Below are 71,896 nucleotides of genomic sequence, written 5' to 3' on the forward strand. Positions count from 1 at the left end.
GCAGCCATGATTAAATTTAAAAAAAAAAGTCAAAGAAAAAGTGAAAATCTTGGAAGGCAAAGGTGAAGCTGAAAAGGCAAGAAGCGTTGAAGGGAAACAGGCATGGGAAGGTTCTCTGCAAAGAGCTGAAGGTGGTAAGGTAAACTTTCAATTTGACAAACATGTTTTTAACTTTTCTAAAAAATTTTACCTTTCTGTATTGCAATAGGTAAAAGACAATGTGAAATTGCTTGCTAAATCAGTTAAGAAACGAAATAAAATTAAATAACAAAGTAAAAAGAAGTGAGCTGTACGCATCGGAGAACAGAAAAAGAGGAAAGCTAAGATTAAGAAAAATGAAAAGAAAGAACAAACTAATGAAAAATGGCTAATTTATCGTATGAATGACCGATGTTGGCTTGTGTTCTATCATCTGCAAGACATGTAATAGTTTATATAAAAATACACTGGCATACCTTCCATGATAGTGGAAAATTTGAAGGAAAAAATTCTTGGATTTATTTTAAAAGGTTTAGTGACGTCATTACTTACAGACTCATAAAAAAGGTCTTTCATGGTGGAAAACCATTAAAATTTATTTGTCATTATTAGTAGCTTTGTTAACGTAAAGTGCAAAGCTTCCTTAAATTTCAGTGTAGTATGTGATGTGTAATTTGGTAACCAATAGCTCCTTAAAAATGTGCATAAGGGGAAGACAAGACATAAGATTATAATATTATTCCTATAAACATTAATCAAATGTTAATAATAATGAACTAGCCTACATGTAAACATATACTAGTTTTCAACGCCCGCCAAGTCCCTCAACCCTATTTCTATTGGCGTTCATGCATGTAGTTCTTTCCTTTGTCCGCGAGAGGCACTACAACCAGAGTGAGTAATTGGCTTTTTCCGCGTCATTAGGGATAGGGCTAAAAGCATAGCAGATAACGAACTAGAGGTCTTTATCTATGATTTTGCCATAGATAAATACCACTGGTTCGTTATCCCCATAAGAAAAATAACATGGGCCCATAACACAGAGATTTGTACTACCCTTCCCACGATTTTTTAGATACTTATTCTGCTTATATTGCCCCCAGGTGGAGGTTTTGATCACTACTTGAGCTTAAATAAGAACTTTCTAGCAGACGCTATTGTTTGTGGCATTTTTTGGCGTGTAGATTATGATTGAAATAATCTTTGCCTAACGAAAATAAGAATAGGCTAGATTTGTATAGTTTTATCTATGGAGTGATGCGTGATAATGTTGAAGGAGTAGCAAGGTACGTAACAAGGCACCAAGGTAAATAATAATTGATTTTAATGGTTATCATATGACAGGCAGTTTGGTAAATGGTAAAGCGGAAAACAAGTACTTTATTGAAATTAAGTAAGTACAAAATTTGAACAAAATGGACCCAAATAATCAAGAGCGTGATAAAAAGCGAGGACCAAACTCTCTTCAGAAGACCTTTTCATATCTTGCTTATTGACCAATATTCCAACTCGCAGTTCCTGCAGCTCAAGATCTCGATAGTTACAAGGTTGTTGTTGACCGCAATAGTTCTAACCAAACAATTGACACCAGGAATCGTACCTCCAATCATGAAGATCTGAAAGAACACCTAGCAGCTAAGCTTTCACGATAAAATTTACTTTTTTTCCTAAAATAGGAGGAAGTGAAAGTGCTGCAAGTATATTAACAATTCATAGGTATGTGTTAATCTTTTTATTTTAGAAAAGCCAGACAGCTTATGCCATGTCATTTAATGTCAGGGGAAAAGCTGGGTTTTTCTGATAAAATGGAAAACCAACTTAAACAGAAGTTATATAAGTTATAGAAGAAAAAACTAAACAGGAAAAATAACAGGATGAGATCCAAAATTCCAAAACTTCCACAAGCCACCAAGGCAGCATCTGTGTAATTAACATCTGATCTTACAGAGTCTGCCAAAACAGAAATTTCTGAGCCACCAGTACGCTGCCAAAGCCAATTTTTACAGTGAAGGCCGCATGGTTATCAGCAAATTTGATTTAGGGAACTGTCTACTCTCTCACCCATTCTAAAAAAAACACTTTAGATCCAAACGCAGCAATTATTAACATAAAAAAAGTAAAAGAAAAATTGAAATTCTAAGAAGGCAAAGGTGAAGCTGAGAAGGCAAGAAGCATTGAAGAGAAACAGCCATGTTAAGGTGCTCGGCAAAGAGCTGAAGGTGTTAAGGTGAACTTTAAGTTACACAAAAAAAATTTCTTTGATTTTCAAATATTTTATTACTTTTCTGTATTACTATAGGTAAAACAATACTAAGAGCAATAGGTGCAAAAGACAATGTGGAATTACTTGCCAAACCAATTAAGAAACAGGATAAAATCAAAATCACAAAGGAAAAAGAAGTGGGTTGAACGCATCGAAGAACAGGAATAGAGAAAGGAAGACCAACAGAAAAGGGATAAATCAACACTAAGAAAACGAAAAATGAAAAGAAAGCATAAACTGAATAAACTAGTGAATAAAAGGCAAATTTATCGTATGAATGGCCGAAAATGACTCATGGATGAGATGACTCGTTTTCTATTATTTACAAGCCGTGTCATGATAGTTTATACACTGGCAAGCCCTCCACGATCGTTCAAAATAAAAAAAAATCTTGGATTCATTTCAAAAGGTTTAGTGACTTCGGTAATCACTGACGCACAAAACAAAGGTCTTTCCTGGTCGAAAATAATTAAAAATGGATTTGTCATTATTAGTAGCTTTGTGGGGTTATTTTTTCCTCTTCCGCTTTAACAGATGCCACGCCATAATTATTGAAATTTTACTCACAGATGTTTTTACACAAGTTGTACATTTCAGTTTTGCTTAATCCATTTAATGCTTTGGTGAAAAGCGCTCCTACCCTACATAACAGACAGCTTTCACCACCTGGCATAGTTATAAAAATATGGGTTGATTTTAATATAATTATTGGAATCTTTGTTACTGTGTCCTTTGTTTTGTCCTTGCTTCAGGCGATATTTAGTAAAGATAATATTTTAGTAATATTTTTCCTATAAACATTAATATCAATTTTAATAATAATAAACTAGTCTTCATGTTAACATATTTGTTCCCAGCACCCAACAAAAGCCCCACGGAACTCATTATTTTCGTCTTCCCATGTAGGGCTTTAGCTATGGTTTTGTGGCAAATAGTTTTTTTTATTACAAAATGTACGTATCTTAAATTATCTATATCTAATTTTTCCCTTATTAATCAGTGTATTAAGCGGTACCTCAGCGAAAGCGCCCTCCGCCCCCGGGAACGCCCATGGAATAAGGACATCAGTCGGGGGGGAGGGAGATACTAGGACTGGAAACGCCAGTAACAAAATGTCAAGGGCTAAAAACCAAACACTGTGTAAAATGAAATATAACTTTTATACATGAGCTGTATAAAACAATAGATAGAGCATGTAATCGTGCAAAAAAATTACAAATATGAATTCAAACAAAAAAGTTATGATGGAATGATTAGACGAGCAATTGATAACGTTGTTTGCAGTGAGGAAAACTACATAAGCCGTCCGGTTCTCCTTACCTAACAGCGGACATAGGGTGTTTCATTTCCGAAAGATTTTCCAATTAACCCGTACTTTTTTTTCTCGTTCCTTGTACATTAGATAGCCTGAGTTATTTTTTTGGTAGGCGGTGAAATAGGACTGAATCGAAATAGGACTGGAGAAATAGGACTGAAAATTTCCACTCCTTTTTCTACCGGAGAAAAAGGACTGGGAGAAATAGGACTGACTTTTAATAACTTTTTGGACAGTCCTATTTCTCCATGGCATCAGTCCAATTTTTCCTCGGCATTAATCCTATTTCTCTTTGAGAACGGGCGTTGAAGCTCTCTCCCACGCCACTCTCGCATTTCTTGAACTAGCAAGAAACCATTCGCTACAATATATAGATAACGAAGGGCGCGAACAGGGCTTAGGTTGTTGCCAAATTGTGTGATGTGCTATTTTGCCGATCCATCGTCAAATACAGTCTTGACATTGCCAATGTTCCACACTCTACGACCAAATTCTTTGTTGATCTCCATGACTACGTCTCCGACTTCGAAATCCGGTTGATAGTCTCCCATTTCCTCCGCGCAGCTAACGATTGCAGTTATACAGTCTTTCACGTATTCCAGAAGAGGTCCAGGACCCGTTGGAGGTAACGGTAATGGTCTCTTGGTGATGCGTCAGCGAAGGCTCCAGCTGGCGGATATGCCGTCGGTGCTCGATTTAGGAAATCGTTTGGGGTTAGCGGTCGAAAATCCGCTGGGTCTGAGCTAGCATAGGTCAGTCGCCTAGTGTTCAGCAGGCCGGCAACCTCATATACAAGGGTTCGGAGCAGGTTTTCTGTAGGAAGACGCATACCACCTTTTTCCTGCTCTAAGGCTCTGTAGAGCGTTTTCTTAGTAGAACGAATTAGCGACTCGTGGGCACCGCCAAAATGTGGTGTCTGAGGTGGCTGAAGGTCCAGTGGATGCCAGCTTCTCTGATAAAACTTCGGACCTCTTTGGTTGCATACATCTCCTCCACCGCTTCGCGCAACTTCTTTCGGCACCAACAAAGTTGGTTCTCTTATCTGAATGGATAACTTCCGGTTTCCGGTAAAGCAAAATAAATTTTTCTCAGGGACAGCAGGAAATAATCAGTGACAGTGAGGGCACGAGCTCCAGGAAGACAGCGAGAGTGACCATACAGGTGAACGCTACTCCCCAACGCTTGGCCGTTCTATTTCTGGCAAGTCCGTAGCAAGTACATAAATATAAGAAGGAATCGTACGCAATTTTGCTCGGCCGGCTCTTCCCCCAAGCCGTAACGCCCCACCCGAACCAAGCACCGGGGCCAACACAAGCAAACTGGATGAGGAGTGGAGTGGCTTGTTCTTCCGAATACGTGGCAACTCTTCAGCGTAAACCTCTCCTTGACATTTTTTTTTCAATCTCAAGTATCCACATTCAAGTCTTAAAAGTGCTGCAATGTCACTGGATTCCACTTGGATTTTCTTCCACTCGTTCAAATCTCCATTCACGGCGGCGGAATAAGAGTGGCTGGAACGGATTTCTTCAGTGGTCACCACCCATGGGAGATCATTAGGCCAATCGTTTTCGGTTCGTTGTAGGAACTCGGGTCCATTCAGCTACATGAATGGTATCAATTTCCTTTCGAGAGAGGAGCGAGTTGCGATATCTGCTGGACTCAACTTGCCCCGGAACGAAGCGCCAATCTTCCGGTTCTATAATCGTTTGAATCTCCTCACACGGTCGCTAACGAATATCTGATAGCACGCAGCGGTAGACCTGATCTAATTCCGCACGGTACTGCTATCTGTCCAAAATCGACGAGTTACTATCTTGGTTTCAGGCGTTGATTGGACTGCCTTGGTTAGACTCGATCCCAACAGGGCGGCATTCAGCTAAAGCTTCGGGGCTGAAATAGTCTTTTTCGGTGCAAGTTTATTCGCGGCTTTGATTTGTCGAACCAGAACGCGTCCATCTGAATAGAGGTTGCGGGTATAGATGGCAGTAATGTAGGCTTCCTCAGATGCATCACAGAACGTATGAAGTTCCGGAGAGATTATCTGCGATTTATCAGGAAACAGGCATCGTGGCATTTCCACTGTGTTGAGCTGCTTCAGCGCGATGAACCAGCCCTTCCACCATATTTTGTAATCTCCGACAACGACATCCATCCACCCTACGCCCTTTAGACCTAGAGCTCTTAGTCGTTTTTTTGGTTTCACGATGCATGGCGATGTCGTACCCCGTAAGGATCGATAACACTGGCTACCTTACTCACCAGCATCGCTCGAGTAAGGGTCTCGTAACTCTCTTCGGCCACTTGAAATCCCAGCATATCACTGACGGTGTTCCAAATAACTCCAAGCGCGTTCCCGGTTTCTTCAGTGGTAAGGGATTGTGCCTGAACAGGGCTGGTTGGTTACACTTCATTTCCTTAAACCAGCCGCAGGAACTTGGTGGTGTTGGAAATCCAACCCTGGAGATTAAGATCTTAATCGCTCAAATCTTCCTTGACGGTGACAGCTTCCCTCACAGCTTCTTCCATAGATGATGCGAAACCTAGATAACCATCCACGTACGTCCTTTCCTAGATCACCCGGATAACTTCTTTCTGTCCTCCAGCATCTTCTGCAATACGTTGCACTGTGTGAATGGCGACGAAAGGGGAGGCACTTGCTTTAAACGGTAATCGATCCATTCTGCAGACGATGGGTTCGATTGAGACTTTTTATTGCCATAGGAAGCAAAAGAAGTTTCGGTCACCAGCAGACAGACGGAACCGGCTGAACATAGTTTCGATGTCAGAAACACAGGCAATCCCTCCCTCTCGGAAGCGAGAAACGACGGCTGCTAGTGACGGCTGTAATGCGGGACCGCTTATGATGGCATCGTTCAAACATTTCCCCTTGAAAGGAGCTGCAGCGTCATATACCACTCGGAGTTCCTTCCCTTTGTATACTCCATGATTACCCAAAAAGTACTTTGCATTGGATGGGTCTGAAACACGGGAAGCGTAACCTTTGTCGAAGGTCTTCTGAAAGGTTGCTCGATAATCCTCCTAAAACTCTGGTTGACGTTGGAAGCGACGGAACAAACTCTGAAGACGGTTCTCGGCCATTTGACGGCTGTCGAGATATGGCTCTTCCTCCCGCCAAATGATCGGTACTTCGTAGCCAAATAGCAGACGATTGCCATTACATAAGACATATACCAAGGCGTTGGGAACAATAAAGGGCGCGAACAGGGCTTAGGTTGTTGCCAAATTGGGTGATGTCCTATTTCGCGGATCCATCTATATAGTCTGATGTCCAGATTTAGCATCATGGGATTTTATGGAAAAATTGAGTAAAACCTGTTCCAGTACCAATTATTGTATGCCTACAGTAGTAACAAATTTTACTGGATTGTTAAGGACCAGTCTACGATCATTATTACGGCGATATTAGTTCGGTTAGGGCGCGTTGCGCAAATTTTTTTTGGTTTACAATTTCAGATATTACAGCATGTTTGCGGAAATTTCAATCCTTTTTTCTCGAAAATTCCAATCACATTTATTATGTCGTTTTTTACCGGTGAAACTATGACCTATTGGCTACTTAAAGAGAGAAGTGTTTTAAAAAACATAATGGCTATCAATCAGATCAGGCAAAGTTTTATTCACTCTTTGTACTGTTTATTAAGAATTCTTAGACATAAAAACTTTGCCTGCTCTGATTGATAGCCATTATGCTTTTTAAACCCCGCCTTCCCCCCAATTTCAAACATTAACGGCAAAAAATGCATTGCACCGCCTCTGGTGACCAAGTGTGAAGTACACTTTCCGTCCAAAAGTTAGAGGGAGTTGGGGAACTTCAAAGGATAGGGAGGGGTATTGAGAAAAATTATTTTTGAAATTTTCAAGAAATAACATTAAATATATATCAAGTAACGAATGCTATATCTTTTGGCAAAAAAGAATTTTTTTAGCTCAACTCTAAGTATTTTATTTAAAATTTAGAAAAACCCAGTCTTAACATTACGCTTATGGGGAAAAACCAGGTGTGCCCATATCGTGAACGAAGACCTAGAGCCTTAGCGGTAAGTTCTACAAAAAAACAAAGTGTTAGTGAATTGTAGATCACGACCTAATTTGATCAGAAAAAAGAAATCTACCTGTATCCATTAAATAGCAATGGGAGTTTAAGAGACACCGTAGCGCCAAAAGAATACACGTTGTAAAGTCTCCTAAACCTCGTGTATTGTCAGTGGATTGCCGAAACCATTCCGAATTACAAGTTACAAAACATGCAGTATTTATACTACTACAGAACACAAATTATGAAGGTAAGGTGGGAGGAGATACGTTCACTTTCACCTGTGGAACGCTTGAGGGATGTAGAAGGTGTGGCTTCCTTTCGATAGCCTTTGGGCTCGTTACATTCCTTCCCCTCTTCGATAAGAAGAATTGGTCCTCCAATTTGTGTTTTCCGTCACCGACTACAGTTGTTGCTATGGGTAAAAATATAACTTGTTGCTCCACCTAAAATTTAGAAAAAGAGTTGCATGTGATTTTAATAAAGTTTCTGATGTATTGTCTTCTTTCTTTTCGTTTTTTATTCTTGCTTTTCTTTCGTCCTGGTATTCCGGCTTTATTGATTATGGCTTGTTCGTTTTCCTCGCGGTGGTTTTGTGGTTGTTCTTTTCTTCCAGTCTTGGTCAATAAACTACCGTTATGTTCTTGTTCCCATTCTTTGAATATAGCTTGCACTTTTTTATTAAAAGGTGAATCCGATGCAGCCCTGTGTCCATGGCAGTTTTTTATTCTTGCGTCTGCTCCGTGTTGAAGCAATATCTCGATCATATCAAGTCGGTTGTATCCGACTGCTACGTGTAAGGCGGTTTCGCCAGAATCATCTTGTTGGTTGATGTTGATGATTCTTTTTGCGCAAATTTGACTTGCAAGGTTTTCTAGGCCATACATGGCTAGATAGTGTAAAACGGTTCTGCCACCTGGTCTTGTAATGTTGGTATTTGTTGGTGTCCATATCAACTTCGCACTTTCTTCGTTTTCATGTGAAATCGCCAACATTAACGGTGTTTCTCCACTTGTGTTGCGGGCTGTAAATTCGCAGTTGTTATGCTTCAGGATTCGTAGTAACAGCAAATCGTTGTCGGCTGCTGCGGTATGGTCAATTGTCTTTCCGTGGTATAATATTTCTGGATTCGCTTCAAAGGATAGTAGGAGATCCGTGATATCGTATCTACTTCTTCGTACGCTTGTGTGGAGTAGCGTATGTCCTTCCTCGTATCTTTCATTGAGGAATGTTGCCGTCTTCTGTCTTGGCCAACCTTGTTGCATTTTGAATTTATGTTGTATGCACCTTCTTATTACCTGCATCGGAGCTCCCATCATCGACAATGAAAGTTTACCGTTTTCTAAATCAATCATGGCTTTTCTTCTTAGTTAGATTTTTTCTGCTGGGGCTGCTGATATGGATGCTATCGTTTTCATCCGACAGTTTTTACATGCTTCTGTTCCCCTCTGTCGGTCGTCTGGCTTGTTGCGTTTTTGGGGAGTTTTACACTGAAGATAGTCGTCAATGTCGTATCCTATTGTAAAATCAACACTGTAGTCACTTTCCCAATCGGGTGCTATTCCACTGTACGACATTAATCACTCGTTCTCATCTTCACTTGATTTACTGCTGTCATTCAGTTTTTCTTCTTTTCCGAAAAAGGCGTTCTTCTCTGTTTCTATTCCGTTCCATCCCATGTATCGCACTAATTGCTTGTTTTCACCCACACTTTTCGCATTCTCTTTTGCTCTGCAGTCCCGTTGACTATCCTCACTTTCGCTATCGCTAATAGTGATTAGCTCGTATACTCTCTTCGTCTTCTGATGGATGATGGTTACTTCCATTTTTTCGTCTTGAGCGATGTTGTTATGGGCCATTTTGAGATGAATTGTTGGTTTTGTAATGCGCACTTTACTTTGCGAAACTTGGATACTTGGACAACTGGACCCACAATATCCATCGCAAGTCTTTCCCACACCCTTTCAGCTGAGGGCATAGGTTGCAATGGTGCTTTACTTCCTCCCGCAGCTTTGCGTTTTGCACATTTTAGCCAATTTTTGATGTATTCCATTACATTGTGTCGCATGTGTGGGAAGAAGTATTGCTCTTTAAGTCTGGCCATTGTTTTTTCGATCCCTAGATGACCTGCTAACATGGATGCACATAGGTGTGTGTGTGTGTGATCATGGTTTGCACATAAAATCCTTGTATGTAACGGTGTAGGGACTACTAATTTTCCTTGCCTATCTGTTAATAGACCTTTTTCGTTGATTATGAATTTGCCCTTGAATCTGCTATTTTTACTGTTCTAGCTATATTCTTGTATTTTCTTTATTAAGTTTTGGCAATATTTATCTGCTTGCTGTAGTTCTATCCATCTGTCTTCCCTCCAAGACCTTTTACTTTCACTTCCAATTGCTCTCTCAAAACTTACTTCCTTTTTAAGATTTTCTCTTTCGAAACTTTCGCTTTCGTTTTGAATACTTTCATATTCTCTCTCTATGTGTTCTGATTTCCTTAATCTTTCGATGTGTAATTTGTTCTTTAATCTTTCACTTTCTTTTCGAATATTTTCAAGCTCTCTTGTGACACCTTCTTTTTTCGTTGCCCTTGTTTCTATTCGTGCTAGTGGCACTATGGGAATACGACTTAGGGTGTCAGCATTTTGGTGCGACTTCCCAGGCCGGCCCAATGACGATGTCAAATTCTTGTAGTTTAAGTGCCCATCTAGCTAATCTTCCTGCGGGTTCTGTCTTGCTCATTAACCATTCTAAAGGTCTATGGTCTGTAAATACGGTGAATCTGCGTCCGTATAGATATGTCCTAAACACATCGATTGCGTGGATGATTGCGTAAGCCTATTTTCTGTGGTTGACCACTTGGCCTCGCGGTCATTCAGTTGTTTAGAGCTATACGCTATGAAGACTTCCGCGCCGTCTGATTCACGGTGTTCCTGTACGTCGGACTCCGCTGAATCCGCGATTGAGGTAGAGTCTGCATCTGAGCCAAGACTGCTCCTATTCCGTATCCTGAAGCATCCACGTAGATGATAAATTCGCGCGTGAAATCTGGATACCCTAAGATTGGTCTAGTTATGAGACAGTTCTTGATACAATCAAGGCGTCCCTTTGTTCCTCTCCCCATTTCCACTCGGCTGAAATCTCGTGAGCACTGTCAGTGGGTGGGCTTTGTCAGCAAAAGCCCGGATGAATTTTCTGTAATAACTAGCCAGACCTAAAAATGAGCTCAGTTCTTTCACGTTTTTGGGAGTTGGGTATTTGATGATGGCATCTAACTTTTTCGTACTTGGCGTTATTCCCTTTTTCGAGACAATATACCCTAAATAATCTAACTCTTCCTTGAAGAATTCACATTTCTTTCTTTTTAACTTTAGTCCTGCGTCTTTAAGAAGCTTAAACACTGTTTCTAGATGTGTCACATGTTCTGTAATATTATTACTGAACACTATGATGTCATTCAGATAAACCAATGAGAATTTAAACAATACTGATTTCAAGATGTTATTCATTGCTCGTTGAAAAGTGCTTGGTGCATTTGTTAATCCAAATGGCATTCTATTAAATTCGTATGAAGGTGGTTTTGTGTTTGTCGCCTTCTTCTATCTCGATTTGCCAGTAAACGCTCAGTAAGTCCAATGTTGAGAAGTAAACTGATCCGCTCAATGCATCAATGGTGTCGTCAATTCTTGGTAAAGGATATTTGTCTTTTACGGTTATTTTGTTCAGTGCCCTATAATCAATGCACATACGCATTTCTCCATCTTTTTTGGTTACCATTACAATTGCTGCTGCAAATGGGCTACTTTCCCTAATAATCTTGTTATTCGACATCACTTCGATTTTTGTTTTGACAATAAGTTTTAATGCTTCTGGGGTCCTGCGTAATCGTTGAGTAATTGGGGCGTTGTATCCTATGTTAATGGGATGCTTTACATCAGTTGCTAAACCCAAATCTGATTCCTTTTCTGCAAATAGGGCTTCGTGTTTTTTCAATAGAATTTCCATTTTAATCCGTATTTCGTCAGAGATGTTATTCATTTCACTTTCTTGGGTTTGTCTAATCCGCTTACATTTCTTGGTATTGTCTGGTGAGAAAGATTCTAGGCTGCGGTAATCTGCTTCTGTAAGGTTATTGTTGTCATTATTTTCTGTTGAGCGGTCTGGGAGGAGTGGGATGTGAATGCCTGCTTTGCCAAATGTTAGGCTGTATATTGGGTGTATGTTGTTTCCAAAGCTATGTTCTATTCCAAAATGGTCGTAATTGATCTGCCTGTTTCTGGTATTAATTTTTACATTGTTGCTCGATAAAAAGTCTAATCCTAAGATGCAAGTTTCGTTCAAGTTTTCCATGATAAATAAATCATGATTAATAACGTGATTGTCGTTAATGATAATTGAAAATTCAAATTTTCCCATTGATTTTAGTATTTCTCCTGATACCGTTTGATTGGCGGTGAAATAGAAACGAAATAGGACTGGAGAAATAGGACTGAAAATTTCCAGTCCTATTTCTACCGGAGAAATAGGACTGGGAGAAATAGGACTGACTTTTAAAAACTTTTAGGACAGTCCTATTTCTCCATGGCATCAGTCCTATTTCTCCTCGGCGTCAGTTCTATTTCTCCTTAAAAATAGTCCTATTTCATTCACCTTGTTCCAAGGGGAACGAAGAACGCCGGCTTATATCCATTTCTCTTTTTCAAAAACCGATGGCGTTTACTCATTATTTAAATGGTTCACAAATGTTTTATCTCTTATCCTATTTTTATTTTAATTGCTGGGGAACATAAATTATTTTGAAACTAATAGAGTTCATTTAATAAAATATTATTAGAGCAAAATCAGAATATGTAAGAGCTGTATATAACGAAAGATGTATGAAATAGTAAAACATTAGTTCAGATGGAAAAGTTGGTTATGACCAAATAATGTGCGATATAAGTAATAAATATTTCTGTAGTATGTCTAATAGTAGTTTGTTAAATGAACTCTATTAAATACAATATAGTTCATGTTCTCCTGTAATTTAAATTAAAATAGGATAAGAAAAAAAAGTTTTGTGAACCATTTATCTAATGAGTTAACACCATCGGTTTTTTAAATAGGGAAATGGATATAAGCCGCCGCTGTTACTTAATACATTGCCTACCGGATTGGAGGCTCATCGTTCCCCTTGGAACAAGGTAAATGAAATAGGACTAATTCTAAGGAGAAATAGGAATGACGCCGAGGAGAAATAGGACTGATGCCATGGAGAAATAGGACTGTCCTAAAAGTTTTTAAAAGTCAGTCCTATTTCTCCGGTAGGAATAGGACTGAAAATTTCCAGTCCTATTTCTCCAGTCCTATTTCATCGGCTACCCACCGTTTTGAATATTGGTTAAGGGGTGTTTTTAATTTGTTTAAGTTGTTCCTGCTTCTTTACGTTAAAGAAGATGCTGTCTGAAACTAAACTGGCTGCGGCTCCTGTGTCTACTAAAGCATAAATTTCTTTTCCAAAAATTCGAATGGGTTCAGGTTTCTGTTTTAGTGTGGACAACTTTTTCCTTAGTGCTGCTAAGTCATAAGCGTCCTGGAACCTTGCAATGATGGCCTTTTTTCACTCATCGTAGTCTAGCTCGTCACTCTGTTCCTCTACGTAGTTTCCATGCCATTCCAGGACATCACCTTTTAGTCTGTCGGAGAAGAATCGTATTTTTTGGTTGTCATCCCAGTCGTTGTTGCGTGCTACATGTTCTGCGTCCTTCAGCCATTCTGTTATTAGCTTATCAGTACTTTTTCCTTTGAAGACTGGAATTCACTTTTTATCTTCTCTCGAAAATAATTCTCCTAGGCCTTTCACGATGGGCTGGGTTGTAGCCATACTGGTGTCATCTGCATCCGTTGTGTCGTGGTCAGCTCTCGGAGTTTCTTCGTGTGTAAGTCCCATTTTGTTTTCTAGAGCCTGATACTTCTGTTCTAGTTGGAGGATGTGATTGCTTTGGATCTTTATTCGGTTTCTTAGGTCGTCGTTGAGTTGCTGTAGCTCGGCGATCTGTTCGGATTCTAACTCGTAGTGGAGGGATTTGTCTCCTCCTACTGTTAATGAAGTTAGGTCGTTTATCTCACTTACTAGCTTTATTATCTCTCCTGGTTCGTTGGAAACGTTTAAGTCCTCAGTTTCGGCGAATGTTACCTGTTGCTGCCTAAATTCTTTTATTCTTGTTTCCAGATACTTAATTTTTTCTTCTCGGTCTCTTGCCTGTATGGCTATCTCCTGTAACTCCTTTTCAAGACTTTTATTTTTTGTAGTAGTATCTATCAGGCCTCTTCGTAGCCCGACTTTTTCGGTTAAGGTTTTCTCAAGGATTTCTCTTGTCTCTTCTGTTTCTGTCCGAAGTTGTTTGTTTGTTCCCAAAACTTCTTTTATCTGTTGCTCTGCGATTTCTAATCTTGAAACTAGTTGTTTTCGTTCACCTTCAAGCTTGTTAATTATTTCTTTTCCTTCTCTCTCAACGGCTATGTTATTTTCTTCTCTTTTCCTTAAAAGGTTCTTCAATTGGTTTTCTGTTGCTATTGTAAAGTTTCCTAAACCTCGTGTATTGTCAGTGGATTGCCGAAACAATTCCGCATTACATGTTACAAGCATGCAGTATTTATACTACTAAAGGACACAAATTATGAAGGTAAAGTGGGAGGAATTACGTTCACTTTCACTGGTGAAACGCTTGAGGGATGTATGAGGTGTGGCTTCCTTTGGATAGCCTTTGGGCTCGTTACATTCCTTCCCCTCTTCGATAAGAAGAATTGGTCCTCCAATTTGCATTTTCCGTCACCGACTACAGTTGTTGCTATGGGTGAATAAAATAACTGGTTCCTCCACCTAAAATTTAAGAAAAAGAATTGCAGGTGATTTTAATAAAGTTGCTGGTGTATTGTCTTCTTTCTTTTCGTCTTTTATTCTTGCTTTTCTTTCGACCCGGTATTTCGGCTTTGTTGATTATAGCTTTTTCGTTTTTCTCGCGGCGGTATTGTGGTTGTTCTTTTCTTCCAGTCTTTGTCAAGGAACTACCGTTATGTTCTTGTTCCCATTCTTTGAATATAGCTTGCACTTTTTTATTAAAAGGTGAATCCGATGCAGCCGTGTGTCCCTGGCAGTTTTTTATTCTTGCGTCTGCTCCGTGTAGAAGCAATATCTCCATCATCTCAAGTCGGTTGAATCCGAATGCTACGTGTAAGGCGGTTTCGCCCGAATCATCTTGTTGGTTGATGTTGATGATTCTTTTTGCGCCAATTTGGCTTGGAAGGTCTTCTAGGCCATACATGGCTAAATAATGCAAAATGGTTCTGCTGCTTGGTGTTGTAATGTCGATGTTAGTTGGTGTCGATATTAACTTCGCACATTCTTGGTTTTCGTGTGAGATTGCCAACATTAAGGGAGTTTCTCCGTTGTAGTTGCGAGCTGTAAATTCGCAGTTGTTATGCTTCAGTATTCGTAGTAACAGTAGATCATTTTCGGCTAGTTAGGATAGTAAAAGATCGGAAATGTCGTACTTACATCTTCGTACGCTTGTGTGGAGTAGCGTCTGTTCTTCTTCGAATCTTTCATTGAGGAATGTGGCCATCTTCTGTCTTGGCCAACCCTGTTGCGTTTTGAATTTATTTTGGATGCACCTTCTTATTACCTGCATTGGGGCTCCCATCATCGTTAATGAAAGTTTACCGTTTTCTAAGTCTATCATGGCTTGTCTCCGCAGTTGGATTTTTTCTGCTCGGGCTGCATATATGGATGCTATCGTTTTCATGCGACAGTTTTTACATGCTTCTGTTTCCCTCTGTTGATCGTCCGGCTTGTTGCATTTTCTGGGAGGTTCACACTGAAGATAGGTGTCACTGTCATATCCTAATATAAAATCAACACTATAGTCACTTTCCGTATCGGGTGCTAGTCCAAAATACGCCGTTAATCCCTCGTTCTTATTTTCACTTGATTCACTGCTGTCATTCAGTTTTCCTTCATATCCGAAAAAGTCGTTCTTCTCTGTTTCTATTCCGCTCCATCCCATGTATCGCACTATTTTCTTGTTCTCATCCGCACTTTTCGCACTCTCTTTTGCTCTGCAGACCTGTTGATTATCCTCACTTTCGGTGTCGCTGATAGTGATTAGTTCGTATATATTTTTCGTCTTCTGAGGGATGATAGTTATTTCGTTTTCGTAAGATTGGCGGTGAAATAGGACTGAAACGAAATAGGACTGGAAATTTCCAGTCCTATTTCTACCGGAGAAATAGGACTGATTTTTTAAAACTTTTAGTACAGTCCTATTTCTCCATAGCATCAGTCCTATTTCTCCTCGGCATCAGTCCTATTTCTCCTCGGCATCAGTCCTATTTCTCCTCGGCATCAGTCCTATTTCTCCTCGGCATCAGTCCTATTTCTCCTAAGAATAGTCCTATTTATTTTATTTTGTTCCAGTAGGAACGATATGCCTCCAATCCGGTAGGCAACATTTTGCGTAAGACCGTCGGGTTATATCCATTTCCCTTTGTAAAAAGCCGATGGTGTTAACTCATAAGTTAAATGGTTCACCAAAAATTTACCTTTTATCCTATTTTAATTTAAATTGCAGGGGACCATTAAATATGTTATATCTAATATAGTTCAATTAACAAAATACTACAACGGCCACACCAGAAATATTTATTAAATTTTTTTTACTTTTTAGTGCATAAATAACTTTTCCAGTTGCACTCATGTTGTACTTGCTCATACAACTATCAGCAACGATTAATAAGCAAGTCTTACCATATCGGTAGCGCTCTAACTTGTGACACGGGTAGGCTTGTGTTCGATTCTCCTCCAATTTCCAGTCCTATTTCTCCAGTCCTATTTCGTTTCAGTCCTATTTCACCGGCTACCTTTCGTAAACTTTGGTAATGAAATTATTTGCCATTTTGAGATGAGTGAATGGTATGTGTTGCACACTATGTTTTGTGAAACTTTGCTGGATTTATGCCGTTGAGACACTGGGAAGAGTTTAGTTTTCGTATTTTGCAAACTCTTGTTCATTCAAAGATCTTCACGTTGCTTTTTCTTTTCTCTTATGTTCTTGTTTCTCTGTTCTTAATTTGCTAACAGGTTTGTCATGGATTTAATATGTTCCATTTTCTGTTTTTATACCCTTTTTTGGGTGAATTATCATTTTCTTATAGGGGTTCTTTTTTTTATTTTTATTTTTTTTTTTTTTTTTTTTTTTTTTTTTTTTTTTTAAGGAATCATTTAGGTTATGCGCGCTATCGAGACGGTTACCCACTCCGATTTGTCCGTTTTCTTTCGTGGCTAGAGTCGGGTGATGATATTTATCATACCACCTCAACTTCTTCTCGTTTTATGCGTGAGCGTATTCAAGAAGAAAGTGACGATCGCCTGGCCAAAGAAGGCCGAAGAAAACTCGTGTATTTTCAGTGGATTGCCGAAACAATTCCGACTTACAAGTTACAAAACATGCAGTATTTACACTACTACAGAACACAAATTATGAAGGTAAAGTGGTAGGAGATACGTTCACTTTCACCTGTGAAACGCTTGAGGGATGTAGAAGGTGTGGCTTCCTTTGGATAGCCTTTGGGCTCGTTACAACGTAAATGGAGGAGGTGTGCCTATTAATTTGGTGGGTACTGTACATTTTCCGTTACCATAGTTAATAGTTTTTATTAATGCGAGGTTATTATAAATATATTTAATCTCCTACTCTTAGGTGTGACGAGTGCGGCCGAGTTTTTGCGTATAGGCAAAATGGAACGAGGTTCAATCGCGAACATGTTCAAGTCTATGACAGCAGCGGAAGAAAAACCGTCCCCGTTTGCGTGTGCTTTTCGGCCATCGCTGGAGCCATTCCATTTACAAAATTTAATGGCCGGTTTGTGAAAGAAACGTATACTGATATTCTGTAAAATGAACTCCTTCCGTCGGTTCGCCCACATTATGGCGAACAACAAGTTAATTTTGTTCGGGACAAATACCTTATCCACTCAGCCCGAATCGTTACCCAATGGTTTCGGGAGCATCCCCAAATTGGATTGCTGCCGTGGCCTTCTCAGGAAGCGGACATGAACCCCATTTAAAATGTGTGGGGTGATATCGTTAAAGTTTTTGACGAGCGGATTATGACAGGCCACTACAGCGGACGACGTTTTTGATCACGCCCGAGAAAATTAGTTGCGTAATAACGTGCGACCAGACTATTGGTAGACACTGTCCAATTCTATGCCAAAGCGCTTAAACTTAGTCGTTGGGGTCAATGGGTTTTGGACGAAATACTAAAAATTACAGATATAAATGTTGTTTTTGCAAATTTTTGTAAGGAAATGAAAAAAATTACTAACTGTAAAATTATTTATTTTTATTTTTCATATCGCGCTAAAACCAATAACTGGTAGTCGCATTTTTTTGGAACATACTGTAGGGGAGAGCGGACCCAAACTGGACAAAAAACTTATTTTGTCATTATCTCGGAAAATAAAAGGATTTTAGCGCTTCGAAAGATATTGTATTGTAAAGTGTACTTAACTTTATGTTTAGTTTTTTTCATTGAAATTGGTTGAGTAGTTTAGGCGTAAACACATTTTTAAAAAACGAAAAAATTAAAAGAAAAAAAAATTTAGGGGAGAAAACTGGACATGCGGTGTACCACATTAGACATGGTCTTTAAAACTTTATATATTGAAAATACACACTTGGAAAAAAATAGTGTGACGTTGGGATTTCATTAGACTATTTGTGTATGTAATAAAAATACCGTAAACTAAATGTAATTATATCGAAATTCGTTAATGATTGACTGGGGGGGTGAAATGGACAAAGCAGCTTGAAAAAAATTAAAATACGAGGGGCTTGTTAAGTATCAACGATTTATTTATTATCGATTGCCATTAGCAGTAGAAGATAGCAGACGACACTTCGAAACTCTCTTGTTGCTGCCTTTGTTTACGGCTTTTTCCCGTAACTAAGCAACCTAAGCCCCGCCCCAGAAATATCGTTTGTGTCCGATTTCACCCCCAAAACTGTGTCCAGTATCTCCCACCAGAATGACATTTTTTAAAACGCTTATAATTATTAAACTACTTATTCTAAAAATTAAAACAAGCCAGGGAATTGAAAAGGGAAGAATTAGCTTTTTTTTAGTATAACCAAAGATATTTTGCATTAAGGGGTTTACACGTGATATGAAAAATTGTAGAAGCGAAAAAGATCAGAAAAAGGGCTGTATTTTCTATTTTTTAGATAACTACACGAATATTTGTAGTATGTTTTTGAAATTTTTGCCCTAAGTGTGGAATGGAATTTCCCATCACACACTAATTTTTAAATTTCATTTTATTAATATCCCTTCGAGTTATTGCGGTTGTCCAAATTGGTACGTGTCCAGTTTGGGTCCGCTCTCCCTTACTACATATTGCCTCGCTACTAGCCTGACGGATTGCCATAATAGGCTGAAAGTTTTTCACGTTCGTGTGAAAATGTATTCCAATGGACTCAAAACCTGGCAAAAAACCAACTCAAACCAGGGCATTGCCAGGTTTTGAGTCCATTGGAATACTTTTTTGTCTTGGTGCAAGCAGATGCTCTTGTAACGCATATTTGTAAACAAAAAATGTCAGGTGTTGAAAGTGTAGGTTGTAGTTTTTGTGTGGAATGGTTGTAGATTTGTTTATGCTAATAATTGTGGAAAGTTTATCGTCTTCCGACGATATATTTTTTATTCAATTAGAATCTCTTAGGAAGTTTCCGATTATTTGTACTTGTAATAATAAAGAAAACAAATATTGTCCTTTTAAAATTTTCAAGTTTTGTGTGCTCATCGTGTAATGCAGGCTTAGCAACTATGTCCCAAAAGGCAGAGACTTGCTGTTTGTGTTATTGTTTGGATGCCAACGATGTATCTCACAGTGAGTGAAATTTCTACATCATTTAATGATACTATAGAGATGTGTTTCCCATATGAATTACTTTAATGGAAAAGAATTTTAAACTATAGCAAAAAAAATCGTGTTTATTAATATACTTAAAGTTGTAAACACATTTATTGTTTCTCTAACAATTTCATCAAACGAAAACAGCAAATATGTTTTTGATTTTTCTATGTTGTATAACAAATTATAATCATTTTGAAAGCTTAACAATCACTAGGTGGAAGCAACAGCTGTGGTCAGATCATGGATCCTCTTATTTGTGAACGCTTCGTTCTTGAGCCCGTTTGGTCCCCGTCTCGACGGCATCGATCAATGCACCCCTAGACATGGAGGAAGAAAAAGATCAGTATAGACGAAATAATTTGGTATCTTTAGATAAGCGCATTGAGAAGATCCATGTCTCGACGTTCCTGAATCCTCCCTTCTCCAGGGCATGGACGCCAGAAATAGTAGTCCCTCCAGGCGAGCACACTTTTTCATACATCATTTTATTGGGAAAAGAAAAAGGAAAAATTTTAGGAAACCATGAAGCATATTTTTTTTTTAAATGTAGGTACCGTCATCTCTCAACGATCCAGGATGACGCTTGGTATCGAGGACCATTTCGGCCGATCCATAAACCGTTTGCGCGGTACAGTGCGCGGTAACAGGTACGGTAGGTCATTGTCGAGGGATTCCCATGTTTACGGCTCCGTCGGAGAGGGCCTCAATCGCCATATAGACCTAATCATGTCGAGACGGGAAAACAATTAAAACGAGTGGGCTCCTTTTAAATCGAGTCTGATGAGAATCTTAACGACGGCGGTTGCCTTTTGCGTTACTATACTGCATTTCTTGCTTTAAAAGAAAAAGAGGACATTACTGTTCACTTACATATGCTGGCGCGCTCAAGCACAATCCAGTATAAGCGTCCATGTGACACTCGGTCACCTGACAACAAATTCCCACACTTGCTAAGATTTTGATGGTTGCATCAGCATGCTTGGAAGATGCATGCTCCTTGAGACAGTACACTAAAATTAAAAAGAATTTAGTAGTCAAATATTGAATGATATAGATGGCATGAAATAGCTGCACAACCAGCACCCACCAAAGCAGGAGTATTGGGCATCACGTGAATTATGGCTTTAAGATTAGCACCTTGTGAAAAAATCCCCTGCGTGCACAAAAAATATAAGATCAAGGTTTTAATTTTCCAGCAGTGTTCTATTACCTTTTCAAGTTCTTCAATAGTGATCCCGTCCATTACAGACAACACTAACTGATTTTCTGGTCCATTACATTTGTTCAAATCCCTAACATCAGGGAATAAGTTTGGCTTGACAGCAAGCACAACAATATTGCTGCCCTTGAATATGGAGGCTGTGAAATAAATGAAAATGATCACATGAAATAAGGAAGATGATAATTATGAATCTGATTGTACTATTGTCATTGACAAGGGTATTGCATCGCCACGTCTTCCAAATATCCAGTGAACCATCATCTTGAGCCAAGATCGTTCCCGAATCGCTACTGCAACTTACCAAATTTTTAAAAATTCTATTCAATGAAAAATACTTTACCTGATGTAGGACCCTTAATCCATCCTCATTTTTTGAATCGGGACACTCCTTGTAGTAAGTCTCCTCACTATAAAGCAAGTTATGTAAAACAACAATACAGCACAAACAAGAAACAACAAAGAATTCGTCTGCAAAAAAATAAAAAATTCGTCTGCTAGGAAGTGCCCCGTTCAGGGTTTGAAAAACTGAAAAAAAAAGTCAGTTTTTGCGAGCGCCCGAAAGGGCAGTTTTAGGGCAACTCTAAAAATTTAGGGCAGCCATTGGAACACAAGAACCCAGAGTTGCTCTGAAAAAAAGTTGCCCCGTCAGTCCATTGGAACATACTTAGGGCAAAAAATAGCCCTAGGTCAACTCTAGGGCACCCATTGGAAATCGCCATAAATAAAAATAATTTGAGTACTTCTGCTAGCGAACAAATTCCAGTAAGATGTTTGTTGTATTTGTTCTTATGCTCTAAAAAAACTGCATTTCTCTTTTAGATTAAATTTTTTAGGATGGGAAAAAAACGAAAGTCTGATGAAGAATCATTGAAATTTCCAGAAAACGTTCTGCCTCTTTTTGAAACTGAATCTTGCTACACCCAACAATTAGATGACCTAATCTCTAAGTATATTTTTGCTACAAGGTCTGAAGAGCTTTCATTGAATGCCAATTTTTCTTTTATAGAATGTATACATTTGTAGATGTCGTAGACGAAGATCTGGAAAGAAAGCCTATAATAGAACCACCTAATGAAATTGACCATACCATTTTACTCCATTTCAATTCATCACGTGAAGAAAAAAGCAGTATAAAGAGGAGACTTTTAAAAAGAAAATCTGAGTTCTGTGAGAATATTTCTTATGAAGATATGTGCAGTGTTGTAGTTACCGGTGAATGGATTCTGAAAAAACAAGGAATTTATGGTAAGGGCAGAGAAAGGCGAGGAGAAGAGATCACAGGTGCTGTTCATTCTCCACTTTTTCAGAGGCTTCCGAATAAAAACAATTAATTTGGTTTTCTGTGTATTCCAATTTTACTTCATTTTTCTAGTGTTTTTGTTTTGTTTTTTATTTGTAACTAAGTTATAGTAAATTTGAAGTTTAAAAGCAAAAGCTTGATTAATAGAGTGTGGCTATAGCTGTATGCTAGAGCTACCGAACGTTACGTTACTGATGAGTAGAAGTATAACAACAACCCACATAGCACATCTCTGCCGTCGGATGTCCGACTGTGATCGGAACATCCGTTAGATATCTTGCCCCCATAACGGTTGTTCCATGGATGTCCGTCGGCTATTAGAATTTGAAGCCCGATGGATGTGCCAAGACAAGATCCTGAGGACGTCCCTACAACAGCAAAGAAGAGTTTCAAATATATTTTCTCTTTTCTAAATAAACGTAGTTAAAAAATAAAAAAGAATTTAGACCATGTTTTAAATCGTTTTCGGAAAGGCCTTTTAGATTTGGATTCAACATGAAAAGGCTTTGTTAAAGATGACCATACGTAAAAATGTCCGTTATAAAATTGAACTCTCGTTGAAAAAAATTATTTTATTAAAAATTAGATCACGGCAAATGACATGACAAAATGTTAAACACATTACATTACACATTGTACATTGTGATATATTTATCTCATCAAATCTTACTCAATTTTTAACATACACAACCATGATAGAACACGTTGAAACCCAGCTTTTATCAATCAACCAACAAAGCAAACGGCTGGCAAACTCAGGCATGGGATCCTTGTGGTGTGCGAATGAAGAGTTTAATTTTTTATATATATGTCAACAAAATAGGTAGAACACACCTGCATGCTCTGATAAAGAAGTTGCATAATATTTGACACGACTAAAAGACGTTCAATATAACCGCCTATACCTTCTGTTAGTCCGTACAAGAGATCAAGTACTGCAATCATGAAGTCCTTGCAAGTAGTTACTCGAGTCAAGTATGGCTTCGTAACTCGCCCAAAAGAGTACATGCCATTCTTTACGGCGCTATCGGCACGCTATAGCAGACTCTGTGGGGCCACCATTTAAACAAGCTTGACTACATCAATCTCCGAACGCCACCCCTAATCGCGAAGTGGGACGTGCTAAAGGACGAAGACAAGGATCTGTTTCCATTACTTGAAGTACCGCATTGCTGTCTAATTGTCTTCTCATTGAAAATCTCTACTTTCTCTGTCTCATTTTAGTGTTCATCCAGTGTAGCAACAGCATTGCGGTCTGGATTTCTGCCCTACCGCGAACAAGTATTTCGCCGCTACGTTTAGTGTAGCAGACACTAAATCAGCACATTGTACGTGCATTAGTCTCAGCAACTAATTCTTACAGTAATAATACTACCTTAACAATTATTATTTTTTCAATAAATAAACAGGCTAGTATGCAGCAATCCGATCAGTTTTAAGCAACTGACAAGGACTTCATGATTGCTGTACTTGATCTCTTGTCCGGACTAACAGAAGGTCTAGGCGATTATATAGAACGTCTTTTAGTCGTGCCAAATATTATGCAGCTTCTTTATCAGAGCATGCAGGTGTGTTCTACCTATTTTGTTGACACATATATATAAAAACTTAAAACCTTCATTCACACACCACAAGAACCACTTTTGGAATTTTTGGGGTGTCGAATTTGTTTAGCAGCTGATATACCATATATCCAAACAAGTATGTCAGTTAAACTTTACGAAATCAATATAAACCGATAAAATAATTAGCTTACAAATTCATACTTTTGCAAATGTATCCAATTCTGTCCAAAAAATTTCAGTTACCCTATGCATCTTATCCTGGCATAATGGAAAATTATTCATAATGAACACTTGAAATTGTCCAGTGTTAAAACATGAGCCTGCTAATTTCAATTCTTGTGATTCAAGTCCTATAAAAAAACAAAAGGAGTTTTAAAATCAACCTAAGTTTAGTAAACGAAAGTACTTAAAAATTGTTAATTCTATCTAGCGGTTTTAGGGAGCCATTACCTAAAATGAAATATAATCCTAATCGGCGGAATCGAGAATAGGAAATTTTCCCTGCCTCATTTTGGGACGCCTATTTTTTTACAGTGTAGCATAAAAAATTGACTCTATTATGTATAGACCACTGCATTAATATAGACCATTGCAATTGAGTAATGAAACACGAAAGATTCAATGTCTGGAACGAAAAAAAATTAACCAATAAAGGAATTTCAAAAAACTTAATTTTGTGTACATTCTTGTTGCAACAATTAAATAACTAGACATCTTCATTTTGTTAATCTACCATTGAAGTTGCAAAAGTTTAACCTAAAACACTGCTCAGCAAGTGACAATTACCTACGTGCATATTATTTAACCCCAACCACATAAAAAATCTATCAAAACAATGCGAAACGGAATCGCATTGTTGTTCTTTCTGGACGGTTCGGTTCGGTTTCCATTTTTTTTTTTTTTTTTTTTCTTGTGTATGGGTTTGTGTATTTTGTTTTGTTGTTTTACAATTTTTTTATTTCATTTTTTAAAATCTGTTTTTGCAATTTTTTTGTTTGTCTAGGTATGGTACAATGGGAAAAATTGTCGGTTCATGTGAGCCGTTGGCATCCTTATTTATCACTACCCTGTACTACTACTTACGTGAAACCAAAAAAGTTCTATCTTTGGCATGCTATTAGGTATCGACCCCGCTTAATTCGGTTCTGTAATGCCAAAACAACAGTACGACTGCTTTTGAAAATTGGTTTCGTCATCCCCTCCCAGCTCAATATTGTTCTCACTAGATAACCCCATTGCTCAATGCTAAACAAAACAATGCTACAAGACGACGTTTATGAATGATTCATTGCTGTAATAAATTGAATACAATTTCAAAAGCAAAACCGTATATCACAAAGAACATTATGCACTGCACGGCGCAATACAATGAGAAAATGATATCATTCTGATCAAACAATACAAATCCATTGTTAAGAAACAAATACAAATTAAACAATATAGCTGAATTCTTTTCAGGGTAAAGACCAATAACCTATTTATTATTTAAATTTTCTAGTTCTAGGTATCTAGCTAGAAGCTACCTGTGCATCGATATTAGATAAGTGTAAAACGCCTTTTCTGGATTGACCGCAACTTACGCTGTTCAAAGTCTTACATATGTATATTCGGTGGTAGGCTGGCAGGGCAATATCGGCGTGCACCAACAAGCTCGAACAGACTGAGGTCGCCAGTGAGGGATAATAGACGCAGTGTCCCCTTCTCTTATGTCGTTCTGCCGTACTAGAAAATTCCTTTTTTTTACATAGATTCCTGCTGGAGAGAAGTCTTTGACATAACATCTGCAGGACTGCAATGGATTTTCCTGAAACTAAAGGATGTTGTGATATTGAACTAGATCAGCCAGAAAGAGAACCTGAGCTTCATCTGTCGTTTAAAGTGATCGCTACAGGTGAAGAATTCAATCAACAAGCTGATTTGCTGGAAACGAACCATTTTACGTCTAAAATGGAAAGCCAAGTGAGTAACTCGGAAGCTACGGAGCCAAATTTAGAATGCGAGACCAATTTTTGTCAAACAAGCAAAGGTTTGGCTATTGATGATAAACAGGATATAATTCAGGTCCAAAACAACGAACTATTTAACCAATCTACTTCGGAATTGCAGAATGCAAGCAGACAAAATGAAGGGCGTGAAGGGTCGGATTTTAAAATAAAATCACTTTCTCATCCAAAGCAGCATGGATGTCTTTCACTATCCCACGACATTAAGAGTGGAAATATAGAGAAAGAAAATATTCGAGGCACAAATTTTGACCTAGACTGCAATGTTGAGGACAAAAAAATAGAAAAAACAGAAATCGAAGAACATCCTAGCGCAGCAGAAGCGGCACTAACTAGCGTGAAAACAACTAACGATCTTACTACTATGGACGATTCACTAAAGAAGTTGAACACCGAAGAACAAGAAAGAGGAGGATGGAGCAATGAATGGGATTTTCTGTTTTCGTGCATAAGTGTATCAGTTGGATTAGGAAACATATGGAGATTTCCGTACCTGTGTTTCAAAAATGGCGGTGGTAAGGCGGCAACGATTTTGCCTTTGTCCGTACTTTTTCTACTTTCGTTTAATATTTATTTGTTATGGATTTTATTTAATGGTTGATTTTTGTTTCGACTACAACCAGGAACTTTTTTGGTCACCTACTTCACTGCCATGGTAACAACATTCCGTGGCATCCTTATCAAACAATTTAGCTAACAAAGAAATGTTTTTAGATTTTTTGCGGTATTCCTATTTTTTATCAAGAAGTAGCTATTGGACAGTATTTGGGGGTTGGAGGCATGACGTTGATCGCTGAACTGGTACCAATTATGAAAGGTGTACATTTCAGTGCCATAGTTTTTTGTAATCACCGCTTTATTCCGTTACTAAATCCTGTTTTATCGTAGGTGTTGGATACGCTACCATGGTAAATATAGCTGCGTAAAAAAGCCTTCCTTATAATTTTTCATAAATTTTTTTTCCCGATGAATTATTTTACGCATACGCAAGACCGTTGTGTTTTTGATCGATATCTACTACTCCATCATCATTGCATGGACTTTGTTTTATCTGATTGCCTCATTTACCGCTCTTCCAGGTCTCCCATGGCAATCTTGCGGTACAAAATGAACAATGACCTCTTATTTTTTATTTTAAACGGTCCACTAACACTAATTTTTAAAATGACTTTTAAAAATGCGTTTCCACTACTCCAGGGAACCCATGGAACACAATCAATTGCTTTTTACCAACATCCAATATAAGTGTCTTACACAACGGATCAGTCTCGGCGGTAGAAGAATTTTGGAGGTACGATATGTAGTGATTATCAGAATGTCCTAATAATAAAACAACTATTTTAGTCGACGAGTATTGGGAATCACCGATGGCATAGATAACGGTTAGATATGGTTTCTTGTTTAAGTATAAAAACCGCTTTTGGTATTAATAGCTTTAAACTTTTAACGGTAATTTCTACAGCTGGTTCAATGCGATGGGAGCTTTTTGGTGTCCTCATTCTTACTTGGATATTAGTCTACTTTATTATATGGAAAGGAATCAATCAAAGTGGATATGTAAACATAATAGAATCTTTTTTTTTCATGAGGGTACGAGCCATTATAATACCTCTTCGGATTAGATTATATGGTTTACAGCCTTGTTCCCCTACGTCATCCTACTCGTGTTGGTCATAAGAGCAGTTACATTAGACGGAGCCAGCGAAGGACTCCTGTACTACATAACTCCAAAATGGTAAAAGTGAAACAACTAGCCTACGTATTCCGTCACATGAAGATAACACCGAAAGCGTAATCTATTTTATTTCGTTTTTGTCCAAGGGATCTCTTACTTACATCTGGACCCTGGATTGATGGCGCGACCCAGATATTTTTCGCCTACAGTATTGGAACTGGAGCTTTACCAGCGTTGGGCTCGTACAATAAATTCAAGCACAATTGCTATCGGTAAGTAAAAGTAAATGATTCACTTTCGAGCCACTGCGTGACCACAGAAACCCTTCTTGCAATAGAGACGCGGTTATTACGTGCGTTGTAAATACCCTAACCTGCTTAATTGCCGGTGTTGTTACGGTAATGATGTTTTGTCGTACACTATTGAATTCTGCTAAATGATTAATTGAAAATTTGATTGCTTGAATCATAACTGTCAAGCACAGTTTTCAATAATGGGTAATATCGCTTCCTCAACCAACTCGTCAATTGAATCGGTCGTTTCATCCGGACCTGGTCTAGTTTTTATTACCTATCCTGAAGTTGTTTTACGACTCCCTGGAGCTGCAATTTGGGCCATATTGTTCTTCATAATGCTTGTGGTAAGCATATAGTGTATATTACTATACGTTATAAAACCATTAAAACAAAATGTGAGCTTTAATGTTTTAATAAATTGTTTTACTTTTTTTTCTATCTATGTAGATCTTAGGGATTGATAGGTAGGTAATTCGGTTAACTTGACTGCATTGTTTAACTACGTAATAACTAGTCATTTGTTATAAGTGAATTTTGCATGATTGAGGCTTTCGTCACTGGGATCGTTGATAATTGGCCAAAACAATTGCGGAAGTATAGAAGACTATTTGTGGTTTCTACTATAGTTGTCATCTTTTTGCTTTCTCTACCAATGATAACTGAGGTAAGCGTACGGCTTTTTTACACAGATGAGTTAGAAAAATTTATGGGCATTAAAATTTTAACGAACATTTACTTTTCATTGGATTGTTTGTGGCACAATATATTTATAATAACAGTAAATAATAAATGAAATAGGGAGGCGTATACCTATTTCAAGTGATGGACTATTATTCTGCAAGTGGAATGTCCATGTTGTTCTTAGTGTTCTTCCAAACGATTTCCATCAACTGGATTTTTGGAGGCAAACAATTTTGCCAATGCATCGAACAAATGCTTGGCCAGAGACCTTCATGGTTTTTATACATCTCTTGGGTGTTTCTGGCACCTATCGTTATGCTGGTAATGCGAATTATGTTACAAAGCCCCTCATTTAGAACGTGCTGTTCTAACATAAACTTGCATCTTGCAGTCCATATTTATATTTTCCATTGTACAATACGTGCCAGTAACGTACGGAAATGGTTACCAGTATCCAAAATGGGCGGAAATTTTAGGGATTTGTATATCGCTGTCCTCTATGCTGTGGATACCGCTCTATGCAGTTTACTATGTACTTTTCACACCAGGAACTTTACGCGAGGTAACGACTACTGGTGTCGTCGTTTTTACGAAAAAGCCATGTTTTGAATATCATTGTGATACTTCTAAATTCTTTTAATACGCCTCCATCGCCTCAATTTAGGTGTTAACCAAAGGAATTACACCCGCATTAAAGGTTCGATGTAAATTAGCAGCACAGGAGGGAACGCAACATGTTATCGAGGATCAATTCCAACCATTATCATCATTTGCGGATGATCAATTGCATGGTAGTATGGGTAATTCCACCGTCTTGTTGGTTGATAGTGACAATGCTAAATTGTGACGAACTATTGTATTTAACTTCTTGTTAAGATAGTCGATTCTAATATAACAAATACCACTAAATAAAATTGTAGAGGCATGTGGTTAAATAAAGGTTATGAAATAGAAGTGAGGCCGACGAGGTCAAGTTAAAAATGAACGATCCAAGATTTGACTTGCTAACGTTTTGTGTCCTGCAATAAACATCAAATAAAAATTTATATATACAAAAAAAAAAAGCTATCTGCCCTAAACCGATAAGTAGAAAATTCATTTCAGCAGGACCAAGGATGTAAGGATATGCCACTGAGGCGACAGTGTTGTACCTCCGTGCTGAAGCCGTGAATAAGACCGTATTCTCGAAATTTTCATTAGCCAGTTGATTTCTGTGAAATTTTCCCATAACCCAGAAGAGAGAAAAAAAATCCCCCCCTAGTACATCATACAAAGTTCTCTGAATTAAAAATTCCGTCTTCTGAGCGAGCATAGAAATTCCGTAAAATAGTAAGAGAGGTTAAGATGCTGTTTTGGGCCTATATTAGATAGTTTTCTACCCCGATTTTGCCGATCTTTGTTTTAGGGGACTATAGATCTAATGTGTCAGGGGCTTCCATCTTTTGTATTCTCAACAAGGTTTTTAAATAAAAAAAGGCAATTTTGATATATTTTTTTAAGATTAAAGTAACGTTGGTTTTTATTTACATTTTTCATTACTTCCCCATTTTTCCTGAAAAATTCACATTATTCAGCAGAAATTTTAACGACAGAGAAAGAAAAAATATACTGTACATCAGTTTTATTGAATACTTTTTGTGTAAGAAATTGCGTGCCTTATGGGTTGCAGCCACGCACTTCCTAATACATGGCTTCTTAACATACGTTCTTCTAACATACGTATGACTATACTGTGAAACAAATAAACAGACGAACACAAAAACTGCTGTGGAAATTCATGATTTACTACGATCAAATGTGTGTTGAAAATTTTGAACCGGGTGTACGTACCGTAAATTAATTTGGAAAATGTGTCGGAACCAATGAACCTATTGCTCACAAAAAAATTTGTTAGTATAAAATCTCTCATAAAATTTCAGTCCAATTCAATAAAGTTCTGAGAGTTCAATTGTGTATTTTGTGTATGAGCTATTATTAGGGATTTTACAGTTTAAACGACAGAACTTTTAAAAACTATTTCACGTCTAAGTATATAATACTAGAATACTCGGTTTGGGCTCAAAAATTACGCCAAATTTGTGAAACAGTACCTAAGGATAGCCTATTACATTTTGCGTACTCAAAAAATAGCTTAGTTCGCTTACTTTCCATTCTTATGTAGATTACACTGTTGAATACCTTCATCGTCACTTACGTCGCCTACCTGATATCATGCCAACGCTTTTGTTATATTTCGGTATGACATACGGCTCCAGGGGAAGCAGTTTGAAGCTGGCTATGTGAACTTAGGACGTATGACACACTATAAAACATCACTAAGTTTTTTGGCTACGCCCGCGGTAGGTGGTAATGGTGGAGCTCCACTTCTGGGCTTGCAAACAGGCGTAACCCCTTTAGCCAATACCTTGAATGCAAAACATGCATTAGAAACATTAAGTGGCATTAGGATTAAATTTGAAACAACTTCTCTTAGCGCTCCCGGAGTCGTTACGATGTAGTAGACAGCATAACCAGGAATCCATAACATGGAAGACAAGCTGATGGTGATTCCAATGGCTTCAGCCCACCAAGGGTATTGGTAGTTTTCACCGTATGTTACTGGGATATATTGGATGACGTAAAATAAAAATACACTCTTTAAAAAAAATGGGATAAATTTTTAGTAATTTCAGAAGCAGTCGCATACGAATAAGATCTCATACTGCCATAACAAGGGGGCCAAAGAAAGACCAGCAAACGTAGAAGAACCAAGACGGTTTGCTACCGGACATCTGTTCAATGCAGTCGCAGAAGCGGCTAGTGCCAAATATCCATGCTATAGAAATTGTTTGGAAAAATACAAGGAACAGCATAGACATCCCGCTGGCCGAATAATAGTCCATCAACTGAAATATGTAAACACCACCCTAAAATGTATAAAGAAATACAATATAACACGTTCTCTCACGCAGTGCTGTGGCACCTTGGCTGTTCCATGTTTTTGTCAAACCTGAGTTATCATGGGAATATCCAGAAGAAACATCATTAACACACACAAAAACGTGAAGAATTTTCTATTTTTTCGTAATTTTTCCGGCCAGTTGTCGCTAAGTCCAGTAACGAAAGATTCGACATTACAAAATTCTGAATCGATTCCTAAAATCTATTCAATAAAATTTGGATCAAAATTTGAATGACATCACTTTCGGTTAATTGATTGGCACTGGTAGGGTCACAGAACTCACCGCAAGCATAATAAAGAAAAGTACTGCCCAGGCTGGCGCTCCTGGAAGGCGTAGAACTACTTCTGGATATGTAATAAAAACAAGGCCAGGCCCGGAATTCACCACCGAATCAATACTGGCATTGGTAGCATGCGCAATTGTTCCAAGAATTGCAAACTTTTTATGGTGTCAATATTGGATAAACAATTAAGATGGGCGTTTAATTACAACGAGGACTACACAAATACCGTAACGATTCCTGCAATCAAACATGTCACCGTGTTCACTAGGCAAGTTATCATGGCGTCCCTGTATATGGGAAGACATTATCCAACAATGTGTAAGCCAACTATTAAAATAATAACAAAAACAAACGAACAAACAAATGCACGATTGCCACTACATTATCTTAACGCGAGATAGGCCTATTGGCAGGGCTGCCTGCTCCGGGATTAAGTATATGGTACCCACATTTTCAGGATTTCATCTTAAATGATCATCTGAAATTTCCCAGAGATGGGGGATTTTTGTTCACGAAAGCAGGAGCAAAAATTCGTACCGAGGATCTATAATCTGCATACAATGTCAGGAGTTCTGTACAATACATGGTTCCCTTTAGAAGATCGCCATGAGTTTCCGAAAAGGAGCCGATTCCCTAAGTATTTACTACTAGTTAGCACCTGGAAATGGTGAAATTTCTCGGGAGCAACGGATTTTCTCAGGTGTAGCAACGACAGAAATATGGCTCTTAGTTGCATTCTTAATTCTTGTTTTAAATTTTTACGGTTTTTGATACATGTGAAAAAGAGCATCTTCGTGTTTCTTCGTACAGAGGAAACATTTTTATAGGCGCACGCTGAATCTTGTGTAGCCTTTAAGGTACCATCAAATTTTATTTCGCCGAATGGTTGTCGAGCAACTAGCAGGAGGCGTCTAGGTTAGCCATCTAACTTTCACGGTATTAACAATATTCCTCCGCCCAATTTTTTCCGTCCAGACTATTAGAAAACGCTATTTCCAATACAATTTCTATTTTAGCGATCGTTCCAACATAAACGAGATTGGCGGTGAGATATGACTGAAACGAAATAGGAATGGAGAAGTAGGACTGATAATTTCCAATCCTATTTCTACCGGAGAAATAGGACTGACTTTAAGAAACTTTTAGGACAGTCCTATTTCTCTATGGCATCAGTCCTATTTCTCCTTAGAATTAGTCCTGTTTCATTTACCTTGTTCCAAGGGGAACGATGAGCCTCCAATCCGAGATAGAGCGCCGGCTTATATCCATTTCCCTTTTTAAAAAACCGATGGTGTTAACTCATTAGGTAAATGGTTCACAAAACTTTTTTTTCTTATCCTATTTTAACTTAAATTACAGGAGAACATGAAGTATATTGTATTTAATATAGTTCATTTAACAAAATACTATTAGACATAGTACAGAAATATTTATTACTTATATTGCACATTATGTGGTCATAACCAACTTTTCCAATTGAACTAATGTTTTACTATTTCATACATCTTTCGTTATATACAGCTCTTACATATTCTGATTTTGCTCTAATAGTATTTTATTAAATGAACTCTATTAGATTTAAAATAATTCATGTTCCCTAGCAATTAAAATTAAAATAGGATAAGAGATAAAAAATTTGTGAACCATTTAAATAATGGGTAAACGCCATCGGTTTTTAAAAAAGAGAAATGGATATAAGCCGGCGCTCTTACGAAATACATCGACTACCGGATTGGAGGCTCATCGTTCCCCTTTGAACAAGGTAAAAGAAATAGGATTATTTCTAAGGAGAAATACGGCTGATGCCGAGGAGAAATAGGACTGATGCCATGGAGATATAGGACTGTCCTAAAAGTTTTTAAAAGTCAGTCCTATTTCTCCCTGTCTTATTTCTCCGGTAGAAATAGGACTGGAAATTTTCAGTCCGTTTTTTCCAGTCCTATTTCGTTTCAGTCCTATTTCACCGGCTACCATAAACGACCATCAGTCTCCAATTTGCTACTTCACTTGGCTTACAAACATAGCAACCAGAACCGTTGATCTTCATTTAATTTTCAAATCTTAAGCTTTGTATGTTACGAAAGATTTCTCACCTGAAGCAGTTATATTTAAACGTGTTATATGAACCTAGTGCGGGTAAGGCTCCGGTCCCGATGCTATAGGCGAAGAAGATTTGGGTTGTGCCTACGTAACAACAAATGGCTAATATGATACCACGGGCACTCCAAAATTCAAAAATAGCCTGTTATACCATCAATCCAAGGCCCAGCAGTCAGCAAGAGATCCCTGGAAATGCCGAATTATTTTACTTAATGCCATTATTATATCCTCATAATTACAATTCACCATTTCGGGGTGATATAGTACAACAATCCAATCTCCGCTCCTTCCAGCGTAACTGCTCGAACAAGAAGCACCAAAAGTATAACGTAGGGAAACAAGGCTGTAAACCAGACTATCTGCATATTACAGTGTATAATTACATTTCATATTAGTTTAAAACTTGGTTTAAACACAGGAGAATCTCATTTTAAACAACTTACGTAACCGCTTTCATTTAAGCCCTTCCAGATGATGAAGTAAACAAGAATCCATGCCAATACCAACGTTCCAAACAGTTCCCAACGCACAGAAGACAAATTGTCGATGCCATCTGTGATACCTAAAACTCGCTCACTACAAGCACATGTGATGGTGTGATTACTTATATCAACTTGAAGCGTTTATTTTTAGATGTAGTATTACGTCCAAAATTCTTCGACTGCAGACACTGATGAGTTGGTAAGGCTGATCCCATACGTCAGATTCGCAACGTCAGTCGGGACGTAACAATTCGGTGTATTCCATGCATTATCTAAGTGAAATACGAAAATTGCAAAAATTTTTAATTTGGAACATCCATACAGTATTTAAAAATTATACAGAAAAATTACAGATTGATCTTGAAAAATTAAAAACTAATAACATTTGCAATAACCTGAAATGTAAAATACTGCAAATAGACTATTTAGCCATACGAGTCACTGTTTCAGACAACAACGTTGTAGGATGTACATACCACAACCCGCCCAGGGAAGACTAGGTAAAGCGCTGAACGACGCAATCAAGTAGAATAGGGTCCAAGCGATGATAATGGTGTAATAAATGTCGATCAGTACGACCACAACCTAAATTATGTTTCGATTGATATTACCATGTAGATACATTTGTCAAACGTACTCACCATGGTTGCAAAACCCACACCTGTGCAATTAAAACGTTTTACAGCGAAATTTATATGCCAAATCATTATAATATAAACAACGAAAAACAACTGTACCTTTCATAATAGGCACTAATTGGCCAATAAATGTCATACCTGTGATAATGTAATAATGCGCGGATACATTTAAACATATATAAGACTACTTTTTCCAATAATACCCCCAACTCCTAAATATTGTCCTAATGCAACTTCTGTAAAGCGAATTGAAAATTTTTTAAAATTGTAATGATGAAGAAGTACTTGTTGGCGATAGGTTTCGATTATTACCTGCGTAGAATATCGGAATGCCACAAAATACCATGGCAACAAAGTACGCTATCAGAAATGCTCCTATGAAATATTGGAGCAGTAATCGTTAAGCAACCCTGAAATGCTAGAAATGAAAACCTATAGGCAAAGTAAAAAAAAACATACCCCCGCCATTTTTGTAACCTGAGATGAAAAATTCGGAATTGCTGTTATAAACCTACACGCTTCAGAAACGGTGAACATTTTTTGAAACTTACAAAGATAAGGAAAACGCCAAATGTTGCCCAATCCTACCGAGACACTTATGCAAGAGAACAGGAAATCAAGCTTGTTGCTCCATCCCCCGCGCTCCTCTCCTTCGTTTCCCACATCATTGACTTTTTCGATTTTTTCTTCCTGATGCCGGATATCGGGCTCTGAATTTGCAACTAACAGAGTCGTCGATGGCTTCGAAAGAAAAACAGGACAATTTTCGCACTCCAGCATATCCGAAGGTAAGTTTTGGCTTTTTGTTCCATTAGAAGGCGATTCCGAATGCGGCTTAGTCGCCTCATCGCCCTCGATCTTTGCAATACTTGGGTTTTCATATAGCTCAAAACCATCGTTGACAAATTCAATATTCATTTCCCCCACGTTTAAAACCTCTCGGCTTTTCGGGATAGTCTGTTACTCGTCAACAACAAGTATTATCACGTGCGCTCCCTTCACCACTTGCTGTTGAACTGAAAGTGTAGTAATTGAAAGCAAAAGAGACAGGAGTCATTCCGTTGAAACACAATGTTGAACTAAAAAAAACATTAATAATAAAAAAAGAATAATTAAAAAAGAGGAAAAAAAAACAAACAAAACGAAAAGCTTAAAAACAAGAGAACAATGACCAGAAGACAATGGGGCAAAACTACAAACGCCCAAAAACAAACCACTGAGTATTATAGTGGTTGATCATTCAATACCACTATCTGAATTCAAAATTTCGTTCCAACACATATACAACTTCATTACTTGCGTGCGACGTTACACATATTTCATGGACTGAAATATCAGACTCGTGCCGCATTTTAAAACAGGGTTTTGTTTTCTTCCCTACTAGCACACTTCGTCTTGGGGATATCATAGAGACGTCGGCATATCCGATTTAGGTCTGTCGTCTTTCGACGCCATTGAGACATCCTGTGGAGATTGGCGGAGAAAAAGGCCCAGACGAAAAAGGCCCAGACGAAAAAGGCTCGCAAAAAAGGCCCATACGAAAAAGGCCCACACGAAAAAGGCATACTTTTTTCCAAATTTAAAAGTGGGCCTTTTTCTCCATTACACTGGGCCTTTTTCTCCGCTCAATTTCCATGTTCCTACAAACTTTATATTTGTTTCCAAAATGTATTTCCAACTTCCTATTCCGTGGAAGTTGGAATGTACAAAGGTTGCTGAAACCGTTACCTTCTATAGGGTTTGCCGAGCTCAAACAATGTTAGTGTATGTACGCTATTTAATCTTTGATTATTTATTAGGTAGCAATGTGATTTCGGATTATGTTAGTATTTATATATTGCTAATATCCCGTTAAATAAAGTTCATTTTTCACAATTTTTGTTTATTGAACTACTATCGCTTCTTCAAATATAATATAAGAAATAAATGTTTTTCGCACTTGGCCTTGTTCTGTGCACCTTTTTTGATCATTTCCCAAAACCCCAGTCCATCTCCCTTATAACTTCCCTTTGTCGATACTTATGCCATAGGTAAAGACCACTGATTCGTTGTGAATACGGAAACTGAATGAGTTCCGCGGGGCTTTTGTGGTTGCTGGGAACAAAGATATGTTAACACGAAGACTAGTTTATTATTATTAACATTTGATGAATAATTTTTATAGGAATAATGCTATAAACTTAAACTATCGTTTGAGGCAAGGACAAAAAAAAGTATATTATAATTCAATATTGATTCTCGTACCATTTATTACCTTATAACATTTTCAATTCTTTTCACAATTACAAAGAGCCAAATAAATATATTGAAATCATAATCAACTGCTATAACTATGCCAGGCGGTGGCTGCTGACTGTTATCTTGGAGCGCTTTTCAGCAAAGCAATAAATAGTTCGAGCAAAACTGGAATATTCAATTTGCGTAGGAACATCTATGAGTCAAACTTAAATAGTTAATGCATGGCTTTTGTTAAAGAATAACCTCACCTTTAGTCCGAGAGAACCATCTACGTCTCTGGTAAGCACTCGCGTTTTTCCAGCAATTATAAATGATTTTTTACGTTCTTCGTCTTGTTTCCCCTTTATGCACATTATTAAGCAGCTATTGGTTACCTAATTCACATCACATACTACAGTGAAATATAAGGAAGCTTTGCACTTTACGTTAACAAAGCTACTAACAATTACAAATTCAACGTTTATTTTCTACCATGAAGGGCTTTTTTTTTAGTCTTTTATTAGTGAAGACACTTTTACACTCCTTTTAAAAAGAATCTAAGATTTTTTTTCTTCAAATTTTCCCCGATCATAGGAAGCATGCCAGTGTATTGTTATAAAAAACTATCACGACATGGCTTACACATGATAGAACACGAGTTTAGCTCATCCATGAGACAGTATCAGTATTTCATATGATACATTTGCCTGTTTTTCTTTAATTTATTCACTTTATGTTCTTTCTTCTCAGTTTTCTTTTTCTTAATGTTGGCTTTTCTCTCCTTATCCCTTTCTTCGATGCGTTCATCCCAATTTTTTTTTACTTTTTCTTTGATTTTATCTCGTTTCTTAATTTATTTGTCAAGCAATTCCACAGTCCTTTACCTATTGCAATACAGCAAGGTTAAAAGTTTTGATGATCTTACAAATGTGTTTGTCGCATTGAAAGTTTACCTGAAAACCTTCAGCTAATTGCAGAGCACCATTTCATGCCTGTTTCTCTTTAATGCTTCATGCCTTCTCAACTTCAGCTTGGCCTACCAAGATTTTCACTTTTGGTTTTAATTTTTCTCTGAAGACTAGCTAAACTCTGAAAGACCTGAGGTAGATGACACAGATGCTGCCATGGTGGCTTGTGCAAGTTTGGCAATTCAGGACCTCTTCTTCTTATTTTTCCTTTTTAATTTCTTCTTCATTTCATCTAACTTTCGTTTAGTTTTTTTTTTGTTTTCGTTTCACATAAATCCGGCTTTTTCCCTGAAAATCAATGGAATAAACTGGCCGGTCTGCCTTAAATGTAAAAATTAACATATACCTGGGAGTGTGAGAGCTTAGCTGTTAGACGTTCTTCCATTTCTTCAGGATTGGAAGCATGGTTCGTGGTGTTTTTTAGACACAGCTGGCATATCCACATCATTGCTATCAGGATCTGTAGGAAGCTGTTCAGCAACATAATCAATAGAAGTCATCTATTCATCCTAGAATCCAATATCAAAGTTATGCTCACAATTTTTGTTATTGCATGCTCAAGAAAACCACTATGTATGAACATTTTAAAAATTAGGTTTTGACCCTTCACATACCTTTCTTTTTCAGACTCAATATGAAAACTCGTTTAAATTACATTCATCCATTGAAGACCTCAAATCAGAAAGGTGGATGGTTTGGATGATCCTCTGGTATTATGCAAAAACAAAGTAAAGATATTCTAAGGTGTATTCGTTAGTAAAATGTTATACCGCTTTCATAATTTGGCATCCTTTCACAGTAATATTGTTGAGTGGTTAAGCAAGTCCTATGTTTGGCTTTGGTTTATGCTTGGATCCTGGTAATAATCAATAAACCCGCATAACAAAATATCCTTGATGTCACTTTTTTAAGTCTTCTCCTAGAAAACAAAATAAACATTGAATGTGAATGACAATGCATAATATATTCCGCATCAACAATCTTACTCAATTTACCTCTTTAAAGCAGCTAGCCGTCTTTTATGGTAAAAGGAGTTTTTGGTAGAATTTGTTGCACCGAAACATTTTGTTGCAATAACGGCCTTTTCCCTTGTTTCACCGAATTCTTTCGGTACTAGCTTTGATGCTAGCAGACAACAACAGCAAAGCTATCAATGGAATTCGCATATTAGATTTGGCTTGGAAATGTCGGCGAACCTAGCCTATTGTTATTTTCTTTAGAGAACGACATTTTCAAGCCAAACCTAGCTTCAGGACGCCTCCACTTGAGGGCAGTATAAGCAGAATAAGTATCTAAATAATCGTATGAAGGGTAGTACAAAAAACGAACGTAGTAAAAAAAAACTCTTAAGATTGTCTATTGAAATTTTTAAAAAATTTTAATTTTTTTATTACAAAATCAACAAAATTTTGGTACTTTGTTATTGTTCATGCTTTCCATCTGCTTATACTGCCCTCTAGTGGAGGCGTCCTGAAGCTAGATTTGGCTTGAAAATGTCGTTCCCTAAAGAAAATAACAATAGGTTAGGTTCGTATAGTGTGATCTATGGAGTGATCCACGATAATCTTGAGAGACCACGGTAAATATAATAAAGTTTAAAGATTATGACATGAGAGGCAGTTTTGGTTTATGGAAAAACGGAACAAGAACTTGAAAGTGTCGTCTAAACAAATTTTGTAGGAAATGAACCTAAAATACCAAGAGCCTGATAAAAAGCGAGGGCCCGTTGACATCGTCGCACTTAAAAAGCAACCCTCTTCTGAAGACCTTTCATTTCTAGCTCATTGACCAATATTCCAACTCAAAGTGTTTCTACAATTCAAGATCTTGATAGGAATCAGGCTGGTGTTCACCACAATAGTTCTTTTTAAAAAATTGACACCAGGAACTGTGCTTACAATCCTGAAAAAATGGAAGAACGTCTAACAGCTAAGCTCTCACACTTCCAGGTATGTGTTAATTTTTACATTTAAGGCAGACCGGCCAATTTACTCCATTGACTTTCAGGGAAAAAGCTGGATTTATCTGATAAGAAAACAAAAACCAAACTAAACGGAAGTTAGATGAAATGAAGAAGAAATTAAAAAGGAAAACTAAGAAGAAGAGGTCCTGAATTGCCAAACTTGCACGAGCCACCAAGGCAACATCAGTGTTATCAGCCTCTGGTCTTTCAGAGTTTGTCGAAACAGAAATTCCTGAACCAAGACTAGCAAGTACACTGCCAACACCAATTTTTAACAGTGAAGGCTGCCTAGTTTCCAGCAAATTTGATTTTGGAGAACTATCTAATTCCTCACCCATTCTGAAAAAACCCACTTTAGATCCAGAAGTGGCAACGCTAAAAAAAAAAACTCAAAGCGAAAATGAAAACTTGGTAGGCCAAGCTGAAGCTGAGAATACAGGAAGCATTGAAGAGAAACAGGCATGAAATGGTGCTCTGCAAATAGCTGAAGGTTTTCAGGTAAACTTTCAATTTGACAAAAATATTTGTAAGATCTTGAAAACCTTTAACCTTTCTGTATTGCAATAGGTAAAAGACTATGTGGAATTGCTTGCCAAATCAATTAATGAACGAGATCAAATCAAATCAGAGAGTAACAAAAATTGCGCTGAACGAATCGAAGAAAAGGAAAAGAGAAAGGAATAACAACAGAAAAGGAGAAAAGCCAACATTAAGAAAAAGAAAACTGAAAAGAAAGACCATAAAGTGAATAAACTAAAGAAAAAAGGCAAATTTATCGCATGAAAGGCTGATACTGACTGATGGATCAGCTAAACTTGTATTCTTTCATATGCAGCTATGTCGTGATAGTTTTTTTGAAATAATAAAAAAAAAGTCCGTCATGGTAGAAAATTCATTTGTCATTATTAGTAGTTTTGTTAACGTAAAGTGTAAAGCTTCCTTATATCTCAATGTAGTATGTGATGTGTAATTATAGGTAATCAATAGCTGCTTGAAAATGTGCAAAAGGTGAAAACAGGACACGAAGAACGAACAAAATCATTTATAGCAGTAGGTTATGATTTTAATATATTTATTGGGCTCTTTGTAATTGTTAAAAGAATTGAAAACGTATAAGGAATAAATGGTATTAGAATCAATATTGAATTACAATAGTCTTTGTTTTGGTCCTTGCCTCAGACGATAGTTTAAGTTTGTAATATTATTCCTATAAACATTATTTATTAAATGTTCCTATAAACATTATTTATCAAATGTTAATAATAACAAACTAGTCTTCGTGGTAACATATCTTTGTTTCCAGCAACCACAAAAGCCCCGCGGAACTCATTCAGTTTCCGTATTCACAATGAATAAGTGGTCTTTACCTATGGCATAAGCATCGACAAAGGGAAGTGATAAGGGATATGGACTGGGGGTTGGGAGGAATGATCAAAGAGGGTGGACAGAACAAGGCTATGTGCGGAAAACATGTATTTCTTCTATTACATTTCAAGAAGCGATAGTTGTTCAAAAAACAAAAATTGTGAAAAATGAACCTTATGAAACGGGATATAAGCAATAGATAAATACTAATATAATCCGAAATTAGATTACAACCGAATAAATAATCAAAGATTAACTAGCGTACAAACGCTAGCATTGTTTGATCTCTGCAAACCTTATAGAATATCACGGTTTCAGCAACCTTTGTACATTCCAGATTCCACGGAATAGAGGTGGGAAATACAATTTTGGAAACAAATATAAAGTTTGTAGGAACATGGAAATTGAGCGGAGAAAAAGGCCCAGTCCAATGGAGAAAAAGGCCCACTTTTGAATTTGGAAAAAGTGGGCCTTTTTCGTATGGGCCTTTTTCGTCTGGGCCTTTTTCGCGGGCCTTTTTCGTCTGGGCCTTTTTCGTCTGGGCCTTTTTCTCCGCCAATCCACTGGTTTTTTGCTCCATATGTTCCGCAATTTCCATCGTTTGGGTCGAAATAGATTACGGAATCGATTGTCGAACTTCGAAGGCGTCTCGATAGGGGGACAATGCTCATATTTTCATAGCACTGTTTCATAAAGGGGTTTTGAACGGTTAACGTGTGTACGTTGACAAATATATGATTTGTCGGCTATGTCAACTTTATTATTTTAATATTCTTTTACAACTCTATAAGTACCTTTATATTTGGACGCGAATTTCCTACTATCGCCCTCTTTAACTACTCTTATATCTAATAATACTCTATCTCCTACCATATATTGTTTTACATTCGCTCTTTTATTATATTATTCCCTCTGAAGGTTTTTTGCTTTTTCACGCTCCTCACGGACGCGTTGGAAACTATAACGCAAGCGTTCTGTTAAGTTACCTACGTAATCTGATGTGGAGATAAATGTTTTTGGGTAAGCGTCAAGGAATTCATTAATGGGTATATTAGGATCTCTGCCGTGCAATAAGTAATGTCCAGTGTCGAAGAATGGACAGAACTACGATAAATAAATAAAACATCATCCAGCATATCTTCCCAATTTGTATGCTTTCCATCTTTTAATTTCTTTCTCAACATTGTTTTCAATGTTCTATTAAACTTTCTGTTTCTCCGTTGCTAGCTGGATTATAAGCAGTTGTTAGTCTGTGTTCAATTTTTAATTTCTTACAAAAATAACGAAATAATTTCGACGTGAAATTGGTTCCATGATCTGAAAGAATAGCTTTAGGCATACCATGTCTTACTATAATTGTTTTATATACATATTCTGCTTGTTGCACGAGGCTGCCCAGCCGTTTTAATGTGTTTGAATTGGGTGGTCCTCGATAGAGGGCCACCATTGTACATTTTCTTGTATGTAAGCCCCGCCCTAGGCCTATTGGTCGTCTCGCAAGAGAGGGAAAGGGGCATTCAGTCACAAAATACATCTCTTACAGTTAAAATGATCTGAAAATAGTCAAAATGATTGCGCTAAGCACTTGACTGACATGCTAGTATCCTCCAGAACTGTCACGATGTTGGCCCGGATCATATTGCTGTACTACATGATCCCCACCGTGACATCAGCTGAAAGCTCTTACTTCTCTATTCAGTCTTGCGTTGAAATGGATGGCCAGTCCCATACTAACGCTTGACGTTTCGAGTTGTAATTGCTTACAGACTCTTGGTTACTAGCAATTCCAACATTGGGAGGGTGCCATACCCAGTCATTTCAAGTGCCGCTATATTTAGATATACACGCAACTATTATATACAGTGAATTACGGCACCAAACCATGTTGATAACACAAGCGTGCATTTTCCGTAGTAAAAGTAACTCTCATTTAAATTCAGAGAAACTATTATACAATGTAATAAATGAACATTATCGAGAAAATAGTAATGAATATTATTCAACGTCGTTATAAAGCCAAAAACAAACTAAACGTTTAAAATTCAATTATTATCTAGCATTCACGAATTAGGGTGTGGCATCACGCAACAATACCGTTAATGCTATGCAAAAATCCTACGTATCACCGTGCGGCCAATCTTGTCACTAATGTGTTGATACATTGGCAAAGTGTTATTCCAGGTGTGCTGTGAAATTATAAGTTGTCGAGCCAAACACATTTTGGATTGAATGATTGGTACCAGTTATCACAAAAATCGTGTATTACAAAATTCTGCATGACCATAACGTATTATTACTACTCAACCACATCCTAAACTCAAACCTGCTTTTAAATACCATTTGACTTCAAGCTAGCATTCCCAACCTTCGGTTTACTACACTACAACAAAGGTTCAATCCCAGCTACTACAGCGAGACTAGTAAAGTACTATTCCTTCCCAAGAATGACTAGCACTGAGACGTTATTTAAATATACAGTTACTAAATTCATTTCATCCGTTTTAATTTCATCCATGACTTTTTCCCTAATCGGAATTTTTGTAAATGTGGCATCGTAGTGTAGAGCATTGTTCAAAACAGACGAATTATCATGTAAATAAATAACAATGGGTAGCCTGCTATTCTAATTTAATTCATTTCTTTTTTTTTAAACGGTAAGTTATGATATTTCTTTTGAAATTTTGAATATTGAAATCGTGTTCCGTTCGTCTCCTTTTGTATGCATTAAACTTGATCTTCATACACAAGCTGAAAAAAGTTGACCTGTTCTGACATCATTTGCTCAGGTAAAAGCCTCAATTTAATCAAAAGGTACAGTAAATTGGCTGGTATTTGTAATACCAACCAAATTATGGCTGCTTGAATGATTTTTTAAACCACATTCGTTTTCAATTTGTAGCTAACTACGCCACAATGCTGATGTTGGCTGTTGCATTTCAGATAGCTGGAAACACCATGGGTGGACCAATAGGTTCGTCTTATTCTGGATACTATACTACCCCGTCATCCTAGTATACCACCAAGGTCGTGACTACTACACAACGAAGAAGACCAAGTATTACACGACCATACAGGCTGCCCCTAGCTAGTGCACCGAACCCCCCAAGTACTACATGTCCAAAATCTGGAATACTACACCAACACCTATACTGCTCAAATGTACTGCACCCTAACCACCAAATACTACTCTACTCCAAGTTATTACAAAGAGTTTCCAGTTTACCACATGACAACATCTGCTACTGCAAGCTACTACACCGATGCTCCCAAATACTACACAAGCGTACGTTTAAGTGTAAGATAATTTACTCATTCAGTATTCGCAGGACGTTCACAACATGTACACCTTTCATTCGATGAACTTCATGGTGTGAATTTTGTTCGTGCATTTGCTTCATATATTCAATGCTGCTGCTACGTCCCACGAGATAAATTTAGCCCTAGCAAACTGTAGTAGCGGGATTCATACGTTTTACTGAGGTTTTTTTTATGGATTAGTGCCGCTTAGATTTGGACTGTCCAGAATCTAGCTTTTGCGATCAATCGCATTTCATCTGTCAAATATGCCTGCCATGCCAAAGTCTTTTAAATGGGGCAATAACTACTGAAAAATGATTGTGGAGATCTAATTTTTAACTAAATGGGTAAATAATTCAATTCCTTGTGGAATTGCAGAATTTTTAAATGTGTGTTATGTAATATGACGAGCGTTTACGGAGGTATTGAATTTCTCTTAGATCTGCTTTGATGTAAATAAATTTCTGTCATTAGATCAGCCATAGGTATTTAAACTATTGATCTAGCAGCCGAAACTGGCGCAAGTTGCACACAAAACTTTCTGACACATTGGACGTCTTGGTGTACTAGTAGTTAATACAGGTTTGTCAAATGAACTAGAATAAAAAATTTTAATAATTTTGAACTTAGATACTTAAATTTATTTAGGAGATTGGCGCTTGCAATTCCTAGTCTTGGCTACAGGTTGTGTTTCTGTTGGGAAGATTGGGGTATCTGCAGTTTTTCGCAGCTATCAATAGACTTTTATCCCTCTGAAGGGGCCGCAAACAGTAGAAGAAGAATGGGTGACTGAGCGGCTGGAGCCGTTTAACTATGGAACATTCTATTTCCTCTTGTCATCTGGGTAAGACCCAATTGATGCTACATAATTGTAAAGCATTCTTTTAGTAATAAAAGAACGTCTTTACGTTATTTAAAGACAAGTTGTAATAAGAAAATGAACTCGGGAAGGCGTTACTACAATGCCGAATATATTTTATTCTAATAGGCCGAAGATAATAAATGAATTACACAGATATAGAATATAAATGGGAAACGGAAATACAAAATGGAGTCAGGTGAGTCTAGTCTTACCGTCACCGCCGTGGCGAAGATGGAATAAAGATATCAAACGTTGAAAGAGAAAAGATAAGACAGACGGAACTTGTCAGGCACACAAGAAGCGATGAAAGCACTCACAATAATTATTGAATGAGTAACAAAATTGAACTCACTATATTTGAAGAAATAGACAGCACTTGTAGCACTAAGAATGAGAACTGGAACTGGAAATAACTGAAGGGCTGAAGAGAACTGTAGGAGTATAGAACTAACTTTTGGGAACAAAAAGGGCATCCTTTTATACGTTTTACAGGCTTAAGGGAACATAGCATTTCCGACAAATGAGCTCCGGATGTCGTACGCAGGAACATTTCATATTCACGGAAATGCATGGCGCGACTTCCTACTCATGCAGATTCATCCAATCGGAAATAAGTAGAGCACAAGGTACAATATAAAAATAGAATTCAACGAAAGGGCAACAACACTTGAATTATGATATCTATAAGAAATAAAGACAACGGATATAATATATAATCATATTAATAAAACAAACAATCAAAACACAATATAATTCAATAAAAATTGTATTTTATGACTTCGTTACATCACTCCCGGCGGTGCGAGATTACGTCCCGTAATCAGACTTCATAAGCGAAATCCGGTTCTGGTTCTTGAATTGGGCGACAGCATAACTTGCTGATGAGTCCGAAAAATCCACAGCCATAACAGATGCGTAGAAAAAGTAGACCAAGGAGGCAAATTACACCAATAAAGAAATAATTTTTAATAGTTTCCCACCAGCTAGTATAAGAGTTCACTCCAGATGCTGATAACAAAACGTTGGTTACACTTGGTCGATTATTGGCCGAAAATTCACTCGGCGAATGTTCATTCATAGCTGCGGCAATATCAGCCATAATACTCATATGATCCATAATAGTTTCACCATACGCAGGGTTACTTTTATGTTCATAGTCAAAAAATTTCACATCTTCATAACGAAAAGAATGCGCAAGGTCTTGTACCGGTAAGACGATGCTTGCGTTCACGGGCTTCCAACTGTTATTGCGAAACGCATAAGGTACGTCATTGAAGTTCACAAATCCATTAGTCCAATAACACGGCGAATATTTAACAAGTTCCCAACCATCTAAATTAATGGTATAGTTTTTAAATTTTGGTTGCGGTCCACAAGACGTTATGACGGTCTCGAAGGTCACATTTAAAGGTTTGCACGATATGACAATGGCAATTTTTCCAAATGCTTGTAATTTTGTGCATTTGGGTAGATCTAGATGCGAAGCAGCTAACCAGCCATTATATTGTGCTGCAATAATTGCTCTTACATGTTTGGCCTTTCTTGAATCACATTGTAAGATTTGAATTAATCGTGATAATTCATTTTCATGGTCCGTAAATTGATCACGAATATATTGCAAGTTAGCGGGATGATCCAAATTTTGAGCGCTAGGTGGCGCGGGGTCCGCCAATGTTATTGTCAACAAATTTTCCATGATGGCCGCCGTTGTAACGAAGAGTTTTGATTGGCCGACGATGTTAAAAGCATCAAATTTCTTTGAACAAGAGTTTTGTATGGTAATACAACGCGGTTGAAAAGATAAATGAAAATCCAATTGTTTTTTATCATCTTGAAGGCGAAAAATTCTGTCATTGCCCGTTTTTCGGATTAATTTCCCAATTCCAGATTCAATGAGATGAGCTTTGGGTTCAGTACGCTGAGTATAGGTTTTGTCCCAAACCAACGTTAAATGATTATGCGACAAATGACCTGTTGACGCGGAAGCAATACCAATAGGTGTGGAAAAATTACCATCTTCAATATCTTGATAAAGACGAATTTTCTCGAGCGCACAATTGACAATTTCCACATCAATCGTTTGTAACCAACGACCGAAAATTTGAGGTTCACGATCAAAAACATATTTACTTTCTGTAGCACTCATTTTTTGATCGTCGCACCGGAGACTGTTAATCATATCGTTGCACTCATTAGACGTAATGTCAAGCGGAATTTTGTCGGGCACAATCACTAATTGTCCAAAAAAATTCATGGTGACATGGCGTATTTGTTTCCATTTAGCACAAATATGTCCAGGAAAATGAACAGCCGCACGCACTTCACTATATATAGAATATTGTACGTCAGCGGAATGTTTATCATTTATTTCCGGATGACAATCGGCATCCGAAAATTGAATTATTCCCATTTTCGACGACTCGGTACAATCACATACGGTCGCGTCAAAGGCTCGAACGTTAAGTCCGTAAAGACATAACAGTAACAAAATGGACAAAGACGTCATTTCTACATACGCAAAAAAAAAACAATACATAAGAAAAATTTAAACCGAGCAGTGGCCAAAAATATTCTACATCGACATTGGAATCTTTTTTAATATATATATATATAGATATTGAGAATAGAATAAAAGACAAGAGGAAAAAGAAAGTAAAAGTAAAAAATTTTGCCGTCGGCTCCCAAAAGGTCAACTATTTCCCGTCGGTTTTCCAGTAACTGCGCTACGGCAAAGGATAGGGAATAAAAGGGTGTCGCATTATAACTGTGTTTTCGGGCATAAGGAAAAATTATTTTTAATCGAAAATGATATCATTGGAAAGAGGAAAAAATGCGCGTAATTATCAAAAAGAAATAATAGAAAAAGATTGATTCGTTTAATTATGCGGAGAAGAAAAGAAACGTTTAAAATTTCACGGCGGAAAAAGTCCGTGCGCGAAAGGTCAAACTCGGGTTTTCATTTTTTTCTAAGTCCAACGCAGGGAAAAAGGACTTGGCTAGGAACGAAGGGAAAAGAATGTGAAATACGAACGGGTGGGCGGAGCCAATGCGCCTTGAGGGGAAACAAGGAATTTTCCGAATACGAATGCAAGTGTATGGAAAGGCTTGTTAGTTGCCCTCCGGCAAAAAGAGGGAGCAAAAATATTTTTCTCTACTTGGTTCAAAATGTCTGTACGCTTCAAAATTGAAGAAGAAGGAACGGAAGGAGGTGTGAAAGGGAGATGATAAAACTCAACGAAAGGAAATATATTTCTTAGCTCGCTGGGAAGTGTTTGGGCAGCTTCAATGTGTAAGAAAAGGAAAGTGAAAAGAAGTAAGAAAAGGAGGTTGATAAAAGTAAACGAAAGAAAATATATCCCCTCACTTGCTGCGAAGTGTTGGAATAGCTTTAGTGTTCAACGGAAAAGACAAGTGAAAAGAAGTGTATAGTGAGGGTCGCGTTGGGGAAAATCTGGGCGGTGGCTACATTCCATAAGAAGAAGTACAGAAAAAGTGGCTTGGGGGTGCTGTAAAAAGAAGAGTTGTGTGTGCGAAATAATTTTGTGCAACTATAACAGAAGTTTTTGTTTTCTTAGAGTGATTTTGTTCACTGCACGAAATATATATTGTGTTAATGTTGTTATTTTATGAAATGCGAACCAATACACGAAAATTTTTTTTTTCAACTACCTTAAACGCTCTTTTACTATCTGGTTATAATTTTTATATTTTTGTTTTCTCCAAAAAAAAAGAAAATGTATATTATGTTAGTGTCGTTATTTTATGAAATGTGAAACAATACATAATTTTGAAACTACCTTAGTACTCATTTTGACCATTCGAAAAAGAAATAGGTTGGTGAACAAAAGGGAAGGTAAAGTATAAAACAAAATAAGTGCGAATACACAACAAAAATTTACGTATTCCCTTATTACTTTCATTTCATTATTTCCTCCTCTTTTTTTTTTTTTTTTTTTTTTAACAGTTGATTTGTTTATACGTCAGGTGATATAGGTATCATGACGTCAGAGCACCTTTATGTCTGTTTTTATAAAGAGAAAAAACATTCAAATACAATATGAAATCAAAATCTGTATATAATATTTAATAGATTACAACGGGGCACATAAGATACAAGTATAAAAGGGATGAATGTGGGTAAAACAATAACATAAAGACAATGTAACGAAAGGCTAATCACCGATGGTTATGACCACCGGGCCGCTGGGGCGCCTTCCGGCCCGTCCGCAGGTGGGGCATACGTCTTGTATCCACCATTGGGATAACGCCCAATTGTGTGGTGGAGGCATACGGGTTTGCGGGTCAAGCTCCAGGATCTCCTGAAGTTTTTCTACTGATCGTTTCCATTGACCCTCGTTTAGAGCTTTGTGTAGCTCTAGTTTTAGAATTCCGGTTCGAAGGTTCAGGTAGTGCAGGTTGAGGTCGCGTTGGGTAGGCCAGTTAGGGGGAACGGCCAAGAGTTCCGAGAGTGGCCTGAGTCGGATCGGGTTGGGGTGCGCCGGTGTGGGGGGCGGGTTGCTGTGGTTCCGGGGCGGAATAGATGGTGGTGTAACACGGCCAGATGGCCCCGCTTCCGGCTCCCCGAAATCAATTGGCCTCAGCCGCCAAGCACTGTCGGAACTATGCCGACGAGTAGTGTATGATGGTAGCCGATGGCCTCTGTTGTTATCCTTTGGCATTTTTCGGAAAGAAAAAAACTTTTCTTGACAGAACGACGTTACGAGTTGCGATGAAGGATTGATTCCCGGCCATCCAACAGCGTCGAATATATTTTAAGATATTGTTGTCGTCAGCTGTGTTGAACAATTTCTCGGAATCGGGAACTATTTCCCTTTGTTTTTCAAAAACGACACGTTCAATGCCTTATTTTAATTGCTTCTTCTTGATGTTGTAAGCAAATCTTCCGTTGCCGAATCCACTATTGATGCAAGCGAGAGCAGATGTAATCTTATAGGGGAACATTCGGACAGTAGCGGATTACAAATTCCCCGAAACACAGAAACATATACAAAATTCATGTATATCAAACATTAAGATATATATCAGGAGTAACAAGTGGTACAATTAATCATAAATAGGAGAAATCACACAGCTCATCATCGAAATTCATATATATATACATATATACATGTGTACATATATATATATGCGTTTCCTGCATTCGCACCTCTTGTCATCGTACCCTTGTCCGATTTGATTACAGTAGAGTAATACTACTCTTCAACTATTGATATTTGCATTCAATTTTTCCTACTCTTATTGTTATATTTTTATTTGTTTTATGTTAAGTCCTCCTCAACCATGTATCATAGAAGAGAAAACTCTCCTATCATCACAGGGAAATAGTAAATAATAATGAAGTGAAAAAAAATTATACGAGATTCGGAACCTAAGCGTAAATATATTTGAACGTCGGACGAGCGAATATAAGAGATGCCATGCCATACAAGTCGGTTGAAAATACAACTGAATTATTCCGCGCTGCCGGAATCCATGTTGGAATCAAGGCCACCAAACACAAACTGTTGAATATCTGTCACTGTATGTCATGGGCTTATATAGTCCCTTGTAACCGTAAGAGAGCAGCTAAGAGAGACTCATATTAAAATCCATATCGAATAGGCTTCCTGCGATTTCTTTGTGGGCGTCCGGTGTTCGCGACTGTTTCAGGTGCATCCTTTTCCAAATTTTCTTGCAAATTTTCAGATTGTATCTCATTTGGTGGACACTTTTCCGGCGTGTCTTTCGCACAATTTTCAGAATCGTGTGAATCCAGATGAATGAACTCCATCTTCGTCGATTGTTCAGTCGAATTCGTATTTTTTTTCGTCGCGAGAGTTCTCGCCTCTTTTCCGGTGTGTATTTTCAAGTCGTCGCCAAGAAGTGTAGTGTTTACATCAGGAGAAGGGTTTACAATTTCTTGGATAACATACAAATCATCAACTTCATCTATAGGCTTATCCAGATTTTCTGATTCATCAATTGTTTGAGTTGAAATTGTTTTACGAAATCGATTCTCAAACTCAGAAGACGATTCAAATGGAGGACAATGCTCGGTCTTCCAAAGCATTGTTTCATATAAAGGTTTTAATCTGTTAACGTGAGTACGTTGACAGATATAGGAATTATCTGCTATATCTACTGTATTATTAGAATATACCTTAACTATCCTATACGGCCCTTTATATTTAGAAGTGAATTTCTTACAGTCCCCATCTTTAACTACACGAATATCCAATAACACTCTATCGCCCACAGCGTACCGCTTTTCCTTTGCACGTTTGTTATATTGTTCCCTCTGGCGCTCCCTAGCTTTTCCGCTTTCTTCCCTAACCCTTTGGAAACTATATCGCAAACGTTCCGCTAAATTACCCACATAATCAGAAGAAGATTTAAAAGTTTTTGGGGACGCATCCAGAAATTCATTAATTGGAATATTCGGGTCCCTACCATGCAGCAAATAATAAGGGGTGTCAAGTGTTGACGCGTGCACTGAACTACGATATGCAAATAATACGTCGTCTAACATATCCAATTGGAAATGTTCCCCATCCTTTAATTCTTTCCTTAACATTGTTGTTAATGTTCTATTAAATCTCTCGGTCTCCCCATTACTGGCTGGATTATATGCAGTCGTTAATCTTTGATCGATCTTTAATGTTTTGCAAAAATATCGAAATAATTTTGACGTGAAATTTGTTCCACGATCAGATAAAATAGCTTTCGGCATCCCATGACGGACAATAATGGTTTTATATATACACTCAGCTGTTGTTAACGCAGTTTGATCTTTTAAAGCGACAGCTTCTACTCATCGGCTGAAATAATCAGTAATAACTAAAATATAACTATTTCCGTTAGGCGAAATCGGAGTGATAGGCCCTAAAAAGTCCATTCCAATTACTTGAAAAGGAGCTTTGGCGACTTCATGAGGGTGCAGAACTGCTCTATATGTAGAGGAAGTGTTAGCTATACATATTTCGCAAGCTTGGCAATACTCTTTAATATCGCCCCTCATGTTAGGCCAATAATAATGGTTTTTTACTTTTAAATACGTCTTATAAAATGCTAAATGCCCTCCCATCGGTGCGTCATGTAATTCCTTGAGCACTAGATGGCGGAGCTCTACAGGTAACACCAATTGATAATTTACGTCGCTGCGCTTGCTATTTGACAAAGGCAACTCATGCCGATAAAGAGTACCTTCGATGACTTCAAAATATTCAATTTCTTTTACCCAATCTGGCCTAGCTTGTTGAAAAATTTCATCCAATTCTCCTTTCTCTAAATAATTCCTAATAGCTATACAAAGTTCATCTTCTAATTGTTTCTCACAAATAAACTTAATATTTTTCCCAGTTTGAATACTCGCCACCTTTAAACGTGACAAACAGTCAGCATTTTGGTGAATACGACCAGGCCTATACTTTAACTCATAATTGGTCGCAGCTAACAATATAGCCCATCGTCCTAATCTCCCATTGTTATCTTTTTGATCCTTAAGCCACTGTAGTGGACGATGATCACTAATAATCTCGAATGGCTTATCCAAAAGATAATGTCGAAAATGTTTAATTGCATCAATCACTGCTAAAGCTTCTTTCTCTGTAGTGGCATATTTCATCTCAGCTTTTGTTAATTGTCTACTAGAATACGCTATCGGATGTTCGTGGCCATTTTGTATCTGCGAAAGTACCGCTCCTATTCCATAATCACATGCGTCTGTGAAAAGTAAAAATTTTTCATTGAAATTGGGGTAAACTAATACTGGGGGCGTAACGAGAGAAGTTCGTAATTTTTCAAAGGCATTTTGCTCCTCAGTACCCCAAACAAAAGGTTTTTTGCTAAGGTCTTTATGAGTTAATCTGGTCAATGGCTTAGCTATTGATCCAAAATTTTGAATAAATCTCCTATAATATCCGGCTAATCCCAAAAATGATCTTACTTCGTCTACAGAAGAAGGTGTTTTATAATTCACTATTTTATCGATTTTCCCTGGATCTGGCTTAATTCCCTCAGTCGAAATGACATGGCCTAAATAATTTACCGATCGTTTAATAAACTGGCATTTTTTAAGTTTTAATTTTAAATTTGCATCCTGTAGTAGTTGAAAAATTTCCCGAATATCCCTCAAATGGTCCTCGAAATTATCCGAAAAGATTATTACATCATCCAAATAAACTAATGCCTTACTTCCCAAAACGTCTTTCAGTACATAATTCATTAGTCTTTGAAATGTGGCAGGTGCATTGCACAAGCCAAATGCCATACGCTTAAATTCGTATAGATTATTTTCTACAACAAATGCTGTTTTTTCTATAGCTGGCTCATCTACCTGAATTTGCCAATATCCCGCAGCTAAGTCGAGAGTAGTAAAAAATTTCTTCCCATACAATTTATCCAATGTTTCATCTATCCTTGGCATAGGAAACGAATCTTTCTTTGTGATACTATTTAATTTCCGATAATCGACGCAAAACCTGACTTCTCCATCTTTTTTCTCAACTAAAACCACAGGTGAAGCCCATGGCGAATGCGAGTATTGAATTACATTCGCATCAAGCATTTCCTGTACCTTATCCTCCAATAATTTTCTTTGATTATTTGTAACTCTATATGGGCGTTGTCGGATAGAGCCTCGTCCCTGTGTATCAATTGTATGTTTTATAAGATCTGTGTTGCCTAATTCTGAATCTTTTGCAGCGAACAAGTCGTGAAAGTCATTTAATAATTTAGCGAGCTGTGTTTGAAATTCGGGGTCGACCTCCGGAATTACAATATAATTATAAGAAATAAAGACAACGGATATAATATATAATCATATTAATAAAACAAACAATCAAAACACAATATAATTCAATAAAAATTGTATTTTATGACTTCGTTACATAATGCATCCATAAGCTCCAATAGAATCGTGGAACAAAGAGGAAGAACAGAAGGGGATGATTCACTTAGTGAACTCTTCCAAGCTGTCCAAAAACGCTATTGTGAGTCGATGCCTCATACCGTGATCAACTATCACTAAGAATGCAAGGTGGTAACCTTGCCCTTTAACGAGCGAGCCGAGCGCCAGCATAGATAGATCGTGTACTGTTATGCAAACAGCGTGATCATGGTCATAAACCAAGAACGAACTGTCTGTTATGGTCGTGCAGAACTAAAACAGAGCGATCATAGGTATGTCATAGCCTTCATAGACATAGAAATTTTTGCTACACGCATAGAAAAAACTCGATGGGTCTTGGAAGACGTGTTGGGAGGATAGGCCCATCGGATGCACTTGACGATCCAGCAGCTTTTCATAATTTTGGCTAGCTTGTCTGGGTCGTCCTTGTAATGAACCAGTAACATGACAGCGAGATCATCTCGTTGACGACGCGTTACTTCACAAAGCAGAGGATGGTCCGCCTCCGATACATTTGCCTGATTTTTATGCATTACATTGCTGATTTTCTTGACTATTTTTATTTACGATATTGTTACCTTAAATCCTAGGGCAGACACGGCTGCCCTAGTAATTTCCTGCCACAGTAAGTAAATCGAGCTATCGATTTCAGGTTCTCTTTCGCGAGAAAAATAGATATGGATAAATTACATACAAAACCTGATAACATGTTAATAACAAAGTCATACAGCTTTGGCCTGCAAATTCTATAGTCGGTTGTTCAAATCACATTGAACTAAAGCAATATCAACAACACTGGGATCAATAGATTAGTTTAAGTTTTCTCTTCATATTACGAATATTTTATGAAAATCATGTGATAATATTCATTTAATTGATGATTGCAATTCTTAAGTTTTTTACATAAGCTACCTTGAAGCTAGTATGGGACAGCACGCTATATACTAAATGACGTATTAAAATTTTCGGAAATTTAATGTTACCGGTGGCTAAGTTGTGAGATGTCTGACTGAACTCACAGGTTGATATCAATTGATTAGAGAAAAAAGTTGTTTGTTGATGTTTTATAACATTTTGTGCGATATTGTTGAATCGCAAGCTTTTAGGAAAAACTGCAGCAAAATTAAAAACTCATTCAGGAATTTTTCATTCGGAAGTCTTTCTTCGCCAGAATATGTGTTATGAGAATATTTTACCGCCGTATGGTAGTTCCTAGCATATTGCAAAATAACTATATAGTTTTAACTGCTATCTAGGATTGAACTGCAATACGTACGGTCATGAGGATAGTCATAGTTAACCTATGAGCTATCTAAATGCTGGTGACACAACTTCTAGTAATAAATGTATTGAAATAAGGCCCAAAAATGCAGGCAAACATCTTAATTTACAATAAACAAAAATAAGCAAAAATTTGACAAACTCGGGTAGAAATACAAACAAGGAAAACAAAATGATACTAAAATATAAAGATTAATTAAGGAAGGTTGAGGACTTATCTAGGGTAACGAAGAGTTTTCCATAGGCTCTCTACCTCTTCTTGACTTGGGATCCTTAGGTGTGTTCTTCCCTTTCAGGTGATGAAGAGGTATGCAGCCAGAAGAGTAAATGTTGGCCGGAGATTGGCTATCGGCCCAAAATGCCCATGAATCAAATCTTCATTTGTCGAACTGCAGCCCATTCGACGCATAGCTCCCTCTACAAACCAGGTCCAAACGGTGAGGCGAGCAGGACACTGGAACATCAGATGCTCATCGGCTTCGGGGTGTTGGTGGCAGATGGGGCATAACACGTCCTTGGTGGGATCCAACCGATGGCATCTGGTCCTGGTAGGGAGAAGTCGCTGGTTGAACAGGAACATGATCTCTCTGATGTTGCTTGGTATGGCTGCAGTCTCCTTCCAGATTCGTGGCCAATCCAGATTTGGCCTCAGGATCTCCAGCTTTCCCATTGTGGTTACCTCCAGAATCCAATAGTTATATGTTTTTCGATGAACCAATGGATTCCCCTGCACTAGGACTGAAGAGGCGAAGAGTTGCTTGATTTGATGCTGGGGTTCCTGAAGGTAAAAGGGCCTTTTCATGACTGCTACGGGTAGGGTGTTTCCTTTGTAGAATGGTAAGAAGGTCCGGAGAGGGAGGGACATCCAATAACGAAGTAGAGAGCTTTCTGGACTACTGGTGCCTACAAGGATTCTATACAGGGGGCACAAGAAAAGAGAACGGTAAAAAAATTGTGTGTGAACCATTCCCAGTCCCCCTTGGATGACAGATGGATAAGTTACAGCTTTCTTCGGCCTTTCTACTTTACCCATCCATAGAAACTTCCGGACAGCCTTTGAAATCTGGTCAGCCATACTTTGGTTGCTTGGTAGTACATGTGCAATGAAGAGAGTTCTGGAGAAAGCCTTCGACTTGATGAGAATCACCCCCTGGTAGAGGTTAAACCGTCGAAAGGCATTCTCTCGCAGAATACCATTTAGAGGGCCGAATGCATCATTCCAGACCCTATCAGCTGTCTCGGCTATAGAGTGGGAGAATTTAATTCCTAATAGGGACAATCTTGATACTGACACAAGCCCCTCAAGAGGCTAAATCAATCTAGAGCTCCAAGTCCCAAGTCCCAGAGCTTTCGTTTTCTCTTTATTCATCCTTGCCTTTGTACACTGGCAGAACAAGTCAAGGACTTGTCCTGCCCTGGTAAGATCTTCGTCACAAGAAATGAAAATGGTGACGTCATCAACAAAGGCTCTGACAGTGAGTTTTTCATTAAATAATGATACGCTCTGGAGAACTTTAGATAAACGCACAAGTAATGGCTCAATGTATAGCACGAAGAGATAAGGGGCATCCATGCCGAATCGACTGAATATCATGAATCACCCCAGCCACCTCCGGTCCGTTGAGGATTGACATTCCCGTTACAGAATGCATAGTCTGTAACCAACGGACGAAAGTGGTGGAATAGCCCATGACATCCAGAATCCTCCAGAGGACTTCCCTGTTAACCAGGTCGTAGGCCTTTTCACAGTCAACTCCAACAATGGCAGCGCCCATACCCCGAATCGAAAAGTTGAAAGAGTCATGGCATCCCCGTTCCTCAACGTATTGGATGACATCTCTATAAAGACTTAAATTATCAAAAATCAATCTACCAGGTACCCCACCTTTTGGATGAGGCCCTATGGTAGATGACAGTGTCTGTCTCAAACGTCTCGCTAAAGCAGATGCCATGACTTTGTAGTCACAGTTCAAGAGAGAAATTGGCCGAAAATTAGAAATCCCGCAAAGTCCTGAAGACTTGGGAATTAGCCTGATCGCCGCTTGTCCCTGCAATGACGAGACGGCAGAGTTTCCCTTTCAAGGATATGATTAAACATATCCAAAAAATGGGGTGCGATCACGTCCCAAAATTCTACGGAAAACTCGTTAAATGCCTTTGGTGCCAGGGGATTTGTTTGACTTCATTCAAGATTCCAAGCTTAAATTTTTTACGATTTAAGCTTGGAAATTCAAGCTAACCTAGGCCCGCACTCCGCTTGCTTAGATTAGGCAAAGCGAAAAATAGAAGCCTGTGGCTGGGCTCGAACTCGGATCTCCCACACCACAGTCGGATGTTATTTCCACTGGACCATTCAATACATATTACATATACTATTTCCTAACAATGCAATAAAAATCTAGAAAAAATTTTTCGACAACAGGGCACAAACAGAATGAAAAAACGTAAAGATTAAGTCGAAATTAAGTTAAACTTTCGTTCCCTGAAAAGTAATTAAACCAATTACGCTAAATGTTTTTTATTTTCAAACTTAAGTATGATCTGTTAATTTTTTTGAAGGAAATGAATTATTTAAGATTAAAGTCCTATCATAACAAATGCTTGTTTTAAGCATTTCTTATGGTAAATAATATATATTTTCCTAACTCCCATTTTTCTAGCTTAAACTTATTTCAGTAGCATAATTTTTGTAAGCTAAAGGGCAAGCTTGCGAATTCACAACTTGCGTAAGTTTAATTTTAAGGCACTGAAGCCATCCCCCAAAACTTAAGCTAAACTAAATGTATCTCTAGCTTGATATCTGCAAGCTAGCGACGGGGAAGCTTGATGAAGCTAGGATTTGGGCATCGCCAAAACCAAAGCTTACCGTTTCGTACGGGTGATTTTATCAATGCGACATTTACTGTAGTTTATTCTGGCTCTATTAACATGAAAAATATTTGCTTCCTCTACTTGTGGCCCTTCGAAGCAGCGGGAACGAATCCCATACCCTTTCAGTGTGCTCTCCTCCTAAGACTTTGAGAATTTCCTCAACTGGTGAAGGGCAACCCAATCAAAGGTGTCTGCTTCGGCCAACTCCTGAATGCAAGACTGTTAGAAAAACTTGGTTTCTCTAATCAGTCTAGCTCTTTGCCTAAAATAATCTACCGAAATACGCCTGACACCTGGTTTCAGGACACTCCTACCAATTTGCTACATTACTTTTCCTAAGAGGATGATTAGCGGATTCCTGTATGAAATGAATAACATATTGTCACGTGCACTGTTTTGCTTAACTTTATTCGGAGAAGTGGGTGACATTCACCCACTCATTTCTCTAAAGATTTGATGTTGAATTGAGCTAAACCTAGGCGTTCGATAGTCGTAATGTGCGAATGTATAAAGAGCTAAGAAATCCTTTGTTGCATTGCAGTTAGTATAGGGAGTTAGTATAGTGCGTTGGTGTAGTGAATTAGTGTGTTGAGTTGTTTCCCCAAAATTGTTTGATGTGTTCGTTTGTGGGTGTAGTGTGGTGGTGGGCACTATCAGCGTAGGAAAAGTAGTGTAGCCGCTGATAGTAGAAGTGGATTGGTACGCTGAACTGTCGTGACGTGATCAGCCAGTGTACTGATTAGCCTCCACATCGGGATCAGAGCGACGTGAACCTAACCCCGTGTTTTACCCGTGACATTATCTCTGATAACCTTCTTCTAACAATATTGAGGTAATGTCGTAATGTGAGGTAATGTAAAAAAACAATATTGAGGTAATGTTTCGTCTAGGTACTAACGGAACCATCCATGCTTTCATCCATTGTGCTAACTCGCTCATTATTAAAAAGAAAATTCTCGCCATTCCATTCACTTCGAAAAGGATGTCCGAAATTAGTTCGTTAGTTGTAAGTAAGTTTCTATTACGACCAGGAAAAGAAACATGAAAGGCGGGAAAAACCCCTGGAACTTCTGAAAAATGTACAAAAAAATTTGTGTCACAAAAAGGGAAAAAGAAAAATTTCTCTTTTAGTATCATAAGATGAAATGAAAAATACAAAAGCAATTTTAAAGATCTTAGAACTCACTGTATCCCACTATATCCACATTGAATACACGTATATTTGGTACCGTTTTAATGTAGTATTGAAACTCACTGTGTAACACTATATTCACATTGAATACCTGTATATTTGATACTGTAAAGCATCTTCCCGTGTGGGAAGACTGACTTTACTGTATTAAGACAATAGGAAATAATAACGATCTCGAAAGCGTATTTCCCACAACGATAGATTTATTATTCTAATTTAAGCATACTACAAGAAGCAAGAACATAGAAAGAAATAAAGATGCAGTAGGGAAACTAAAAGAGAAAGAGAGACAATTGTAACCAAGTCTTACCGTGATAACACGAGTAGGTAGCGGAAGGAAAACGACACGGGAGCGAATGAGATAACCTCACGCTCACGAAGTCAACACACAATCAAATATATGAAGCAAGTGTTAAGAACGGACAAAGAAAGGACAAATGCACTGTCCAAGAATAACTAAGTCCGAACAGATGCAAATTAAATCAATTTAGGCAAATAAGGTTCACACTAAAGAGTACAGTTAACTACACAATACTACTGACCAAAGATAAGAGCACCAAGAATAAATTCAGGCGACTACTTTACTCAGAGGCAAGTTCTTGTCTGATCTTTCTTATCTTTTGGATTCACGACTAAATTTTGCATATTGACAAATTGGCACGATTGGGAGGTGCTTGTAGACTTCCCGCGTGCAGCCAATCAAGAAATGGTCCAGCGTGGCAAGATATTGGCGACGCACCGACTGCATGAATCAGGTACTTTAAAAAAAAAAAAATGAGTTTCCTTTTTGTCAGGCATCAAACTTTTTATTTAATTAAAAAGTGTTCATCTGAGTCACCCTTGTTGCGTACATGGTGTTGCAATTGACATGTTTTATACTAATTATTTATTAAAGAAAACTAAAGAAAGGGAATATAAGTTGAAGACCTATATTGGCTTCGTTACAATACTGTTTGAATGTAGATCATGAAACTGATTCTATCACACATTAAATACACGTATATTTGATACTGTTTGAATGTAGATGTTGAAACTCACTGTATCACACTATATTCAAATTGAATACACGTTTATTTGATAATGTTTGAATTTAGATCAGAAAACTGATTCTATCAAACTATATTCACATTGAATACAGGTATATTTGATACTGTTTGATTGCGGATCTTGAAACTCACTGTATCACACTATATTCACATTGAATACACGTATGTTTGATACTGTTTGAATGTAGATGTTGAAACTCACTGTATCACACTATATTCAGATTGAATACTCGTATATTTGATACTGTTTTAATGTAGATCATGAAACTGATTCTATAACACTATATTCACATTGAATATACGTATATTTGATACTGTTTGAATTTAGATATTGTAAATTACTGTATTACACTATATTCACATTGAATACACGTACATTTGGTACTGTTTAAATGTATATCTTGAAACTCACTGTATCATACTATATGTCGGAAATCTCCGACTTATCCATTAGAATGTTTTATGCGTCAAAAATGGTTGTGTGTTTAAGGATTGGGCAATTGAATTTTGTTGTGCCCCCCCCCCTTTTTTTTGGTCAATCCGCAACCCCCTTTTGTTTCTGTACCCTTCCCCTGTTTTTCAGCGAAGTGACGCTGGAGGGTGCAATTTTTGTGGCCTTGATTCAGTCGTTGGCTCACCCTCACGAGAGCAAGTTCTCAGAAAAATACAGACAGTGATTTTTTTCCATCTAAACTATTCAATCAGTTAAAGTCGTTTAGTATTTTCGACACTATAATCACATTGAATAAATGTATGTTTGATACTGTTTGAATGCAGATCATGAAACTGATTCTATCACACTATGTTTACGTTGAATACCCGTATATGTGATACTGTTTGAATGTAGATCATGAAACTGATTTTATCACAATATATTCTTATTGAATACACGTATATTTTGTTGAGAATAAGGATCGGAAGCACTAATTCATATATGCAACCATTACCTTATCAGTTCCCAGAGTTCGTGAATAAATTCATTATATCTAATGTAAAAATATATTACATATCCTTATGAACTTTACCACTTGCAGCAACAATTAATTTGTAGAAGTGTGCGACAGAAGCTCTTGACAATTTACACAGCAGGCGGCATAAAAGACACCGAGGCAAAACAGCACCCTGTTTCTCATGCGCAATATTCGTAAAATAAAATAAGAAGATAAGATAAGGGTTTGTCATATATATTTAATATCAACATATTTGAAACTGTTTGAATATATTTCTTGAAACTCACTGTGTCACACTATTTTGACATTGAGTGCACGAGCATTTGATACTGTTCGAATGCAGATCAAGAAACTAATTTTATCACACCTTATTCACATTGAATACACGTTCATTTGATACTGTTTGAATGTAGATATTGAAACTCAATGTATCACACTATATTCACATTGAATACACGTATATTTAATACTGTAAAGCATTATTCTTGTTGGAAGAATGACTTTACCTTATTAAGATTAATAATAAAAGAAGGAACTCGTGAGGCTTTTCCACAATGTCGAATATATTTCTATTCTAATACGCTAAGTGGATAAACAACATACATAGTTATAGGGCATAATTGGGAAACGGAAAATAGAAAATGGAGTCATACGCAAGTCGGTCTTGCCGTCACACGCCGTGGCGTAGATGGAAATCAGTTGACAAACGTGGTAGGGAAATATGAGGATAACAGGGCTCGTCGGTCGCACAAGAAGCGATGAGAAGCGCTCAATAGTTATTTAATAAAGGTACAAATTGAACTCACTAGATTTGATGAATTGAACGGCACTGTAGATAAGGTAGAACTAGAACGAGAACTAACTTGTGGGAAACAAAGGGCATTCTTTTATAGGTTTTACATGGTTTAGGGAAACATAGCATTTCCGACAGATGAACTCCGGATACAAGTTATTGAGTGTCGCACGCGTCAACAATTCATATTCACGGAAATGTATGGCGCGATGTCCTGCGCATGAAACACATCCAATCAGCAGCAAGTAGGATGTAAAGTATAATATAATAATAGAATTCAAAGAAATGTCAATGACACTTGAATTATTATATTTATAATGTTTACTTTGAAGATAATGGACAACAAACATAATATATAATTTTATGACAAAGATTGATATTTGATATTTGATGCTGTTTGAATGGAGATCATGAAACTTACTGTATCACACTATATTCACAATGAATAAACGTATATTTGATACTGTTTGAATGTAGATCCTGAAACTAATTCTATCACACTATATTCACATTGCATACACGTATACTTGATACTGTTTGAATGTAGTTCTTGAAACTCACTGTATAACACTATTCACCTTGAATACACAAATATTGAATGCTGTTTGAATGTAGATCATGAAACTAACTGTAGTTCTTGAAACTCCCTCTATAACACTATATTCACATTGAATAGACGTATATTTGATACTGTTTGAATGTAGTTCTTGAAACTTACTGTATCACACTATATTAACATTGAATGCACGTATATTTGATACTGTATGAATATACATCTTGAAACTTACTGTATCACACCATATTCCCATTCAATACACGTATATTTAATACTGTTTGAATGTAGATCATGAAACTGATTATATAACACTATATATTCACATTAAATACACGTATATTTGATACTGTTTGAATGTATATCTTGAAACTTGCTGTATCACACTATATTCACATTGAATACACGTAGATTTGATGTAGTTTGAATCTAATTCATGAAACTCATTGTTTCACACTATATTCACATTGAATACACGTACATTTGATCCTCTGTAGATCTACTTCACAAAACTAATTGTATCGCACTACATTCTCATTGAATACACGTATATTTGGTCCTCTGTAGACCTACTTCAGAAAACTCATTGTATTACACTATGTTCCCATTGAATACACGTATATTTGATACAGATCTACTTCACAAATCTCTTAGTATCATACTATAGTAACATTGAATACACCTATATTTCATTCTGTGTAGATCGCCTTCTGAAAACTCATTGTATCATACTATATTCACATTGAATACACGTATATCTGATGCTGTTTGAATCTACTTCACAAAGCACATTGTATCACACTTTATTCATATTGAATACACGTATGTTTGATGGTGTTTGAATCTATGATCTTTATAAAAGCCAAAGATCTATTTATGGGAGTTTGTTTGTGTATCTGTCTGTTGGTTTGTCCGAAAAACCAGTCATTGGTTTCCGGGCATTCACGTGACTTTTTTCTTTCCGCATAAAGGTTCGACTACCTGGAAAAAGGTTTAAACTGCCTTTAGCAAGGCTGAACTTTTTCCTTTCATTTTGCCATGCATTTGTCATTGGTCGTGTTGGCATTACGTGCTTTTTTTCTACCTGAAAAAAAGGTTCGATTACCTGAGAAAAAAGTAAAATCTCCATCAGTACTGGCTTGACCTATTTCTTTCTCTGTGATTCTCTGCTCCATCTTACTTTCAATATCACGCTCACTATCTTTGCCTACTTCTTCCTCTACATTTTGCAACCCGTTCTTCAGTGCAGCGATCGAAACTTGCTTTTCTTCGTTTTCTTCATCCTCCGTGACCGTTTCAAAAACAGAAACTACGACTGCTTCTTCTTAATCGAGAGGCATTTGCGACAAAATTTGATCTATGTTATCATCATCTGACTGAGATGGCTTATCTAAGCAAGCCAACTGTTGTGTATCACACAAGGAATCAGTAAATACAGATAACAACGTATGAAAACGGTTAAACAATTACATTAACCTTGAATACATTTTGAACAGTATTTTCCAGTGATCTTCCCATTATCTCCACTAGACGACCTCGACAACAAATAACTACAAAAAATTTTTTCTTTGAAGTAAGTATTTCTATTTGGTGTACGGGTATAATGTATAGGTATAATATGTACCAGTTGAAATGACGTGACGTTTAGCGAAATGTGACTAACATCTTACAATTGAACAAAGAAATTGTAAATGGAATGTTTTTTCATACAAAAAAAAATCGACTGTGCTCCCAAGATCGTAAGAGAGCACTTCCATGTTCCATCTTTACAGAAAACCATGTTTCGCTTTCAAATCAAATTGTTAGCTGTCCGCAACCGCGCGGGAGTACCAAGAACTCATCGTGTGGCTTGCAAGTCCTTTGTTTCTGAAGAGCGCGTTCCATTGCACGAATGCGGGGAAATGAATATTGTATGTGGAGAATGTAATGCCATTCATTTCAAGGGTGGGCAACCAATAGACAAGAAATTTACCCAATGCTGCGGTAGAAGCAAGGTGATTCTCCCATCTCCAAAAACGTGTCCTCAACCACTGGCTAAATTGTTGCAGGGACCATCCAAAGGCAAAAGCGTTCATGACCAAGATTCGCAGCTACAACAGTACTCACGCTTTCGCATCGTTGGGAACCAACATTTCTTCACCACCAGGGCGTGGACCCTATTGTTTCAGAATCAAAGTAAAAAAAAGAAGTAAAAAAAGTCAGAATCAGTCAAATATATCACAAAACCACAAACGTCGGTCCCAATACCAGCAATCCCAAGTACGCGGATCTTTATTTCATGAACGCTGCTCAGGCCAGCGAGTTCAGAGCCCATTTCACATCAAATGCAGCGTGCTGCAAGAACTTGATGAAGGAAATAGACGCAATGCTCAGAGAAAAGAGTCCCTATGCAACCATCTATAAGATGATACGCCAAGTGCTTGAAGAAGAATACCGCCGAGCCCAACATGAGAATCTCCCGCATCAAACAGTGGGTATGATCATCAGCAGTGATCGAAGAAATCTCGACCAAAGACGCTACAACAGCAAGATGACAAACGAGATTGCTGTAATTTTCAAAAGCTCAAACGGTGAACCGCCAGCCAAGAGGCTGGGGCATCTCTTCATCCCAGTTATGGGGAGAAAATTCATACAAATCGACACACAACAATCCATGTGCGACCCCATGACTTACCCCTTTCTTTTCCCCAACCGGGACGACGGTTGGCATATCAACATGTCCTATAGCAGCACCACACGTTGCGAAAAAGAAGCAACAGCAGCGCGAGCCTTGGATCTGAATGAAGAAAGGGAATTCAATTTCCAAAGGCTCAACGAAATACTGCAGCTGGAAAATTTACCCGTAGAAATCTTTGCTGGTGACTAGCGTTCAGTGGAGGAACCAGATCCAGAACCAGAGGAGCAAATTGATGACGACGCAAGCATACCAAGATGCAATGGCTATCAGCGGGAAAAATCTGGCACCGTATCTTCTTGACGTTCACACTCACGACCAACATTCCCGGTCATCTGACGTCTGATCGGCCCGATATAGTCGCAAGAGTATTTCGACAAAAGCTTGTGCTGGTCAACGACATTGAAAAGCGCCAGGTGCTGGGATTTGCGACTGCAAGGATACACGTTGTTGAATTTCAAAAGCGCGGATTGCCCCACTGTCACATGATCATTTGGATCGATGAGCGTGACGCACCCGCTACAGCAGAAGATGTGGATGCAACCATATGCGCAGAAATTCCGGACAAAACAACGCACCCGAGATTGTACAAAATCGTCATGGTCCACAAGAATCACGGTCCATGTGGGTTAAGCAACAAAGCGTCTCCTTGCATGGACAGCGACCATTGTTCAAAATCTTTCCCAAAGCCACACAGCCAGGAGACCATTGTCAACGACAACGGTTGTCCCACTTATAAACGAAGAGATACGGGAGTTGTACATTACTTGAAGCGAGGAAAGACAGGTTTCAAAGTGGACAACAGATGGGTAGTTCCCTATAATCCTTGGTTGTTGCTCAAGTTTGATTCCCACATCAATCTCGAATACTGCGCTTCCATTGTCAGCGTCAAGTACATCTTCAAGTACGTCTACAAAGGGTATGAATGCCTGAAATGGATCAAACATATCAGCTCGTAGACGGCGATGAACCGAAGGTGGAGGGACGAAAGAACAACCCATCTTGATGCGCGGTACGTCAGCGCCTCAGAACCCTGTTGGCGAAAATTAAAGTTTTCCTTTTTCGATCGTTCGCACGCCACCTATCGCCTGGCCGTCCATTGGCCGCGAGAACAGCGCATCTCTTTCATACCGGGAAACGAAATACAAGCCGCGATCAATGCTGCCTCGAGAGATACCAACTTGTCTGCTTCAAGTTGAATCGCATCGACGAAGACGCACGTCAATATTTCTACAGAGAAATACCTCACCTCTGCGTTTTCGTTAAGAAAACCAATTCGTGAAAAGCTCGGGCGAAATGGGCGAAGATAATCGGCAGCCTACACACGGTTGGCGTCCGGCAAGTGGAAAGGTATTGCCTTCGGTTGCTTCTCATCAACGTCAAGGGCACAACGAGCTTTGAAGATCTGCGAACCATCGACCAGGTTCTCCATCCTACATTAAAAGCTGCAGCAATAGCACTGAATTTGTTGGAAGACGACATCACTTGGGCTAGAGCCATGGAAGAAGCGGCTAAATTTCAAATGCCTCTTCAGCTTAGGCAACTATTTGTCGACATTTGCATCTTCTGCAATCCCTATGACGCTCTCCATCTCTTTGATACTAACCTGAACCATCTGATGGAAGACTTCATACGAAGTGGAGTAGAAATCAACGTGGCCAAGCACTTGTCTTTGAAATGGATTCAGGACAAGCTACGTTTCCACAATCAGACGATGGAAGATTTTTCCTTGCCTATCCCTGATTTCCAGATAAACCAACTGGCCGAGGTTCAGATAGGAAATAACAACGCAAATACTCGAAGAGAAAAGAGATTGATTGGCGAAAGTATGCTGGCCAACTCAACGACGGTCAACGCGCAGCCTTTGATCAAATCATGACTGCCGTTAACGATGTCAAGAACTTACATCCGCGACAGTATTTCCTGGATGGTCCTGGGGGAACGGCAAAGACTTTTCTCTACAACACCCTGATAACCGTTATACAAGGCCAAGGAAAACATGTCATTGCAGTGGATCCCACAGGGATCTCGTCGACTTTGCTGCTAAACGGGTCAACTTACCCAGTTCAAGATTTACTCTCCAATAACAGAGGCGACAAGATCGAAAATCAAAGAAGGAAGCTACAGTGCGCAAATGATTAGGAACGCCAGTGTCATCATTTCTGACGAAGCTACAATGAAAACCAGCCACGCTCTCGACGCGATTAATCATCTATTCCAAACTATAATGAAGGGTAGATCCCTACGGTGGTAAAGTTCTTTTGCTCGGCGGGGATTTTAGACAGTGCTTGCCTGTTGTCAGACACGGAAACTCAAAAGTCAAAGTCAAAATCACGGAAGCAACCATCATCAACAACGCGACATGGAATCTTTTCCGATAGCTTCGGTTAGTGCAGAACATACGCACTGAAGCCGGTAGCCAAGATTTTGCCGATTGGCTCATTAAACTGGGAAACTGAACTTTGGCACAAACACCGCGACTTAACGACCCAGAACTCATGGAAATCCCGAAAGACTTTCTCAGTATCCAAACAAATTTGATCGAACACGTATTTGGGAAAACCATCAAATCTCTTAAACGAAGGCGTGAAAGAACAAATTTGTAACAGAGCAATCTTATGAACCAAGAACGAAGATTGTCTCAGAATCAACGAAAACATTATAGGAGAGATGCCTGGTGTGCTGAAAGTCTGTAAGAGTATTGAAACCATTCTGGGCTACCTCCGCAACAACTCAAACTGAAAATAGGACCTATCGTCATTCTTCTAAAAAACATTGACTCGCGAAAGGGACCTTGCAACGGCACCAGGCTCATCATCAAGGCATTCTGCGATAACCTGAATGTAGCAGAAATTGCGGCCGGCAAACACAAAGGACATAACGTTTTTCTGCCACGGATGACTATGTCTCCCACTGACTCTGACTTGCCATTCAAACTCAAGAGGTTACAGTTCCCTGTGCTTTTGGCTTTTGCCATGACTATCAACAAGTAGCAGGGACAGACCTTCGAACGAGTTGGCATTTACCTTCCGAAAGCCGTTTTCAGCCACGAGCAGCTAAACGTGGCATCCTCGCGAGCGACGTCAAGAGAAGGTGTCAAGATTCCATGCGAATAAACCGAGAAACACGGCAAGCTGCCTAGAAATATTCTGCATTCTAGGGCACAAGACGAAACCAAGATATTCATGAAAAACGTTGTTTACAAGGAAATACTCCTTCAGTGGTAAAGCAACAAAAAAGTGAAAAGTCGACGACCAATTGATATAGACAACCACCACAAAGAGGCACTAAATTTCGCCTCGGTCTACGAACCAAATAAGAAGCACGGGCATGGCCTTGGGGGCAGTTCCCAAGTGCACTAATATGTGAATTGTCTGTTTATTTTGTTTGAAGAAACAAACGGTAGGCGCACGCGGCATCTGACTGAATACGTGAATAAGTAATTTCGTTCTTTTAAGCTCCAAAAAAGTTCGACCACCTGCTAAACGGTTTGACCTTTCTTCCAGTTTCCCCCTTCTTCCAACATCAATGCGAATGGTAATCTTTCTAACATTCTACTGCGGGAAAAATGGTTCGACCAATTGAAAGGGGTTCCAAATACCTTTAGCAAAGATTTGCATTTTTTCCATTTTCACCAGACGTGGTGAAAATCGTCCAACCACCGTCGTAGTTGCACGAGAAAAATTGGTCGCGTAAATAAAACTGACATCACGCCGGCAAAGGATAAAAAACTCTTCAAGTTTGTCCCCAGGGAAGGCTTACTCAACAACCGCGAGGACAGGACATATTGCCTTCTCACACTCGAGACATCGGAGTTCTCAACCTACCTAAAGGACACCCTGCGGGAGAACCAGCTGAAGTTTCTCACGGACACCCTCCACCTGGTCTGTTACCTAAGAAAAGTGCAGTCCATATTCAATTTGGAAGCACTATTGCCGGAACTGAGATCTCTTCAGACCAAATTCAGCAACTTCCGGACATTGGTGCAACCGGATGGATTGCGGATAACGAAGGATATCGGGGAAGCCCTCCTCCCGGCTACCAACGAATTGAGACAGTGGCTGTCATACATTCAGAGGACCCAGGAAGAACGGCAAACCACGCCGACTCCGTAAGTATCGCCGCATTCGGAACGCATTCCGAAGAGAAGGCGAGCACGCCAAGGAAACCGGCCTTCCAGCCAGTCACGCACTCAAGTCGCACTCACTCCTCAAGCCCAGCAATCCAGCGAGCAGGGACATCTGATAGTGCACCTTAGGCCATTACAAATAGCATTCCAGGACACCTTCAGAATCCACGGCGAAGAACGTTGAATCCTCCGATATTCGATCCAACCATGGTCAAATCTTGTTCCCATTCACGTGCAGCCACAGTCAACGACTTAAATGATTTCCAGACCAACCAAAACACTTTTTCGCGCCTACAATTGCTTCCTTCCTTTTCGGTAAGTCCAATTTCTCGCTTTGACTCTTGGCTAGAATCTTTTGAAAGCATAGTTGATTTGGCAGCGTGGTCAGAAGAGAAAATTCCTCATATGCTGCGAGCTAAAATAATAGATAAGGCTTTTTCAGTACTTCAAAACATTGTCAGGCAGCATCCGCATGATTATGCGTCTATTAAGAAGCGTTACTCGATCACTTTCATGGGATGAAAACGTCGATGTCTATATTTAAAAATTCAATGAGGTTAAACATAAACCGGGCGAAAAGATTGTCGACTATGCGCACCACCTGCGCGAGATTTTGAAGAAGGCATACCCAGCAGGTTATGCAGAGAATTCGTTCACAATCATCTTGATGCAAAAATTTATCGAGGGGTTGGATTCCAAATTGCAGGCCAAAGTACGTAGGAATTTCGCGACTTTAACGAGCTTGTTGCATCAACGCGTATTTATGCCGTTCGTTTGGAAGATTTAGAGACGGATCGGGAAAAACATGAATTTCTTACGGCAATCGATGGGTCGTTTGACACGAAATATTCGGATTTGACAGAACTCAAGCAAATGTTAATCGACCAGAAAGAAATAGTCAATGATGTCGTTGCTAATATTAGTAAAGGGAATAAAAATGCGGAGAGCGCGAAAGAAAACAGGGAAGACATGAGGGATGTTCTTCATGAACTCACGCAAGCAGTAAAACAACTCCAAAGGGACAAGATAGATTATTCTTCTTCTCCAACAGGCAACCCTTATAAGACACAAGTTTCGTTCCAAATCAATAGCGGCATCCAAGAGAGAAATTGGAGACCTCCTCCTCATCGGCACAATACTAACACAAATTCTTACCAACATGCGGGATTCTCCAGTAGACCTACACAGTCCACGCGCTCGTTTTCGAGACCTGTTAATGATTCACGAAATAGGTCTATTCAAACTGAAATAAGTTGCAATTTCTGGGGTTTTCGTGGCCATACACAATCGGATTGCCGTAAATTCAAACGGCATAATCTGGAACAAGCACTGCCTTCAATTTTTTATTCTTGTTGTGAAATCGGACACAAATCGAATAACTGTTCAGTAAATTCAGGAACGCCGATAGGCCGAATATTCCAGGTCCCCCTCGGCATCAGGGAAACCAATAAATATCAATTGTAGCTTCGGGTTAGTTGATAGGGAGCCTCAGTTGAAATCCCGACAAGTCGCAAAATTAACAACTATAACAAATTAATCGGTCCCTAGCATTCCATTAAAAATTTTTCAGATTCCGATACAAGCATTATTTGATAAAGGTGCGTATAAAAGTATTATTCACGAGAGAGTATTTCAGAAGTTACCCCCGAGAGGTCAAGCGATCTGCAGTCAGCTTGATTTCGATTTCTATGATGTAGGGGAGAAGAAGTTACACACGCTGGGAAGAGTAACATTGCCCGTACGATACGGATAGTCAGTTTTAAGACAGGAGTTTATTATTACAAATGGTGTTTCTGAAGACTGTGTAACGAGCCCAAAGGCTAACCAAAGGAAGCCACACCTCTTACATCCCTCAGGCGTTCAGCAAGTGAAAGTGAATGTATCCCCTCCTACTTTATCTTGATATTTGTGTTCTGTAGTAGTATTCCTGTGTAGTACTTCGAATTTGAACAAGAGTCAGAACGAAACAAACCCTATCAGACCATCTCGACAAAAACGAATATCCTACAAATAGAATCAAAGAAGGAAGAAGTTAGCAAAGAGACACACAACGCAATGCAATTATATTCATA

General features: G+C 38.3%; 2 protein-coding genes, 5 long non-coding RNA genes and 1 pseudogene across 11 annotated transcripts; 4 read left to right on the plus strand and 4 right to left on the minus strand.

Moving 5' to 3' along the window:
- The first annotated feature begins 1,236 nt into the window (after positions 1-1,236).
- LOC132088400 (surfeit locus protein 6 homolog) lies at positions 1,237-2,485 on the plus strand (annotated as a pseudogene).
- Positions 2,486-19,703: 17,218 nt separating this feature from the next.
- LOC130689314 (uncharacterized) lies at positions 19,704-21,240 on the minus strand. 3 transcript variants are annotated; one of them, XR_009000701.1, is made up of 7 exons: positions 21,131-21,240; positions 20,992-21,077; positions 20,779-20,927; positions 20,656-20,721; positions 20,439-20,578; positions 20,123-20,288; positions 19,704-20,036 (listed from the first exon to the last, which is right to left on the minus strand). It is a non-coding gene; the product is annotated as an uncharacterized LOC130689314 (long non-coding RNA). The 3 variants fall into 3 exon arrangements; XR_009000700.1 differs by having other exon boundaries at positions 20,992-21,080; positions 21,131-21,220; XR_009000699.2 differs by having other exon boundaries at positions 20,992-21,224.
- A 183-nt stretch (positions 21,241-21,423) lies between these two features.
- Positions 21,424-22,137, plus strand: LOC130689312 (uncharacterized). The gene is made up of 3 exons (XR_009000696.2): positions 21,424-21,552; positions 21,610-21,737; positions 21,797-22,137. It is a non-coding gene; the product is annotated as an uncharacterized LOC130689312 (long non-coding RNA).
- A 3,132-nt stretch (positions 22,138-25,269) lies between these two features.
- On the plus strand, positions 25,270-29,264 carry LOC130689310 (sodium- and chloride-dependent GABA transporter 1-like). Of its 2 annotated transcripts, XM_057512318.2 has the most exons (17): positions 25,270-26,173; positions 26,282-26,313; positions 26,373-26,475; positions 26,547-26,566; positions 26,650-26,758; positions 26,856-26,949; positions 27,003-27,040; positions 27,121-27,215; positions 27,281-27,393; positions 27,480-27,605; positions 27,671-27,731; positions 27,818-27,973; positions 28,077-28,093; positions 28,158-28,293; positions 28,428-28,631; positions 28,702-28,872; positions 28,975-29,264. In XM_057512318.2, the coding sequence occupies exons 1-17, from the start codon at positions 25,450-25,452 to the stop codon at positions 29,155-29,157; spliced, it is 2,382 nt and encodes a 793-aa protein (XP_057368301.1). In that variant the 5' UTR covers positions 25,270-25,449; the 3' UTR covers positions 29,158-29,264. The 2 variants fall into 2 exon arrangements, with proteins under 2 accessions (XP_057368301.1, XP_059353097.1); XM_059497114.1 differs by lacking the exon at positions 26,547-26,566 and having other exon boundaries at positions 26,373-26,495.
- Positions 29,265-30,273: 1,009 nt separating this feature from the next.
- On the minus strand, positions 30,274-35,749 carry LOC130689311 (sodium- and chloride-dependent GABA transporter 1-like). Its single transcript, XM_057512319.2, has 18 exons — positions 35,307-35,749; positions 35,215-35,232; positions 35,068-35,130; positions 34,959-34,991; positions 34,855-34,893; positions 34,759-34,778; positions 34,594-34,702; positions 34,281-34,389; positions 34,079-34,211; positions 33,882-33,994; positions 33,787-33,821; positions 33,629-33,719; positions 31,762-31,822; positions 31,535-31,690; positions 31,300-31,452; positions 31,013-31,216; positions 30,775-30,945; positions 30,274-30,714 (listed from the first exon to the last, which is right to left on the minus strand). Exons 1-18 carry the CDS (start codon positions 35,671-35,673, stop codon positions 30,613-30,615), a joined length of 1,977 nt encoding a protein of 658 aa, XP_057368302.1. The 5' UTR covers positions 35,674-35,749; the 3' UTR covers positions 30,274-30,612.
- Positions 35,750-37,547: 1,798 nt separating this feature from the next.
- Positions 37,548-38,443, minus strand: LOC130689316 (uncharacterized). Its single transcript, XR_009000703.1, has 3 exons — positions 38,287-38,443; positions 37,926-38,228; positions 37,548-37,856 (listed from the first exon to the last, which is right to left on the minus strand). It is a non-coding gene; the product is annotated as an uncharacterized LOC130689316 (long non-coding RNA).
- A 106-nt stretch (positions 38,444-38,549) lies between these two features.
- Positions 38,550-39,171, minus strand: LOC130689317 (uncharacterized). Its single transcript, XR_009000704.2, has 3 exons — positions 38,936-39,171; positions 38,711-38,859; positions 38,550-38,647 (listed from the first exon to the last, which is right to left on the minus strand). It is a non-coding gene; the product is annotated as an uncharacterized LOC130689317 (long non-coding RNA).
- Positions 39,172-39,426: 255 nt separating this feature from the next.
- On the plus strand, positions 39,427-40,794 carry LOC130689313 (uncharacterized). Of its 2 annotated transcripts, XR_009000698.1 has the most exons (4): positions 39,427-39,519; positions 39,621-39,889; positions 39,948-40,401; positions 40,471-40,794. It is a non-coding gene; the product is annotated as an uncharacterized LOC130689313 (long non-coding RNA). The 2 variants fall into 2 exon arrangements; XR_009000697.1 differs by having other exon boundaries at positions 39,435-39,889.
- Positions 40,795-71,896: the final 31,102 nt, after the last annotated feature.

Source organism: Daphnia carinata, chromosome 10 (assembly GCF_022539665.2).
Source record: "Daphnia carinata strain CSIRO-1 chromosome 10, CSIRO_AGI_Dcar_HiC_V3, whole genome shotgun sequence".
In the NCBI taxonomy this organism is placed as follows: domain Eukaryota; kingdom Metazoa; phylum Arthropoda; class Branchiopoda; order Diplostraca; family Daphniidae; genus Daphnia; species Daphnia carinata.

What these genes read in the sequence shown, in the direction of transcription:
- LOC130689310 (XM_059497114.1), top strand. Translation starts at nt 25,450, where the DNA reads ATGGATTTTCCTGAAACTAAAGGATGTTGTGATATTGAACTAGATCAG. An exon ending in TTCAAGCACAATTGCTATCG is followed by an intron (nt 27,606 to 27,670) that starts GTAAGTAAAAGT and finishes TTCTTGCAATAG; the next exon opens with AGACGCGGTTATTACGTGCG. An exon ending in TGGCACCTATCGTTATGCTG is followed by an intron (nt 28,632 to 28,701) that starts GTAATGCGAATT and finishes TGCATCTTGCAG; the next exon opens with TCCATATTTATATTTTCCAT.
- LOC130689311 (XM_057512319.2), bottom strand. Translation starts at nt 35,673, where the DNA reads ATGAATATTGAATTTGTCAACGATGGTTTTGAGCTATATGAAAACCCA. An exon ending in GCAGTCGAAGAATTTTGGAC is followed by an intron (nt 34,212 to 34,280) that starts GTAATACTACAT and finishes ATGTGCTTGTAG; the next exon opens with TGAGCGAGTTTTAGGTATCA. An exon ending in CTCCGGGAGCGCTAAGAGAA is followed by an intron (nt 30,715 to 30,774) that starts GTTGTTTCAAAT and finishes TTTGCATTCAAG; the next exon opens with GTATTGGCTAAAGGGGTTAC.